The 70,875-nt window shown below is 45.2% G+C and overlaps 2 protein-coding genes across 25 annotated transcripts; one reads left to right on the top strand and one right to left on the bottom strand.

Moving 5' to 3' along the window:
- The first annotated feature begins 21,617 nt into the window (after positions 1-21,617).
- Positions 21,618-40,213, top strand: HNRNPF (heterogeneous nuclear ribonucleoprotein F). Of its 21 annotated transcripts, none has more exons than XM_005226247.5 (5): positions 21,642-21,676; positions 22,000-22,067; positions 23,680-23,736; positions 35,350-35,409; positions 38,300-40,213. In XM_005226247.5, exon 5 carries the CDS (start codon positions 38,350-38,352, stop codon positions 39,592-39,594), a length of 1,245 nt encoding a protein of 414 aa, XP_005226304.1. In that variant the 5' UTR covers positions 21,642-21,676; positions 22,000-22,067; positions 23,680-23,736; positions 35,350-35,409; positions 38,300-38,349; the 3' UTR covers positions 39,595-40,213.
- Positions 40,214-48,686: 8,473 nt separating this feature from the next.
- Positions 48,687-62,959, bottom strand: FXYD4 (FXYD domain containing ion transport regulator 4). 4 transcript variants are annotated; one of them, XM_059882663.1, is made up of 9 exons: positions 54,358-54,388; positions 54,159-54,258; positions 51,110-51,173; positions 50,392-50,424; positions 50,258-50,281; positions 49,499-49,573; positions 49,358-49,394; positions 49,062-49,099; positions 48,687-48,879 (listed from the first exon to the last, which is right to left on the bottom strand). In XM_059882663.1, exons 1-9 carry the CDS (start codon positions 54,381-54,383, stop codon positions 48,860-48,862), a joined length of 417 nt encoding a protein of 138 aa, XP_059738646.1. In that variant the 5' UTR covers positions 54,384-54,388; the 3' UTR covers positions 48,687-48,859. The 4 variants fall into 4 exon arrangements, 2 of the variants coding, with proteins under 2 accessions (XP_059738646.1, XP_059738645.1); XM_059882662.1 differs by having other exon boundaries at positions 54,159-54,388; XR_009493243.1 differs by lacking the exons at positions 48,687-48,879; positions 49,062-49,099; positions 49,358-49,394; ... (1 more) ...; positions 50,258-50,281; positions 50,392-50,424 and adding an exon at positions 52,826-52,945 and having other exon boundaries at positions 51,171-51,255; positions 54,159-54,266; positions 54,358-62,959.
- Positions 62,960-70,875: the final 7,916 nt, after the last annotated feature.

Below are 70,875 nucleotides of genomic sequence, written 5' to 3'. Positions count from 1 at the left end.
CAGGCAGATTCTTTGCCATCTGAGCCACCAGGGAAACCTTACGTGTGGTGAAAGTGAAAGTTGCACAGTTGCATCCGACTCTCTGCGACCCTACGGACTGTACGTCCGTGGAATTCTCCAGGCCAGAATCCTGGAGTGGGTAGCCTTTCCCTTCTCCAGGGGATCTTCCCAACCCAGGGACTGAACCTGGGTCTCCCTCATTGCAGGCAGATTCTTTACCAATTGAGATATCAGGGAAGCCCCTAGGTATGGTACTCAGACTAATTAAAGTGATTAGTGTTAAATGCTTAGTCGTGTCTGACTCTGCAACCCCATGGACTGTAGCCCTCCAGGTTCCTTTGTCCATGGGATTCTCCAGGCAAGAATACTGGAGTGGGTTGCCATTTCCTTCTCCAGGATATCTTCCCAACCCAGGGATCGAACCCGAGTCTCCCACATTTCAGGCAGATTCTTTACCATTTGAGCCACCAGGGAAGTACTACTTACCTCAGAAGAAAAGCTTGTTTCCTTGAGGAAGTTTCCCTTGTATGCAGAAGGAAATGCAGTTTTCTGGGGTGCTAGTCATTCACTGTAACTCTGTGGATGTGATATCTCTCAGAAGGAAGTCACCAGAGACTTCTTCTAACTCCGTTGGTCACCCTGTGAACTTTTATCCCACAGTGGATTCTTTCACACTGGACTTAGTCTAAGCCAGCGTCTAAAATTTAAAAGCAGCTTTTATGAAGTTGTCTCATTTGTGAAAAGCACAAATATTCAAAATCTCAGGGTGAAAGAGGGATGGGCAGCATCAAGGTTTGCTCTTAACTCTCCTTCTTGGGATTAAATGTGATTGGCTTTTATTTACAATTTTTGGTACAATTTAGGATTGCTCACAGGTGCTTGATAATATATTTTAGACAAGTGATGGGAGTTGTATTGTTTTTGTAGTTAATCTTTGTATTTTATTATGATGTTATTTATTCAAAGTTTCAGTTCTCATAGTCTTTTTAGTTACATGTGATTCCTGAGAATTTTTATTCTTTGTATCTTGGTCTTGCCATGAGGCTTGTGGGATCTTAGTTCCTCAATGAGGGACTGAACACAGGCCCTCGGTAGTGAAAGTTCAGAGTCCTAACCACTGGACTGCCAAGGAATTTCCAAGAATTTTTATTTATAATTTTTTAAACTTTTATTCTTAAGAATAAAAATCCCTGAGCTTTGTGGTATGCTCTCTAAAGGCAAGCACAAACAATTTAATTCTCTTTATCATCTGTATACTTTCTCTAACTTCTTCCCTATGGGTTATGCTCTAACAGTGACCTGGAATTTATGGTCTTGAGATGGATCTATTTATTTTCTACTACTATGTGGATCCCTTCAAACCCATGAGTGGGAGTTTCAAGGACTGGGTGGTATGGGATGGGAGCCCTGATCAGTGATGTCTCCATCCTTTGGAAACTGCAGATTGACGATAATGGGACATACACCTGCCAGGTGAAGGACCCACCTGATGTTGATTTGGCAGCAGGGAACAGGGGAGCTCTGGCTCACTGTTGGGTACACTGTTCACCTCTCTGACCTCCACTTCCTGGCTCTGGCCACTGGCTTTGCCTGTGCATCAATGGTCATAATGATAATTGTGATTCTCTTCCAGCATTTCCAGAAAAAGTGATGGGGTCATAAAGGGATGTAGTTAAAATCAAAAGAAAGAAAGCTCAACCAAGAAAAAAGGTCTCTATTGAGGAAAAACAGACGAACATTCTTAGATGAAAACTGAAAATTTGTTAGAACAAGAACCCTAAGATAAGTTAAAGTTAATGAGACCTTCTCTTTGGCTTTTCCAGCTGTGATCTGTCTTCTAATCATCTCTGCAGTGTACAACCAGGCCTCCCTGTCCATCACCAACTCCCGGAGTTCACTCAGACTCACGTCCAATGAGTCAGTGATGCCATCCAGCCATCTCATCCTTGGTTGTCCCCTTCTCCTCCTGCCCCCAATCCCTCCCAGCATCAGAGTCTTTTCCAATGAGTCAAGTCTTCACATGAGGTGGCCAAAGTACTGGAGTTTCAGCTTTAGCATCATTCCTTCCAAAGAAATCCCAGGGCTGATCTCCTTCAAAATGGACTGGTTGGATCTCCTTGCAGTCCAAGGGACTCTCAAGAGTCTTCTCCAACACCACAGTTCAAAAGCATCAATTCTTCGGTGCTCAGCCTTCTTCACAGTCCAACTCTCACATCCATACATGACCACTGGAAAAACCATAGCCTTGACTAGACGGACCTTTGTTGGCAAAGTAATGTCTCTGCTTTTGAATATGCTATCTAGGTTGGTCTTAACTTTCCTTCCAAGGAGTAAGCGTCTTTTAATTTCATGGCTGCAGTCAGCATCTGCAGTGATTTTGGAGCCCAAAAAAATAAAGTCTGACACTTTCCACTGTTTTCCCATCTATTTCCCATGAAGTGATGGGACCGGATGCCATGATCTTCGTTTTCTGAATGTTGAGCTTTAAGCCAACTTTTTCACTCTCCACTTTCACTTTCATCAAGAGGCTTTTGAGTTCCTCTTCACTTTCTGCCATAAGGGTGGTGTCATCTGCATATCTGAGGTTATTTATATTTCCCTGGCAATCTTGACTCCAGGTTGTGTTTCTTCCAGTCCAGCGTTTCTCATGATGTACTCTGCATATAAGTTAAATAAGCAGGGTGACAATATACAGCCTTGATGAACTCCTTTTCCTATTTGGAACCAGTCTTTTGTTCCATGTCCAGTTCTAACTTGCTTCTTGACCTGCATACAGATTTCTCAAGAGGCAGGTCAGGTGGTCTGGTATTCCCATCTCAGAATTTTCCGCAGTTTATTGTGATCCACACAGTCCAAGGCTTTGGCATAGTCAATAAAGCAGAAATAGATGTTTTTCTGGAACTCTCTTGCTTTTTCCATGATCCAGCGGATGTTGGCAATTTGATCTCTTGTTCCTCTGCCTTTTCTAAAACCAGCTTGAACATCAGGAAGTTCACGGTTCACATATTGCTGAAGCCTGGCTTGGAGAATTTTGAGCATTACTTTACTAGCGTGTGAGATGAGTGTAATTGTGCAGTAGTTTGAGCATTCTTTAGCATTGCCTTTCTTTGAGATTGGAATGAAAACTGACCTTTTCCAGTCCTGTGGCCACTGCTGAGTTTTCCAAATTTGCTGGCATATTGAGTGCAGCACTTTCACAGCATCAGAAACTGATAAAAATAATTTTTAGAATATTGTACAAATTATTAAATGTTACTATCTCAATAAAAGACCACTAAAAGTTGAAAGTTTAAGCCGAAAGCAGATCAAAGGACTATGGCTCGTCAGTGAAATTTGTTGTAGCCAATATGCTTGTTCCCTAATTTTATGTATAGGCATACCTCATTTTATTGCACTTCACTTTATTATGCTTTGTAGATATTGAGGTTTGGGGGGTACTTTTTGTTTTCACTTTTATAAAATGAAGGTTTATGGCAACTCTGAATTGAGCAAGTCTGCTGGCACTATTTTTCTAACAACATTTGCTCCCTTTGTGTCTCTATGTCACATTCTGGTAATTCTCACAATATTTCAAACTCTCCACCAGCAAAAGGATTATGACTTGCCAAAGGCTCAGATGATGGTTGGCATTCTTTTACAATAAAATGTTTTTCAATCAAGGTATGTACATTGGTTTTTCAGTCAGTGTGTAGCTAATATACTACAGCATGGTATAAACATAACTTTTACATGCACTGGGAAATCAAAATTTATGAAACTTGTTTTACCATAATATTTATTTTATTGTGGTTGTTGAGAACCAACCCAAAATATATCTGAGGTATACCAGTGGAGTCTCTACTTCTATAGAGGAATTTAATCCATGCACAGTAGGTGGCATTTGCATTCATACAAATGCTAGGTAACCAAGAGCTACTCAATTATCCAAAATTACTTTGGCCAGTGAGTCAAGTAGTTGTTCTTGGGCTGCTATTGTCATAATGGTAGGATTGGCAAGTCTGCCATGAATAAGTGCCCTTCCAATGGAAGCAAATCTAGTCATGTATGTTACCTCCTGGGAATTCCCATTTAAGGTGGCAATGTGGTTTAATGGAGAAGACAAATGACAAGACCAATGGGAGAATTCAGATTTATTGTGAACGTCCATGGGGACAGTTAGAAATCCTAGTAAGCACTGGCCTTCAATCCACCAGCTGTACAAACATTCATAAACTCATCAAGAGGCCCATTCATTACAGATATAAGAACAGGTGGTATACATAAGATTCCTGCTGGGTTTGATTATTATTAGTGCCATTAATTGGGATTATTCTATTGGCCCTTTCAAGCCAAGGGTCAGTGGTGTCTGGTGAACAATTAGGAAGAAACCATCCTGTTCTATGGACTTTGTTCTCAAAGGCCATACAGAAGGGAGTTCTTTTGCCATGACAAGCAGACCTAATCTACTGGTAAGAACTATTAATATATAGGCAGAATAGGTATGATTAGCTGGATTAAGAGTTACAACACAGGAGAGGTCAAAGCAAGGTACAGGAAAATCTGGTTGCAGAAGTTTGACTCGATAAATATCCAAAGGGGTGCAGCTACAACTAGCTGTAACAGTACTGCTGCTGCTGCTAGGTTGCTTCAGTCGTGTCCGACTCTGTGTGACCCCATAGACGGCAGCCCACCAGGCACCCCCGTCCCTGGGATTCTCCAGGCAAGAACACTGGAGTGGGTTGCCATTTCCTTCTCCAATGCATGAAAGTGAAAAGTGAGAGTGAAGTCGCTCAGTCGTGTCTGACTCCTAGTGACCCCATGGACTGCAGCCTTCCAGGCTCCTCTGTCCATGGGATTCTCCAGGCTTAGCAGAGGTCAAACCACTGGGGATCATTCTGGGTTACAGGAAGTCATGGGGATCTGGGTCACAGGGACTTCTAAGGTCTTCAGGAAAGGTGTGGAAATTGTAATGTTCTTTGATATAATGTTGAGGTGTCTTATGTGGTGCATGGATGAGGCAGGAGATCAATTATCAATTATCAGGAGGTCCTCAAAGGGAGGGGGGCTGTTGGGAATGGGCTTCAGGACAAACATTCGGCTATAAGATGCATCAGCCATCCATGGGAAATCCCCAACCCCACCCCAGCTGAGGGGCCTGGACTTTACTGAGCAAGATTGTCTGACCCTCAGCGACCTGACCCCATGGACTGCAGGCCATTAGGCTCCTCCATCCATGGGATTTTCCAGGCAAGAGTACTGGAGTGGGGTGCCACTGCCTTCTCTGAGCTGTCACAATAGAGATGGCTAAAGGGTCATGGCTGTCATAGACAGATTAGGTTTTCTAATGACCGATCCAACAATCAGAAGTATCCAAGTTCCTCTAGACCATGATCCTTTGAGGGCAGCATTTTGTTTGTGGGGGGGAGGGGGAAGGGGGGAATGGGCCTGTGTTGTGTGGCATGTGGGATTTTAGTTCTGCAAACAGGGATCAAACCTTTGCTCCCTGCATTGGGAGTGCAAAGTCTTAACCACTGGAGTGCCAGGGAAGTCCCAAAAGGGTAGCATTTTTTTGTAGAAATATCAACAAGGTAACTTCTTTTAGCTTCTAAAGAGTCGAGCTTAGCATAACCCAGAACTTTAATAGCAAAGTAGCAAGTAAGAATATGGCATTTAATAATTCTTGAACAAAAAGGCTGTTTTTAATTTGATCTCTCCTGGAAGTAAGGAAGCCATGTTGTTTCCATCACATTCCAAAATTGTGAGCCATGCCAAAGACAAAGCTACTGTCACTGTAAATGTTGTCCATTTTGCCCTTGACTAGGCTATAGGCCCACATGAGTACATATATTTGGCTTATTGGGCCAAAGTAGCCCAAGGCAAAATTGTCACTTCAGTTTCTTCTTTTTTTTTTTTCACTTCACTTTCTTAAAGAAGAATGGACATTGCATGTCCAGCACAATAGTTACCATGTTCATCTTTCAAAGAAAAACCATCAGTGAACCGTATAAGTTCAATTATCTAAGGGCATTTCCTATAAGCAGTCATGGCGATGTGGGCGGGTGGGTGCATGAGGGGCACATTTCAACTGCGAGAGAAGAGTAGCAGGGTTAAAGTTATTACACTGGGCAAGAGTGATTTGTGGGGCAGTTCGTTAAGGAGAATTTCATAGAAAGTGAGGTGGCTTACTGCAAGATGTTGAGTATGATAAGGGTTAAGAACCTCATCAGCATGTGGCACAAAATGGTTAAAGAAGATCCCATGACTATTCTTCAGTGATTTTTACAAGAAGGGCAGTTTCAGGTACAGCTTTGAGGTAGGGGTTAAGATATCTGTATCCCAGGCTCCAGGTTCTTGTTGACTATAAAACCCTATGGGTCAGTCGTGATCCACATACTCTTGGGTGAGTACCCCAAGGGAATTCCCTTCTTTTTCATGTACAAAAAGAAAAGGAATTGATAATTGGGGTGTTCAAGGGCAGGAGTGGTTATAAAACTTTCCTTTAAGATTGTAAAAGTCATGTCACCTGAATATTCCAAGGTGATAAGAGATTTATTAGTTTTTAACAAGAATGTAAGGGTTGGGCCATTGGGGAAGTTTAAGGGATCTGGTTGAGAAAATAGCCTGCCAATCCAAGAAAACTTGGCAGCTTGCATTTGGTTTGGGGCTTTGGGAAGTTCAAGATGCCGTGAAGTCTGTCTGATCTAGGTGCAGTCCTTGTTCTGAGAACAGATGTGCTAAAGAAACTTGAGTTTGAACAAAGTGCAATTTTTCCTTAAAGACTTTATGCTCCTTTTTGGCTAGGAGTTTGAGTAAATGGAGACTCTCTTCTTGTGAGGAGGCCTAGGAAGCAGAGCAGAGAAGTAAGTCATCCACACATTCTATTAAAGTGGAGCCTCCAGGGATTTCCCTGGTGGTCCACTGGCTAAGACTGTACTCCCCATGTAGGGGGCCTGGGTTTGATCCTTGATCGGGGAACTAAATCCCACATGCCACAACTAAGACTCAGTGCAATCAAATAAATAATTTTTTCAAGGTGGAGCTTCCAGAGAACTGGATGTCTTCTAGATCAGCCTTCAAAGTTTATAAGGGGAATTTCCTAGTTTCCCAGTAATTAGAACCCTGTGCTTCCACTGCAGTGGGTATGGGTTCAATCCCTGGTCAGGGAGCTAAAGTGCCACAAGACGAGAGGCCATAAATAAAGTTTGTGAGAAATAAGAAGGGTGGAGGTGACTGCAGTCATTCAATTAAAAGATGCTTGCTCCTTGGAAGAAAAGCTATGACAAATCTATAGTATAGTATAGTGAAGTCGCTCAGTCGTGTCCAGCTGTTACCCGTGGACTGTAGCCTACCAGGCTTCTCCATCCATGGGCTTCTCCAGGCAAGAATACTAGAGTGGGTTACCATTTCCTTCTCCAGGGGATCTTCCCAACCCAGGGATCAAACCCAGGTCTCCCGCATTGGAGGCAGACACTTTAACCTCTGAGCCACAGCGTATTAAAATACATCACTTTGCTGACAAAGGTCTGTATAGTCAAAGCTATGGTTTTTCTAGTAGTCATATACAGATGTGAGAGCTGGTCCATAAGAAAGGCTGAGCACTGAAGAATCGACACTTTGAATTGTGATGCTGGAGAAGATTCTTGAGAGTCTCTTGGACTGCAAGGAGACCAAACCAACCAATCCTAAAGAAAGTGAACCCTGAATACTCATTGGAAGGACTGATGCTGAAGCTAAAGCTCCAAAACTTTGGCCACCTGATACGAAGAGCTGACACACTGGGAAAGACCCTGATGCTGGGAAAGACTGAAAACAAAAGGAGAAGTGGGTGGCAGAGGATGAGATAGTTAGATAGCATCACCAACTTAATGGACATGAATCTGAGAGATAGTAGAGGACAGAGTAGCCTGGCATGCTGCAATCCGTGGGGTCAGACATGACTGAGCAACTGAGCAACAAAAGAAGAGCTTTCACTGGGGCATTACTATAAAGGAATATTGCTGACCTTCCCCAGTAAAGACAAAAAGATACTATATTGTCTTGCTTTATATTCTGGGAACTTCTAAAACACACATACATACATTAATTCACATCAAAAAACTTGCTTTCAGTTGGGATGGAGGCTAATGAAGTGTAGGGGCTGGGGTAACAGGGTGACAATATTGTTTATGGCTCGAAGGTCCTGGACAAGTCTCCATCCACAACCATTTGGTTTCTTCACAGGTAAAATAGGAGTGTTGCACTAACTGCTGCAGAGGATAATGAGGCCCTGGGCCTTTGTTATTGGCTTAATGCCTTGAAGGCATTATTTGTAGGGTATTGATTAATCCTGAGGGAAGTTTTGAGAGTCATACTTGGATCTTAATAAGGGGTGCACATGGGTACTTCAGAGATCAATTGAGGATTTTGCCCGTAAGGAGAAAGTGAAAGTGTCCGTCGCTCATTCAAGTCTGACTCTTTGCGACTCCCTGGACTGTAGCCTGTCAGGCTTCTCTGCCCATGGGACTCTCCAGGCAAGATTACTGGAGTGGGTTGCTATTCCCTTCTCCGGGGGATCTTCCCGACTCAGGGACTGACCCCGGGTCTCCTGCATTGCAGGCAGATTCTTTACCATCTGAGCCACAGGGAAGAGTGGTAGCTAATCCAATGGAGACAAATGATCAGTGTTCTCAGAATTAGCGCTTGTGCCATTAGAGATGGAGAAATTAGAAGATGCTGAAGGGCCATTTGATTTACCTAATGGGTGATTTTGGTTGCTACTGTCAGGTTCCAGAATTATTTCCCCCTTTTGGGAGAAAGAAATTCCAGTGGTTATTTTTCTAATGTATTTTGGCTCAATAAATAAGTAGAAGTGGAGGAAGTAAGGAGAAAAGGGTAAGTATCTCTTAGAGAGCCTAAGCAAAAGGGGACAGGTTTAGTGATAATCTGTTGAGGTTTACTAGAGATCCCACCACTTGAATCATTTTAGTAGTCTGATGCAAGAGCTTTTTAATGGTAGTGGGGCTGAGCGCCAAGAGTGTAGCTCTTACAAAAAGGACAAAAACAGATTTGTTTCCAGTCTAATGAGTAGTTTCTTCAAGTTGATGAAGAGAAAGGATTGGGGAAATTCTCTGTAATTCCTCAGAGTCCTGGACATTAGGAGGACATTAGTAAGGCTAGTTAGAGGACTAAAGGTGTTTGGAGTACTTAAGCTTATAGAAATTTTCCTTTCAATGTTCCAGCTTTTAGAAATTTTGATGGAGACTAGGAAGGTTTGTTTAAAGGCTTCCTTTTTTGGAGTTGAAAATTAGGAATTTTAGTGGTCTTCATTTTAGTTGCATCATCGAGGGTACGGTTGAGATGGACATAATTTTCCATTATATTCTTTTAACTAGAAGAGAGATCTCAGTTCAGCCTGTTAATGTACATAGATCAAAGGCAACTTGAGTGGATTCAGCATTCAAAGGAAGACCAAAATTTTCCTTAAGGACAATTTGGGGGAATTCCCTAGTGGTCCGGGTTTAAGACTCAGCACTTTCATTTCAAGGGCCCAGGTTCAATCCCTGGTCAGGGAAGAAAGATTCCGCAAGTCTCATGCCATACTAAAAAAAAGAAAACAAGTAAAGACAATTTGGAGCTGTCTACTTGCATGAGCTAATCAGTTTTCTGGATACAGGCATGAATCCTATTCCAATCAACTGACTTTAGAAACCCTTAGGTTTGCCAAATGGGTTACTTGGTGATTCCATTACTCTGAGTGTATAATAAGACAGCAAGGGTTTCTTCATCCCCAGGATGTAATTCCGAAGACTTGTATTGATTGCTTATGGTGAACCATTTTGGATTTGTGATCTCTGAAGAAGATGATTTAGGACCAGACACCTGACTTGATCAGAGCTTTTGTGTGGCAGAAATTTTATTACAGTGAAAACGGACTGAGAAAGCTTCTGACATAGACATCAGAAGTGGGAAGGAGAATGGCCCACTTGCTAGTCTTATCAAGGCCTTATATACTTTTACCAGACCCACTTCCACAACACAAATCTTAAATTAACAAGATTCAGTTCAGTCGCTCAGTCATGTCCAAATCTTTGTGACCCCATGGATTGCATCACGCCAGGCCTCTCTGCCATCACCAACTCCCGGAGTTTACCCAAACTCATGTCCATTGAGTCAGTGATGCCATCTAACCATCTCATCCTCTGTCATCCCCTCTCCTCCTGCCTTCAATCTTTCCCAGAATCAGGGTCTTTTCAAATGAGTCAGTTCTTCGCATCAGGTAGCCCAAGTATTGCAGTTTCAGCTTCAACATCAGTCCTTCCAATGAACACCCAGGACTGATCTCCTTTAGGATGGACTGGTTGGATCTCCTTGCTGTCCAGGGGACTCTCAAGAGTCTTCTCCAACACCACAGTTCAAAAGCATCAATTCTTCAGCGCTCAGCTTTCTTTATAGTCCAACTCTCACATCCATACATGACTACTGGAGAAACCATAGCCTTGACTAGAAGGACCTTTGTTGACAAAGTAATGTCTCTGCTTTTTAATATGCTGTCAGAGAAGGCAATGGCAACCCACTCCAGTATTCTTGCCTGAAAAATCCCATGGACGGAGGAGCCTGGTAGGCTGCAGTCCATGGGGTCGCTAAGAGCCGGACACGACTGAGCAACTTCACTTTCACTTTTCACTTTCATGCATTGGAGGAGGAAATGGCAACCCACTCCAGTGTTCTTGCCTGGAGAATCCCAGGGATGGGGGAGTCTGGTGGGCTGCCGTCTATGGGGTCGCACAAAGTCGGACATGACTGAAGCGACTTAGCAGCAGCAGCAGCAGCAGCAGCAGCAGCAGCAGCTAGGTTGGTCATAACTTTTCTTCCAAGCAGTAAGCGTCTTTTAATTTCATGGCTGCAGTCACCATCTGCAGAGATTTTGGAGCCCCTCAAAATAAAGTCTGCCACTGTTTCTCCATCTATTTGCCATGAAGTGATGGGACCAGATGCCATGATCTTTGTTTTCTGAATGTTGAGCTTTAAGACAACTTTTTTACTCTCCACTTTCACTTTCATCAAGAGGCTCTTTAGTTCTTTGCTTTCTGCCATAAGGGTGGTGTCATCTGCATATCTGAGGTTATTGATATTTCTCCCGGCAATCTTGATTCAAGCTTGTGCTTCATCCAGCCCAGCGTTTCTCATGATGTACTCTGCATATAAGTTAAATAAGCAGGGTGACAATATACAGCCCTGATGTACTCATTTTCCTATTTAGAACCAGTCTGTTGTTCCATGTCCAGTTCTAACTGTTGCTTCCTGACCTGCATACAGATTTCTCAAAAGGCAGGTCAGGTGGTCTTGTATTCCCATCTCTTGAAGAATTTTCCACAGTTTATTGTGATCCACACTGTGATCCACAATGTCAAAGGTTTTGTCATAGTCAATAACGCAGAAATAAATGTTTTTCTGGAACTCTCTTGCTTTTTCAATGATCCAGCAGATGTTGGCAATTTGATTTCTGGTTCCTCTGCCTTTTCTAAAACCAGCTTGAACATCTGGAATTTCACAGTTCACGTATTGTTGAAGCTTGGCTTGGAGAATTTTGAGCATTACTTTACTAGCGTGTGAGATGAGTGCAATTGTGCGGTAGTTTGAGCATTCTTTGGCATTGCCTTTCTTTGGGATTGGAATGAAAACTGACCTTTCCCAGTCCTGTGGCCACTGCTGAGTTTTCCAAATTTGCTGGCATATTGAGTGCAGCACTTTCACAGCATCATCTTTCAGGATTTGAAATAGCTCCACTGGAATTCCATCACCTCCACTAGTTTTGTTCATAGTGATGTTTCCTAAGGCCCACTTGACTTCACATTTCAGGATGTCTGCCTCTAGGTGAGAGATCATACAATCATGATTATCTGGGTCATGAAGATCTTTTTTGTACAGTTCTGTGTATTTTTGCCACCTCTTCTTAATATCTTCTGCTTCTGTTAGGTCCATACCATTTCTGTCCTATACTGTGCCCATCTTTGCATGAAATGTTCCCTTGTTATCTCTAATTTTCTTGAAGAGATCTCTAATCTTTCCCATTCTATTGTTTTTCTCTATTTTCTTTGCATTGATCACTGAGGAAGGCTTTTATATCTCTCCTTGCTATTCTTTGGAACTATGCATTCAAATGGGTATATCTTTCTTTTTCTCCTTTGGTTTTTGCTTGTCTTCTTTTCTCAGCTATTTGTAAGCCCTCCTCAGACAGCCATTTTGCTTTTTTTCATTTCTTTTTCTTGGGGATGGTCTTGCTTCCTGTCTCCTGTACAATGTCACAAACCTTAGAGGGACAGGTTTTAATACATTCAGGAAAGAAGCAGAAATGGAGAGGTTCAGAGAAAAAGGAAAATTCAGTGAAAGGATGAGAATCAGGAAGTTGAGAGAATAGAGGAGATGGGGACAGTGCAGAAGAGAAAGAGGAAGCTGGCTGCAGAGACAGAGTGGGGAAGAGGGAAAAGAAGTCCCAGAAGCTTTTTATGGTCTTCTGTTTTTTTTTCTCCTTGGTTAATTTAGAAATGGTATTTTGTAAAGAGGCAATTTTAGAATCTTGGATACATTTGGAAGTCTCCAGGTACCAATTAAAATAGTTATCCCATCAATCTGTTTAATTTTAATTTAATCAATTAGTTTTTTTAGCCACAGCACTCAGCATGCAGCAAGTCCCTACCCAGGGATTGAACCCATGCTCCCTGCATTGAAAGTGCAGAGTCTTAAGCACTGGACCACCAAGGAAGTCCCACTCTTTTTAATTTTAGAGCTGCAGTCTTTTAATTTGGTTCTGAGAAAAACCTGTTTGGGGAGGTCAGAAATTTCTCTTAATGGCCACTGGAGTTCTAAATTATCTTTGATCTATTAAATTAAGATTGTGCAGAAGGAGGGACCGTAGTTTTTTTTTTTTAACATAAAACAGGCCAGGGGCCCCAGGAGTACCCTCCTGAGAGAATTTAGGGGATTACATCATACATCAAAATCAGAGGCTTGGAAACCAATGAGTGCTCACCAAAAGGAAGATATCTTTAAGAAAACAGATCCCAAGTAAAGTTAGAAAGCTCAACCAAAAGAATGGAACTTGAATCTCAGAGGAGACTTACTGAACCAAAAGGGAGATAATAACCTATTAAATTGAAGGGCACAAGGGGCTTAAGTGAGTACCACATACAGGTCTGGGGGTGTTTCATTACCTTCACATCCCACTTCTGACACCATGGTATGTCAATTTTTTTCAAAGAAAAAGGTAAGCAGTGTAGCCAGCAAAATCAAGTTAAGTCAGAAATAGCAAAGGAATTACAATTCAGGACAATCAAACTATGGGGAACCAAAGGCAAGTCTGGAGAACAAAAGAGGAGAGTGTTTTTTATAGAAGAAAGGAGGGAACTGGGAGAAGTTGGGGTTATTTTAAATAAAAGTTCATTGGAGGAAAATGAGAGTTCAAAGTGGTGGTGGCTTCTCATTGGCTGCAGGCAATCAGTGTGGTAGCACTGGCTACAGGTGAGGGCAGCTTACTGTTGCTAGGTACCTACAGCTTGCTATTGCAAGGCTGAGAGGAAGTCTTCCTTCTTCTTGCTGTATTATACACACTGAGATGAGTAATGTGTGTGAGAGCTCTCTCTCTGTGGCTTCCCAACTACAGATGTTTCCTTAAAATATTTTCACAGTGTATATATGTCAGTATAGATATATTTGTAAGTCATACGCATTAAAGATTACAAGGTAGATGTAAACTTATAGTCTTTATTAGCATTTCCCCCCACACACCCTCTCCTATGAAATGGTTTTTCAGAAAAAAAATGTAACATTTCCTTTGATGAGATTGCTCCTCAGATTCTGTTTTTAGCCAATGAAATTAGACAGTTGAGACCTGTAAGAGCAAAGAGAGATAACTTGTTTCAGGAGTGCAGCCAGATGCCTGCAAGTGAATTTGCTATAGTGAGGCACCATAAGCTTGGAGAAACCTTAGAGAAAGGATGAAGGGGTAGAATAATAGAAATAGGCAGCTGTCCCAATATTCAGAAGAGAGGGAGAGTGGAGGAAACCATTGTTAACACTTTTAGCTACATCCTTCTGGAACATTTTTTTTTTTTTTGCTGCGCTGGTTCTTCATTGTGGCACAAGGGCTTCTCTAGCTGCTTAGGTGCACTGGGGAATGTGGGATCTTAGTTTCCCAACCAGGGAACAAGCATGCCTTGGAAAGTGGATTCTTAACCACTGGACCACCAAGGAAGTCTCATAGAACTTCTTAATGTATATAAATATATTTTAATCACAACACCAGAATATATCATTTAAGGAAAGTATATACTGGACTCCTTTAAAAAAAAAAAAAGAATCCAAGGTATCTGTCAGGAAGACAGCATAGTTAACTGCCTGTCAGATCAGGTGATTTATATTTCCCACGTATGATAAGAAGGAACATTAAGAACTCAGCCATGTCACTAAGTACCAATATATTGTATGCTGCTGCTGCTGCTGCTAAGTCGCTTCAGTTGTGTCCGACTCTGTGCGACCCCATAGACGGCAGCCCACCAGGCACCCCCGTCCCTGGGATTCTCCAGGCAAGAACACTGGAGTGGGTTGCCATTTCCTCCTCCAATGCATGAAAGTGAAAAGTGAAAGTGAAGTTGCTCAGTCGTGTCCGACTCTTAGCGACCCCATGGACTGCAGCCTTACCAGGCTCCTCTGTCCATGGGACTCTCCAGGCAAGAGTACTGGAGTGGGGTGCCATTGCCTTCTCCAAGTACAACTAAAAATTCCTTTATCTGTCAAGGTTCAAAGAGAAGAACAGAACCATCAGGAAATGTGCATATATAATTTGTTACAGGGATTTGACAGTTATGCCACTGTGGGAGCTGGTTAAGCAGTCTCTGTCAGGAAGGGAAGATGGATGTAAAGAGGGGGATAGCAGGAACAAGCTGGAAGTCACATATCCAAGCTGGAGTTGAAATTCACTTCAGTTCTCTTTATGTTTCCTGCCTTGGAATTGTGGGTGTTCAGTAGAAGACCCTTTACTGCCATGCTAAACTCATACCTGGCCCAGGAGTCAGTGAAGTTAAGGAAGATCTGGTAGGGGGATGGTCTAGTGGCTAAGACTCCTCACTTCCAATGCAGCAGGCCTGGGTTCAATCCCAGGGTTTGAATCCTATCTGCTGCAACTAAGAGCTTGCAAGCCACAACTAAAAAAAAAAAAAAATTCCCACATGCTGCAATGAAGATTGAAGGTCCTGTGTCCACAACTAAGACCTGGCACAGTCAAATAAATATTAAGAGAGAGAAAAAAAAAAGAGGATGCAGGGGAAATGGAGCAGCTGCAAGGCCAGCCACTGCCACCCACTAAGGAAGATAAGCTATGGCAGGTTCTACCCCTAGATCTCACAGAAGAATCTTATAGTCCCTTAGTCATTCAGAAAGACTCAGGGAAGGGAATTCTGAGCAATGTTTTGCTTAGAAGGTTGCTACAGCATGAAGCCACCCCCCTGGTTTCTTTATAGCACCCCACGTGGCCTGCCTCTTGGGATGCTCTGACAAGAGCAAGAGTTTAGGTAGCTTTAATGACTCCTGATATGAGGCTGTCTGTGATGCAGAAAAGTTTTGGTTTCTCCTTACACTTAAGAGGAATAAGTCCTATCCTTTCCTTCTGTGTCCACTCACCCCCCCACCCCTGTCTCTCATTACCATTTACACACTAAACCACTCCAACTGATTCTTAACTTATAAACTCTAATCCCCCTTTTTCATCTGTTGTAGTTCAGAAGCTTTCAAAGTCAACATTGTTAAGCACTCCTATTATGAGGATAAAGATCTCAAATTTATTCCAATTTTCCAGGATAAAACTGGGGACTTATTTTTTATAAATGAAGTGGTCAAAATGAAAATGTTAGGACACATTGTTGCTTAATAAATCCCAAGTGATAGATAGAGAACTTCTGACAAAATCATGGATAATGAAAATGCTTAGGGACATTCCTGGTGGTCCAGTTGCTAAGGTTTTGCACTCCCAATGTAGGGGGCCCAGATTCCATCCCTGGTCAGAGAACTAGATTCCACATGCCACAGCTAAGATCAAGGGCAGCCAAGTAAATAATTATTTTTTTTTTTAAGAGAAAGAAAATTCTTAGCATGTAGTGAGCTCTCAAAAGGAGAACTGCAACCCACATGGCCTGGGCCCACACTTCTGTCTTGTCACTTCTTTGCCATATGAATTGAGGTTCAAAAATCGCTGGCCAACCCTGGCCTCCTAGCTCACTGGCCCATGGGGAGCACAAACTGCTATGAAGAACCAGAGACAGGAGTCTGCACCCAAGATGGAGCTAGTATGGATGCACGGAACTTACTGCCAGACTCTTTTCCACCTATCCAGTCATGATAGTTTTGAACTAGAAGCTGCAGTGGGAAGGAATTGTTTTAACCATATTATCTCGGCTTGGGTATCACCAAGTCTGATGCAGATCAACAGAGAAAAACCGGAAAAAATTTTACAGTGTTTTGTACTCACACCTCTTGGGGGAGAACACAGCATGCCACCCAGGGCTTCTTAGGGGACGCACTAGGTCAGTCACACTGAAGAGCAAAGGGAAGTGTGGGCAAGCACTTTTATTGTGGTTTTGCTGGAGTGAAAGAGAGCAAACGGGTGTGGGGTTGGCTAATTTGAATAATTTCAGCAGGTTCTTCGGCACAGGGACTGTCGCTCGTTGTTTGATATCTGGCCCCAGGGCAATTAGGGTGAGCATATGTTGGTTCCAGAGTGTGAGGGCCTGATAAGAGTGGTGTTTGGTGATATGGACTTAATCATCTAAAGAAGAGAAACTGACCAGCTTCTAGTTAGGACCTCAAAACTGGATCAAGATAGCACACACCTACCCACCCAAACTGGGCTTCCCAGGTGGCTCAGTGGTAAAGAATGTGCCTGCCAATGAAGGAGACAAAAGGAGACTCGGATTTGATCCCTGGGTTGGGAAAATCCCCTGGAGAAGGAAATGGCAATTCACTCCAGTATTCTTGCCTGGAGAATCCAATGGACAGAGGAGCCTGGCTGGCTACAGTCCAGAGAGTCGCAGAGTCAAACAGGTCTGAGCATGCACACCCACATAAACTATATTATAGGAAGCAATAGTCTTAAAAAAATTTTGTTATGCAAATGGAATACATATTTTGTTACCTTTCTGCTTTCAAAGCTTTAATATTCCCCACTGACTTTATGTACATATTATCTTCAATTTTTTTCTCAAATTTTGAAATATATCATCATCCAAAAATTGTATTCTAGTGGTTCCAAATAGGAAAAGGAGTTCGTCAAGGCTGTATATTGTCACCCTGTTTATTTAACTTATATGCAGAGTACATCATGAGAAACGCTGGACTGGAAGAAACACAAGCTGGAATCAAGATTGCCGGGAGAAATATCAATAACCTCAGATATGCAGATGACACCACCCTTATGGCAGAAAGTGAAGAGGAACTCAAAAGCCTCTTGATGAAAGTGAAAGTGGAGACTGAAAAAGTTGGCTTAAAGCTCAACATTCAGAAAACGAAGATCATGACATCTGGTCCCACCACTTTATGGGAAATAGATGGGCAAACAGTGGAAACAGTGTCAGACTTTATTTTGGGGGGCTCCAAAATCACTACAGATGGTGACTTCAGCCATAAAATTAAAAGACGCTTACTCCTTGGAAGGAAAGTTAAGACCAACCTAGATAGCATATTCAAAAGCAGAGACATTACTTTGCCAACAAAGGTCCGTCTAGTCAAGGCTATGGTTTTTCCAGTGGTTATGTATGGATGTGAGAGTTGGACTGTGAAGAAGGCTGAGCACCGAAGAATTGATGCTTTTGAACTGTGGTGTTGGAGAAGACTCTTGAGAGTCCCTTGGACTGCAAGGAGATCCAACCAGTCCATTCTGAAGGAGATCAGCCCTGGGATTTCTTTGGAGGGAATGATGCTAAGGCTGAAACTCCAGTACTTTGGCCACCTCACGCGAAGAGCTGACTCATTGGAAAAGACTCTGATGCTGGGAGGGATTGGGGGCAGGAGGAGAAGGGGACGACAGAGGATGAGATGGCTGGATGGCATCACTGACTCGATGGACATGAGTCTGAGTGAACTCCGGGGAGTTGGTGATGAACAGGGAGGCCTGGCGTGCTGTGATTCATGGGGTCGCAAAGAGTCGGACACGACTGAGCGACTGATCTGATCTGATCTGATCTGAATTGCTTTTTAGAGTAATTACTTTTTGAAAAGCATCTCAGACACTGGTTTATCTGTAATTTTTGGTGCAAAAAACAATGAAAGGAAGTAGTATGTCAAAATCTCTTACATTTTTACAATACCTATAATTTTCTGTATGTTTTAAATATTCCATAATTTCTAAAAAGTGGAGGTTACTGAGAGAGAAAGAGAAAAGCTGCAAGCTGCCCTGTATCCAGCAAATTTTTTTTCTAGTTATATTGAGATCTAATTGGCAGATAATAGCACATCTTGACGAAGATGAAGTTTTCTGACTTCTGAGGCCCCACAGAAGTGAAAGAGTCTAACTGTACATATTTTAGGGTGGGGAAAAGACCATGATGAGGCTAAAGGGGGACAACACAGAATGGTGACAGAACTAGGCCCAGCTTAAGTCAGGCTTTGTTGATGGCCAGGCCTGCTGTGGAAACAAAGGGCAGCCACACAGCACTGCCCAGGACCACACAGCCCCACTGCAGTCTCTGGTGAGACAAAAAAAATCAATTCTAGCAAGTAACCATCAAGCTCATGGGGTGCCATAACCCCAATTTTACTATTTCACACAAAGTACTGTTTGAGATAACTGTAAACTATCCCCAAAGAACTGCAAATAACCTAGGGATCCAGTCTTCTGTGGTGGTACTGCTGCTTCAAAGATGCATTTTTTTCTATGTTGGTCAAAAAAATTAACCAGACAAGGCTGTGACCGCTGAGCCTGCTGGTGTCCCACCTGGGTTATCTTATCCTTCTCTGACTACTACAGCAGCTGGCCTCAATGAGAAACATCCCATTTGGACTGGACCTATACTGTAGCTGGGCAGTTCAATACTTTATTTCATTCTTTCCTTCCTTCACATGGGAAAGGGAGGCAGAGAAGGCACTTGGGAACTAATCCAGAAAGACCTATCTCTCACTGGGCTTGAGAGTGCAGTACTTAAAAGAGTGGAGACTCTGAAACCAGAGTGTCTTAGCGCTGCACTCTGAAACCAGAGTGCATTAGTGCAATGCCCAGACCTGCTATCTACAAGCCGAGTAATTTTAGGAAAGTCACCTAACAATTCTATACCTCAGTTTCCTTCTACTAAGCAGTTATAGTAACATCCTGGTGAGTTGCTATGATGCTTAAATGAGATTAAGTACTCAAAATAGTGGAAAGCACAGTAAGGGTGCAGTACATGCTTGCAAAGACTCTTCAGTCATGTCCGACTGTTTGTGATCCTATGGACTGTAGTCCACCAGCCAGGCTTCTCTGTTCATGGGATTCTCCAGGCAAGAGTAATGGAGTGGGTTGCCATGCCCTCCTCCAGGTGATCTTCCTGATCCAGGGATCAAACCCTTGTCTCAGGCATCTAACTCCATTGACAGGTGGGAAGCCCAAAGATGCAATACAGGTCCACTGTTGTTATCACCACTGCCATTTGACAGGTAATGTGATTGTGAGTAAGAACCTTCTCCGAATCTCCCTGATCCTGCCTATACAAATGCTCTCCTGGGAAAGAAGGGGCGAGAAGGTGTCAAAGCTTAATGGGTAAAGTGTTCTTTCAAGGGGTACCAACTGGAACATTCTAGACAAAACTCTATACTATTTGCTAGTGGTTTCCAGACATGAGCTTATTTTAAACACTCAAAATAAAACTTATTAAAAAGTATTAAATTTGTGATAATAATCCACTTACATAAACATCAGGAAGTAAACAGGCAGGTCAATCTGTAAGAGGATACATCTTGGGGTGATTTTCATTTGTGGTGAATTCAACTGTTTATAAATCAGATGGTAGAGGTGCACTTGTGCAGACACTCTCAAGAATCAAAAAAGATGTCTTTTGACTTCAGAGCCCGGGTGAAACACTTTCGTGGACACAAACGTGAAAAGAAAAGGTGGAGACCTCTAAGGCCCTACAGCTGAGGAGGCAGTCCATGTTAGACTAGCTATGGGCAAGCATCTTCCAGTTAGTGAGATGAGATGTACATCTGTTGAAAAGGTCTGGGATCTGTGGCACCAGTCTGAGCTTTCTGTGGAAGAAAATCCACACATGACTGTGCTGGTGCTCACCTGCAAAAGATATCGTAGTGGACACCTGCGATGACTCCCAAGGAGCAGGGGAGGCTCAGCATCAGGCCAAGGCCCCAGTCTTTCATTTACAGAAGGCCTCAAAGATTACTGCATCATGGATGAATGCTGGAGAACTGTCAAACTTGATGAGGGGATCAAAAAGCCCCCACGGCTCAGAGGCCTGCTTAGTGCTTTGTAGGAACATGTCTTATTGGACCTGATTTCAGTCTCTAAATTCTGAAGCTTTTGTGTGTGTATGTGTGTGTGTGTGTAATTTGAATATTTGCCTCAGATTAGGTATTTGCATTTTCTCTCCGGAGTCGGACTTTTCTATAGCCTGACCTGTGATGGAGTCATTGGATTTCTTACAAATAACTTATTTGATTTTTGAAGAACCTGTTTTCTGTAATTGTGCCTCATCAGTTTTCTCTTAATTTTCAAGTCCTCTTGTTTTTACTTTTCTTTTCCCCTTAGAATCAACTTCTGGTGACAAATTGTGCTCCTTCCTTTTCTATAGTAACTACTCATAATGACAACCCACTACAGTATTCTTGCCTGGAGAATTCCAGGGACAGAAGATCCTGGCGGGCTATGGTCCACAGGGTCGCAGAGTTGGACACGACTGAACAACTAACATTTCACTTTCACTCATAATCTGACCCTATTCCAAGCACCCCCTTATTAAGTGGTGGTTTTTAAAATAATCTTCTACTTAAGCAGTGATGAGTGCCTTCATATCTTCCTCTTTATGGAAGCTCCAAAAATAAAATAGTAATGATTAACCCCAGAACACATTAAAGAATCTGCTCCACTGCCTCAGGCAGGGTAGCCATTTCAGTTACCGTCTTGCCAGTCTGCTCAGGGGCTCTGACTGAAAACTAATTTTCCTCGGGGTCCTGAGGGCCACCTTTAGCAATCTTGGGGCTTCTCAGCCTAAGAGAGAATCAGTTGAGCAACCCTAGGTCAACTTGCTAATCCCTCTCTAAACCCTGCCCTCGGAGCCGCCTTTATAGGTTTCCGGTGTTCTCGGTTCCCTCTTTCTTCATTCTCAGCAAGAAATAACTCTGTTTTCTTCTGTTGCCCTGGCCTTCAATCCAGGGGTCCTTTGGGCTCAATATTTGGGGGACTCTCCCAGTCAGTATCTATTGGGGCTCAAAAGGGCCCCACTAACCATCCTAGAAAGCTCGCCCCCTGCTCGTAGCTCCCCTCCCAGCAGCGCCCCGGCTCCGTACGCCCCTGCCCCGCCCTACTACTAGCTAGCCAATCCCTGGCTCCGCTCCGGGAGCGTCACAATGGCGCCCCCGCGGCTCCGCCCCCCGGACGCCCGCCTTGGAGACCCCGCCCCTCCGCGGTCTTTGCGTCTTTCCGGCTCTGTCTGGGAAGTGAGACCGCGCCGCGTCTTGTTGGGAGAAGCAGGTGGGATTCTGAGGGGAAGCCGGCCAGCGGTTACACCGGGAGCCGGGAGCGGGGCGGGGGCGTGAGTTCCTGGGGCTCTTGTTCCTGGGAGCTTGGGCGTGGGGCCGAGGAGGGGTAGGGCACTCCGAGAGCTTTAGGGCTTCCGGAAGCGCCGAGTGCGCACAACGGGCGGGGGTTGTGGACTCGGGCCTGCCGCGTGCCTGAACCCGCCCCTCGGGGCCCCCTCCCGGGGCGCGCTGCCAGGGGTTTCCATGGTGATGGTAAACAAGCCTCAACTGCCTCAGCCACAACTGCCAAGTCCCTAGCGTTCCACCCTCCTCTAGGTACTTAGAGGGACGACCAAGGTGCCGGATGTGAAGAAAAGCGGGGGCGTGGAGACTCGGAGCCCGAGGTGAGGGGTGGAACAGGCAGCGTCCGAGGCTCGCACACCAGGGACCGGCTGGGGACTGGGCCACTTGGCATTGAGGGCCGAGGAACTGAGATTTGGGGGTCAGCGGAGGCGGGATCTGGGGTGAAGGCCCTCACACCCGGGACCGATTGGGGTCTGGGCCTACGGGGGGAGTTGTGAACCGCGGGGCTGAGGTTTGGAGTCGGAGGAAATGGGCCGTGTATTCGGGGACCGACAGGGTACTGAAAGGGGACCCGGCCCACTGAGGGTGGGGACCGCGGGACTGAGATTTGGGCTTGGGGGAGGTGGATTTGAGGTCAGGGGCCTTATATTCCCGGCACTAGACCGCGGGGCTGAGGTTTGGACTTGGGGAAGTAGAGAGCCTCGTGCGGACTCCAGAGGGAGCAGAGCCCTAGCGCCCCTGGCAGGAGTAGGATGGGAAGACCAGGCAACCGCTCGAGGAGGGTCATTTTAAAATGAAAGCGGTACTTGCACGTGGCTGAACGCGTCCGCGAGTTGAACTAGACGGGTTGGGACCTGACTCCTCCCCCCTCCCACGTTCCCGCTCGCCGAGCCTCGACTTTGGAGCGTTGCCGCCTTTTCTTCCTGTCCGTGCGGCGTGTGTGCCCTAAGCCCCGTCTGCATTCGTCTCCTGCTCTTGAGGTATCCTGCCTGTATTTTGGTTGAAACTCTGGTTCTCGTTGTCTTGGCTTGGTGACCACACTTCTGCTGAGCTATCTTAATTTGGCCGTTTCTTTTTTTTGTTCTGTACTACTTTTCTTTTGAATGTACTTTGTGCCCGTTCTTGCCTGCGCCCGAGAAACTTCTGGACGCAGCTCGCGCTGCGCCTCCACCTCCCTGTTCCCGCTTGGCTCACGGAAGGCGGCGCTGGGCGACCCGGGGCGGGGCTCTGCGAGTCGCGGGGACCCGACCGGCCTTGGACCCCGGTCTTTTACCTGAATGGTTGGAGGGGCCGTGGGCCTCTCCCCTTGAATATGTACTCTAAAGGGGCTCTCAGAGGTTCCCAACAAATAACCCCAGGCCCTAGAGAGCCGCCCCACCCCCACTTCGCCGGGCACCAGCGAGTCCCGCGTCCTTTGGGATGCCCTCGGCAGTTTTCTAACCCTGGATGTCCTAAGACGAACCACCATGCTTCACAACTGTTTTCGAGGTTGAGGGGAGAGGGCCTGTCTGCCACTGCGGAGGGTGTTCGGAGGGAGAGCGGCCCGCGAGCGGCCATACTCTGAGGGGGGCGGTGCGGCCGCGGCGGCTTCCGGAAACCGCCGGCTGGGAGGCCGGGGGCGGGGGGGGGGGTGCCTCGGGTGGTCCGACCCTTGTGGAACTCTTAGGGTTGAAGGCGGCAAATCTTTTAGAAACATCTTCGAAACTATTCATTTTACTATAATTGTCAGTATTTCAGTCACGTTTTTAAAAGTTGACTGTTTCTGAATTTCTAGTAAAAATGAAAATAATTTGGGGTTCTCCGGTCAGATAAAAACCTGTTAGGGCCTATCAGTGAAAAGTGATGTTTTCAGTGCTAATTTTTAGGCAATTTTTCTTTTTTCATTTTAATTCCTGCACTTAATGAATATTGAGAGAGATCGTTTTATTACAGGTGTGAAGCAGATTCATCCTTTGCCTTGAGGATCTCATCTTCCTGTGTGCATTCTCTGTAAGTTGATTCGGTTTTTTATTTCCGTTTTACGGTGTCTCTTTTTTAATCTTTTATTTTAGTAACGTTCTTTTTGTATTATTTGCTTTTTGTTGCTTTTCTCTTTAACTGGCAAGTGACTGGTTTTCACTTGAGTACTGTTGTTACAGAGCTCCCTTTAAACATAAAATATCTGAAAAATGTGAGTTGATTTGAGGAGAGTTAGTCCTTGTTGTGACCGAAACTGAGGGAGAGTGTGGAGACAAGGGGTGCGTGCCCTTTGGAGTCGGTGCCTGTAGAGACTACAGAAACGGGAGGGGGCCACCTTCCACAGAGCTGACTTTACCACCAACCTGCCCTCTCCAATCTGAGTTCTGGTTCTCAGATTCTTTGTAGAAACACATTAAGTGACCCTTAACTGGATCCACACACAGAGCTAGGTGTTTTTCCACATTTTCTAATCGCATGCTCATGACCAGTTTGCAGGAAAGTATTACTGTGTTGTCATCATAGAGATGTGTCTTAAGGGATATAGGTGGGACTGGGACGCAGGTCTGCCTGACGGCTTCAGTCTTCTACCAGGGCCCCTGCCCCTAATTAGCTGCCACAAAGGTTCTTGAGGAGGACAGAAAACGGGGCAGAGGAGAGCCAGGCTCATCTAAGACCAGCCTGGCTTATTTTACAACAAATCCCGGGCATAGTAAGATTTTTATTCATAACTTTGTATTTCTAAAGACTTTTAAAATATAACCGCAATACCATTACCACACCTAAAAAAATAATAATTCTTTGATATCATCTAATACTCAGTGTTCACATGTACCTGATTGTGTAATATTTTTATATAGCTGGTTGGTTTGATTTGGAATCCAAACAAGTTCATTATATATTTGTTAGATAACTATCCTTTAAGTTTATGGTTTTTTTTTTTAATTGTTTGGCTGTGCTGGGGTGCTGCATGCAGGATCTAGTTTTCTTACCAGTGATGGAACCTGGTCCCCCTGCATTGGTAGCACCACGTCTTAGCCACTGGACCACTAAGGAAGTTCCCTCTTAAGTTATATTTTAAGCTAGAACAGCACTGTCCAATAGAAATACAATGCAAGTCACATAATTTAACATTTTCTGATGAAAAGAAACATACAGTTCACTTTAGTAATTTAGTTTAATGTGATATATATGTACCTTAAATAGATCCAAAATATCACTTCATCGTGTAATAAATTTTCATGCTTTTTTCCTGAACTAAACTTTCAGAATCCAGTGCGTGCTTATTTTATAGCACATCTCAATTTGCACCAGCCACAGTTCAATTGTGACAAAGAGGCTCCCTTATTAGTGAGGATCTAAAGGTTTTCTATTCTTAAAGTTTCTTCTTATGTAGAAGTCAGGTTTTGTGGCTCATGTAGAATTCTTTTCCCACACTCTGGGTTTTTCTGACTACATTCCCATGGAGTTAGTTGTTTGAGTCTCTGTCCTCTGCATTTCCTTTTAAAATGTTAGTTAACCTCTATACGCTGTTCTGATTCCCTTGAAATTTTTAAAAATATTGCATTGGAGGTGTTTGGTACTCCTGCCAGGGGCACATACTGGTTGGTGTCCCTTGTGATGTTAGCAGCTATTGATTGTTCTCTAGATGCATTGTTAATTATTTCCATATCTGTGATATTTTAATTCAGTATTCCTCATTTATTAGCAGGAGTACTCCTATAAGGAAGAAATTTTCTTTATTATTTGATTACTCTAAGATGTACTTTTATAAAAGGTTAAGGTTTTGATTTCTTGTTTATATTTATCAATACTAGTGTAATGAACTGAATCTTTAGTATGTGCCAAAATCAGTAATTTTTCTGGTATCATTATGAAGTCATGGATTTTATCATAGAGGATGTGTTTTAATCCATTGTAGCTTTTATTCTCTTTGATGCTCACATTATTCAATTTTTGGCTAATGGGAGTGCCCTTAAGATTGGTTCTTGAGTTTCTTGACTCAACTTCATGGTCTTTGGCTTATTGAGTTTAAGATATAATACTTTCTTAAGTGGATCCATCAAAGTTCATTCAACTGGACCTCTGCTACTGCTAAGTCGCTTCAGTCGTGTCAGACTCTGTGCAACCCCACAGACGGCAGCCCACCAGGCTCCCCCGTCCCTGGGATCCTCCAGGCAAGAACACTGGAGTGGATTGCCATTTCCTTCTCCAATGCATGAAAGTGAAAAGTGAAAGTGAAGTCGCTCAGTCGTGTCTGACTTTTCGAGACCCCATGGACTGCAGCCTACCAGGCTCCTCCGTCCATGGAATTTTCAGGCAAGAGTACTGGAGTGGGATGCCATTGCCTAGTGATGGGCAATTGGGTTGTTAGTCTTTTCCTATTAGAAATAGTGCTGCAATGCTTCATTTACGATTCTAATTTATCTTACATGGTGATGAGCATCTTTTCATGTTTAAGGGCATTTCTTTTTCTATCAATTGTCAATATATCTAGCCTTTAAAAATTTTTTTGGACTGTTAGACTTGTGTTTCTCTTTTTAGAAGCTCTCTATATGTTTAAAGATATTAACACTCTTGGGAATAAATTGCAGATGTCTTTCCCATTTTATCAGTGATATTTTTGCATAGCTTATGCTATTTTTAGCCATGCATAAGATGTTTAGGTTGGGTTTTTGTTTTGTTTTTTTTTTTTGATGTGTGTATATTTGTAACCCTATATGTGAGTCATGATCAGGCATGTTCTCTACTTCCAGTGTGGAGGAATTTTGTAATTTAGGATATTTCTTAGCATTTCTTAGAAATACGAAAAATTCTTAGCTAACTCCTATTTTACCTTCATTAAGATGCTAATGTGACATCATCAGTGATTAACTTGGAAATGATGAATTACAGTGGGATTCTTGGAATAAATCCAAGTTGATCATGACATATTAAGTAGCCTTGTGTATTGTTGGATTTGGTTGTCTTATGTTTATGTAGGAATTTTTCATGTGAGTTCTGGAGTGAAATTAGCCTGTGAAACTGGATAAACTAATTCTAAAACTCTTGAAAAAATCAATTCCAAGTTTATTGTAGATTAAAATGTTTAAAAATGTAGATGAAAACAACAGAGCCTTTAAGTTTAAAAACTGTCCATATGGCCTTGGGCCAAGAGAAAGATTTCTGAAATAACACAAAAATCGATATTCATTTAAGAGAAAAATGACAAGAATGAAAAAATTCTAAACTATTATGTTTCTCTTACAGTATGCCTTTTCAAAAGTCCTGACTATATAAATATTAGAAATTCTTACCACATTCTCTCCTTTTAAGTTTATCTGCATGCAGGGATGATCCACAATTCACATCTCCAGTCTTCATCTTCACCCTAATTGAGGTCTTTTCTGCTTTACTACAAATATTTGGTTAGAATAGTGCTGTCCAATAGAATTATGATATAAATGCTTTTTTTTTTTCCATTTTTATATAATTCACATACCATACAGTTCACCTTTGTAAAGAGTACGATTCAGAGGGTGTTTTTTTAATTCGCAAAGTTGTAAAAAGCCATCACCACTAATTCCAGTATATTTTTGTTTGGTTCAAGTATAGTTGATTTCTAATATATTAATTTCAGGTGTAAGCACAGTGATTCAGTTATTCATGTGTATATTCTTTTTCCTTCAAGGTGATTACAAAATACTGAGTATAGTTCCCTCTGCTATGTAGTTAGGTCCTTGTTTATCTATTTCATGTTATGTGTATGTTAATTCCAACCTCCTGATTTACACCCCGTCCTTTTGCTATAAGTTTATTTTCTGTCTGTGAGCCTTCTTTCTGCTTTGTAAGTAAGTGTGTTTTGTTTTTAGCGTCTACCTATAAGCAGTATCACATTTGTCTTTGGTTTCACTTAGTATGATAGTCTCTAGGTCTATCTATGTGGCAGCAAATGGCCCGGTACATATTATGTTGAAACATTCCTAGAGTAAATTCCAGTTCATTATGGTGTATAACCCTTTTTATAGGTTGCTAGATTCATTTTATTAGTATTTTGTTGGAATTTTGCATTTATGCTCTTAGGGGTTATCTTGTGATATCTGTCTGGTTTTGCCATCTACAAGTGTATTAATTTGCTAGGGCTGCCATAAGAAAGTCCTGCAGACTTGGTGGCTTAAACAGAAATTTATTGTGCCATAATACTGAAGGCTAGAAGTCCTGCATTATGATATCAGCAGGTTTGGTTCCCTCTTGAGAAGCTTGAGGAATATATGAAGGATATGTTCCAGACCTCTCTGGTTTTTAGGTGGGTGTCTTCCCTCTGCTTTCTGTGTCCAAATTGCCCCTTCTTCATTTTGGAATACAGACGACATTAATTATGTCATTTTTAATTTAGCTATCTCTATAAATATATCCAAGTCTGGTCACATTCTGAGGTACTGGGGGTATCTTTAACATAAGAATTTTGGGGGCATGATGTTCAGCCCATAACAGACATAATTAATACTGGTCTTGTAGAATGAATTGAGAAATTTTTTAATAGTTTATTTTAATATATTGTGATTAGTTCAAAACATCCAAAATATTACTTTAGTACATAATGAAAAAATTGGAAGTGAAGTTGTTCAGTCGTGTCTGACTCATTGTGACCCCATGGACTGTAGCCTGCCAGGCTCCTCTGTCCATGGGATTTTCCAGGCAAGAATACTGGAGTGGATTGCCGTTTGCTTCTCCAGGGGAATCTTCTCAACTCAGGGATCAAACCCGGGTCTCCCACATTGCAGAAATATGTAATAAGTATTTTAATTATTATTTTTTTCTTTTTTGGCTGCACTGCAAGACTTCTGAGATCTTAATTTTCCAATTAGTGATTGAACCCTCAGCAAGTGAGCAAGCAAGTGGGATCCTAACCACTGGACCACCAGGGAATTCCCTGCAATTCTTTGTATATGTACTAAATTTTATCACTTGGGGCACATCTCAATTTGTTCTTGGCACATTTCAAGCTCTACGGGCTACTCTTTTTTTTTTTTTTGCTACTCTATTTTTATCCTTTGTACCTAACCTGTTCTTTTTTTCAAAGCAGTTTTCCTTTGTACTTTAAATTTAGTTTACCAACATATGCTTGATTTTTGTGTTTTTAAAGTATCTGTGGGGAGCTACACAACAGTGTTTATCTTAAGCCAGGAAGGTTTCCTTCTATTCTTTATCTGTTCTCCTGCCTCCGTTTTGTCTTTTTATTCTCGAATGCCTACCATTCACTTGTTTCTCCTGTCCTGTCTCTTATTATATGAGTCCTCTGAATTTCATCTCTTCCCCCTTGTTTTTTTTTTTTTTTTCTCCTTTGTTTTGAGCTTATTTCTTCTACTTGGTTTTCCAAGCCACTAACCTTTCTTTCATTATTAACTACAAATCAAAACTCAGTTTTTAGCACTGGAAAATGTTTCATTCTGTAATCAGGTCTGTTAAAATATTTACTAAAGTTTAGTGCAGTATTTCTTTATCCTAGAAAACTGTTGTGTGCTGTTGTCCGGCTTGTATTACTGTTGCTAGAGCCCCTCTCAAGTACATAGTCCTGTTCCTTTGCTGCTCTTGGCTCTGTTCTCCACTCCCCTGGCATAGTGTGCTTGTGGTCCTGAGCAGTGAACATTGAGCACCAGGAGCTATAACTGCCTCCATTCTTATGGCAGCTGCAGGTGATCTGACAAGGTGTCAGCTCTCCCCCTGGTCCCACGAGGAAGTTCCAGGCCTCCTGAATGGACTGGGCATTTGTTAATACAGGTGACAGATACTTCCCTCTGTTGAGAACAGATTTTAGCACTAGAGATCTAGTGTTTCTATTTTATGAACTGCCACACCTGATATTTTTTCTGTTCTAACTTTAGACATTGATTCTTGAGTCACCAACAAAATGCAGTCAATATCATGGAACGACTTCTTGTTTTATGTTGGCTAAAAAATTGTTCCGTGTGTTCATTTCAAAACAGACATTATAGATATGATTATTTCAACACAAACTTTATAGATATGATTTACCTAACAGTACATTACAGTTTTTGCTTTTTAGTTAACACAGCTTTTGAGAAATGAACACTGGGGAAAACAGTGTATTATTCCCCCAGGCTTAGCCACAGTAAGGTAAAGAGCCTAATAGTCTAAAGATAATGGAAAACAGCCTTCCTGTTGCTTTCAGATTATGACATATCTTCTTTGACATATGAAAATATAATGGCAAACATTTAAAGTGTCAATGTATTTTAATCCTTCATCTATAGCTTTTCTCTTTTTTAATTGAAGTTAATTTACAATATTGTGTTAGTTTCTGGTGTATAGAAAAGTGATTCAGCTGTCTATATATACCTTTTCATATTCCTTCCCATTATAATTTATTACAGAATATTGAGTGTACTTCCTTGTGCTGTACAGTAGGACCTTATTATTTCATATTAGTTTGTATCTTAAACATTTTTCTTCTTATTTTTGAATTTAGTAAGAACTAAATATAGTGATTAAAAGGATTCACTACAAATTAAAAATATTTTTACAAAGCATATCCTAACAAATGACTACATTTTAAAGTCTTACCTGTATACCAGGGTAAAAACGTTTTAACATTTCCACCCCTGTTCATGCATGCTTCTGATCTGTTTAAATGTCACTTCCTCAGAATCCCTATATGAGTTAGCCCCCATTTTCTAATTTGGGGTTATTTCAGAATTTGTCATCACATGTTTATTCTTTATTGATTCCTAGTCCACTGTTCTGTGGACTTAGCACAGTACCTGCATTTTGTTAGTGCACAATATTTCTGGGTTAATGAATGACTTGAGATTGAGTAAATTTTATCCTGCTGCATATCACTGAAATCCTTTGACACGCTTGAGTTTCCACCACAATGTTTTTGTTGCAGAGTATCATCAGTTCTTCCAAAATTTGACTTATTTCTTCCCATCTAGTTTCCATGCATCTGTTCCCATCATTCATCTTCCAGAGAGCAGCTAGACTGTTCTGTTGGAAAGTAAAACTCGTTTCCATTGGTCTTAGAATAAATAAAGTCTAAAATACGGTATCAGGCCTTCAGGGCCTTGGGGGAATCTTGCTCTGCTTCCCTCATTGATCTCAGTCCTGGCTGCAGGTGTTTTTGGGTGTTTTCTGTCCCAATACTTCCCCCTGTGTATTCTGTACATGTTGTTCCTTCACTGGGCAGGAACCCTATCGTGACTGATCAATTATTAACACTAAGCTAGCCAGTGTCATCAACCAGTTAAGCCAAGAAAGCATATATAACGTTACTAAACTGAAACAAATACATTGAAAAAAGTGAGGAAACGGATGTCAGTCGTGTAGATTACCAAGAATATGTTTTGACAAGGTTTTTAGGAAGTGAGAAAAGTGAAATAAATGCTCAGGAAGCAGTCAGGGTACTCATTTCTGTAGATAACTGTTTCCCAAAACAAGCCAATTTCATGGCTTAATTTTTCTTCAGAATATTCTTTCTTGAATGTATGAGTTTTTAGTGTCTTTGTCATTTCCGTGGGATAGCTGCATTTTAAATCCTATCACCCAGCTTCAATAGCTACCAGTTGTGGACAGTTTTTCTTTACATCCCCCATTTTTTGAGGCAGATCCCATCCCATCCATCACACCATTTCACCCACAAATATTTAAAAATGTATCTCTAAAAGCTATAATGCCTTTCGTTTTAGGATAACTAATTTCGTTACTTAAGTAAATATAATACTTTAATATCAAATTTCTAGTCGATGTTCAGGTATTTCCTAAATTGTCCTATAAATGTTTACCAATTTGTTTGAATCAAGATCCATATATTTCCCATATATCGTGAATCCCTGATAATTCTTGTTATTTTTATTCATTAAGTGCTCCTTTGAAGCTATTTTGTTGAAGGACCGGCTATTGTGCTTGTCTAGTTTCCCAGGGTCTTTGCAGACTGCATTATTACATTCTCACTTAGTATGGTTCCTTTTCCCTATAAATTCTGTAATTAAGTAGATTCTTACAGACTTTTCAAGATAAAAACTTTATTACTAAAAGTATTAAACATACACAAAAGTAAAGACAACAGTATAAAACTCCATGTACCCATCCCTCAGCTTCAATAATTACTGAATCATGGCCCATGTACTGACTCCCACCACTCAAGATTATTTAGAAACAGATTCTAGATAATCATACGAATCTCTAACGACTTAAACACAGCAACAAAGCTACAACTAAAATTTTATAGTTTCTTCATCTAAATTCAAGTCACTGCTAACATTACTGCAATTGCCTTATAATTGTTTTCCAGTTCATTTGAATTAATATTCAGGTGTTCATAAAATGTAATTGCTTGCTAGGTTGTAGAGTTAAAGAATTGCGAGTTTTAAAATTAATCCTTTTAAACTGAAAAAAGTTGTATGACTGCTCAAACCTACAAAACAAGGTACTGTATATACAAAGAGGATTCTGCCTTTTGTACATTAGTTTTCATTCGGAATTCTTTCCTGCCTTAAAGAGTTTGTTTGTTGTTGGTTTTTTTTTTTTTATTTTACGGTTTCTCCTTCCTTAAGAGTGGTGACGGCTAACTCCTCCCCTCCTCTCCGCCTGTACTCTGGACTTTTCTCTACCCTGGCACCTCTCCTGAGAGCTCACTCAGAACGGTCTTCCTCGTTGCTTTCCTTCCCTCCTCCCACTTCCTGCCTTGGCCGACCGCGCGGGCCGCACCTGCAGGGCGCGTTTCCATTGGTGACATCTTGGCGGGCCCGCCAGTGGCACTTCCTCCTTTACACCCCGTGACCCACGTCCGGCTCGCCGCCCTCCCAGTCACGCGGCCTCTGCCTCCGGGACGCAGCCCCGTGCGCCGGCCTTCCGCACTCCAGGCCCCGGACCCGTCGTGGTGAGCCGCCGCGAGCGGACGACCCCCGCCCGCACTTCCCCCAGCCCCCGTGGGTCCCTGGAACTCCCCTACCTCCTCCCGCGCAGCCGCCCCCTACCCCCAGGAACTCTTTCTGCCCCCTCTCGCTGCCCCAGGAACTCCCCCTCCCCCACCTACCCTGCGTCCCCAGGAAGTCCCCCCGACCCGACCCGACCCGAGAGCTCCGCCCCCAGCCCCGGGAGCCGCCCGCCCCCCTCGGGTACCGGGAACTCTTCCTCACGGCTCCACGGAGCCCCTGGGATTCGGGAGCTCCGCCTTCCCTCCCCCGCGGCTCCGGGAAGCCCGGGCCTGAGAACTCTTGCCCACTTCGCTGCGAACACTTTCGCCTCTATCCGCGGCCTGAAAACTCTGCCACCCTAGTGAGTCCCCGCTGTCCTGGGAGCTCCCCCCCCCGCCCCACCTCGGGCCCCGGGAGCCTACGTCTCGTGACCTTCCCCTCCCCCCAGCTCGCGCGGCCCGGGAAGCCTCTCCCTCCCCCACCCGTAGTTCGCCCCGCCCCGGAAGCTCCCGCTGACCCCGCCCAGGCCCGTGGATGGGGCCCCCTGTCGTCGGGCCTTCCTGTAGGGCTTTGCCGACCGAAGGCTGTCGGATCGGCGGTTGGAGGCCGAGCGAACCCCTTCACGTCCCAGTGCCCCCGCCAGGAGCCTAGCGTCCGGGACTGATACCGCGCTTCCCGCCGAAATCGCTCAGACGCGCCCCTGGCGGCCCGCGGCCGCGAGCTTGAGAGCGCACTTTGAAGCCTGGTACGAAGCGTTTTCCCCCAGCCAGTTGAGTTTCAATTTCAGGTTGATAACAAAAGGAGGTGCACCTGGCCTTTCCGCGGAATCTTCTGCGTTTTTAAGCTTCGGGTGGAGTTGGGGGTCCTTTGGCTGTAAACTGCGCTTGCTGGTTGAAAATAGAAATCGGTCCTGCTCTCTTCAGCGGTAAGTTTTAGGGCAGAGTCAACTGCGTAATCCTGAGGCGGCGTCTCCCGTGGACTGTGATTTAAGAGGTAGAACTTTCTGATTAATTAAGACAACCTACCAGTCTGTGCGTGCTGCCAGCTGTAGGTTAAAATTCATTTACAAGTAAGGGCGAAAATGCTTTTCAGGCCCTATTGGGACGCGGATAAAGCAGGGTGAAGCCAGGGAGCTGCTGAGTTCCAGTCCCTGAATAGAAACGGTGGGGGCGCAGTTTGAGCCGCCCTGTGTACTTCGTAGATAAACCTAATCAGTCGGGCGCTGGAGGTGCGCCCTTTTTATCTCGAGGGGTCTACCTGGATCTCAACTAAATCTTGTCTAACCAGTATAGTAGAGTGAGGTCGAACTCGTTCTGGAATACCTCCTGGGAGCAGTTAGATATGTTGAATCTCGGCCCCGGCCCAGATCTATTGTTTTAGAATCTGCCTTTTAACAAGATCCTTGGGTGGTCCGTGTGCTCACTTACGTAATAGACCACTTGCGGGCAGGGGGGTGGAGTTGTGCAAAATGAGTCTCCAGGTGCTGGACCCAAGAGGAGTGTTTTGTAACACTTGGCCCCAGTGGTGTCGACGGGCTGTCGGGGAGCCGGGTGGGAGACCAGTGTATATCCTTAACGCTTGAACATGTGTGCGCCATAGTTCAGCCACGTGGGAATCGGTTTCCTCATGTCTGACCGCCCCTGGGTTTGCGTGTCCGAGCAGGGGCTTTTGGTCTGCGGACCACACTGGAATGAGCATGTAGCAGGGTGATAAACCCAGGCAAAGAATTCGGACCACTAAGATGACCGGGCTCTCTACCCTTTAGATTCTACTCTTTTCTGAGGGTAGAGGAGAGGGACAGTTGAAGCTTCTTGAAAACCCTCGTCTAGAGAATTTGAAACTGTTAACTTCTTAAATTGTAGTACTTTATGTAGATTTTCCTCCCCAGAGTAGTATCTCATGTAAGAGAGGGTGCTAATAAGGCAAGACAGGTACTGTGTCTATGGCAACAGGCTCAGAGAAACTGACTTTTCTCAATTCTGTGGTTCTAAAACTAAGAATGTTCTTTAGTTCTCAAACGAATTCGCTGGACATACCAAAGTTTTCTGCTACAGCTTTATTCTGTGGCTGTGGCTGATGGTAGATTGATGTTTTTCCTATTTTAAAACATTTCAACACTACCTCCCCTCATTCTCAGTTAAAAGAGCAATGTTATATAAATACAAGTCTCAAGAAATGAAATTATTAAAAGCAGGGAAGGAAAATCTTTTTAATATCTCCACCCAGACCTCCAGGGATGTTTGCAAATTGTAAATACTGTTAGGCCAGTTTATAGCAAACTACTTTTGCCTGGAGCACGTCTCTGTGAATACGGCCTGGTCTCCAGTGCCGATCAGCGGTGCAACTCCTCTCCCCCCTGCTCGGCCTGCCTTCTGCTTCCGGGAACCGCTCCTCGACCCAGCCCCGCCCAAAAGGTGCGCCTCCCACTCTAGGTATTTAAATTTTCTTAACCACGGTTAGGGGTTTCTGTACAGAACGCGCCTTCTGAGTAAATCTTTCAGGGCAAGTGGGATGGTTCCAGGCTGTTATTCTCTGTATTACCCTATGAAAAAGGTAAACCTTTCCAAAGCTGTTGGGGTGGGACGGGCGTGTACTTTCTTTAAGGCAACCCGGTGCTTGCCACGGCTCCGGAGAGGAGCTCAGAGCCGGTCCCAGTCAGGGGATTGCTGCCTCTTCTCGCTCCGGGAGTGCTGGGACATTAAGGTAAAATTTCCTTGTCGCTTTTTTTTAGGACGATTCGTTACCTACCTGGAGTGTCTTTGACTGTGGGCATCCCCCGGTGTTCTTTAAGGTGAGCTATTTTAAGAAAATTAATTTCTCAGTTTATAATTGATTTCTTGATACAGATAACTTCCTGAGTGAAAACTTTTTTTCACTAGCTGTAAATCTAACGTTGAGCAGAAAGCCAGCTTATTTTCACAAGTTTTAGTTAACGTACTGAAAGTCTGCGAAGAATCCAAATGTAGAGGATTCTGAGGTCAACAGAAAGGATATTGCTCTGTGTTTTAGAAGTACATGTGTGTTTTGGGAAAGTGCTTTTTTCGCTTTATAATTTCTGTTTCGGGCACTTTAATTCTTACATGACATATTTGTTTTTTTATGCTTCCTGTGTGGTCCCCCCCCCCCCCCCCCCCCCCCCGCGCCCTGCCTTCTGCTTGTCTTTTTTAACCTAACCAGAAGGTGGTGTTGGCCCCACGTGACTGTCAGTTAATCTCTTGCTAATCTTGGGCCTGCTGTGCTGGGGGTGGGACTACAGTGACCTACAGAACAGATAAGTCTGTTGCCACTAGCCTTTCAATGCAGTTGCAAAGAGTTTTAAACAAATTATGGATTGTTTCCCTAGAATGCTCTGGGATCATAGAAGTATAGATTTAATTTGTGGGGGGGGAGAAAGTCTTGTGGAAAAGTTGGTAAATTTAAGCTGAGACCGTAAGGATTAGTGGGATTTAGCTAGACAGATTGGGTGGGCTATCTTCAGACAGATAATTACTACGTGTGTCAATTCCAGTGGAACAGAGAGCCTGCCACATTTCGGCACAGAGAAATACGGGAATAAAGGTTTGTTTGCTTTCTAATGCAAGTGTGTTTCAGGTCAAAGTTTCAAGGCCTGAGCACCCCCTTGGCCCTATGATTTGTGTTCCAGACAGTGGGGAGCCACTGAGGTGTTGAAACAAAGTGACATAAAATTGCTCTTAAAACAGCTACAGGTTGGGCTGGTAGCAAGGATTGGAAAAGTTGTAGATGTGAATGTCTTGGAAAGGGCTTGTTGGTATTGGAAGTAGAAAGGGATGAAGGCGATGCACAAAGATGATGATGATGATTTGATATTCAAATCATAACGTCAAGCAGGTCTAAGGACCAAAGTAAGATATGAGAAACCTCTATACTTGTTGGAATCAAGAGTTGCTGAATAGAATTTAGGCATGGATTAGGAATAGGATTAGGGTGGAGAATGGGATCACCCCCCAAAGAAATGATGAGCTCATTAGATTTAAGGGCTTATAAGTTGTTCAAAGATTGCTTCAGTTTCATTCTAGAGCCTTTGGATGACAGGTAAGGCCATTTAAGCCGCACCCAGGGTACTAAGCAGTGTAACCTGTGGAATGGAGTGTGTCTAGGCCAGTCTTGCCCTCGGGGAGTCTAAGTCTAGGAACCTGTGTGTCCTGAACCCAGAATTGGCCCTGGACATACAAGGATCAGGTAAGGTTGCCTGAAAAAAGGGGGCCAGTGATTATGTATTGTTAAACCTTGGGGAAGGACTTAAAGAGGCAGAGTACCTAAGGAATTAACAGGAAAACCAAGAGCCAAGAGGAGAAAGGATTTCCAGAGAGAATGGTTAAATCCTGAGGGCACAAAAGAGATGGAGATAAGAAAATGTTTCTTTTCTTGCCATAGAGATCCTTGGCAGAGTGAGATGTGCCCTAGTTTAATGGTGGGGTAGGGTAGGGCATGTAAGAAGTCTTTTTGAAGATGAGATTTCACTGAAAGGGAAAACAAAACCAAGTAGCTGGAGGCAAAGTTGGTATCAGAAAAGATACCTTAGGGGATACCTTATATCTTATAAAGATATCTTAGGGGATAATTAGAAATGAGAAAATCTCCTTAATTGATGGGGAAAAGTGTTCAGTGAAGTTTGTGTGAAGATGAAGATTGCTTGGGGTGGGTGGAGTTGACCAGGGCAGAGCCACAGATAAGAGCTCAGCTACAGAAGAAGCAACTCCCTTGTTTATAAAGTTCTAAAACTTGCTCTGATTTGCTTCACCAGGTCTCTGTTAAACCGATTTACTTTACTTTTCTTACCATTCATGCTTTCTAGTTTTAATCGTGGGGTTTTTAGAAATCTGTCCATGTTTTGCTCTAATCGTGTAAATATGCCATGCCATTTTAGATAGTTTTAGGATTCATCTGAGGTAAGATTCTGTTTTATCTTTTTCTATGTGATAACGTGCCTAAATTTTTTTGAAAAGGCAGCTTTTACCACTGACTTAATAGCTACATCTGTTACACTTGTTATCAAATGACAATTCCATAAAACTTGTATATACTTGTGCCTGTTCTGAATATATTTTTGGCCTTATCTGTATTTTTATTGTCCGTGTTATTCATGTATTGCTATCTGACTCAGCTCCCGCTCTTCAGAATGCTGCCCTTCGACATGGATTTAACCTTTACTCTTTTTTAGCTTGGACTCTAGGTGTCAGATGCCACTTGCACTTCATGGCACTTTGTCAGGAGGGGCACCTGTCATGCCTCTTGTACAATGAAGAGTCCATTCCATTTCTAGTCCCTCAGTGAAACACAGTGATGTGTGTGTTACGTTGAACAACGTAATGTGTTTTATTTTGTTTTTTTGGGGGGGGGGAGGGGGGTCATGCTGTGCTGCTTATGGGACTAGGGATTGAACCCAAGCCATGGCAGTGTGAAACTGAGAGGCATATAATTTGATTTCTATGTTTGCATCTCATATAACTGATACTCTGCTGATGTACTTATCTGTTTGTTTAGATATGTCTTAATTTGACCTTGCACTTGATTGGGGTTTTGAATAGACAGTAGGACTTGCCACCTACTCTCTTGCGTTTTAGTGATGCAGTAATACAATCTGTTTTCCTTTAGTTTCATATTCTTGTTATACATATTAAATGAAAATTTATGTAAAGTAGTTTTTGCTTTCTTTTCAGCCACAAAAGCTGCACCCAAGCTTGTTTGACGTCTGCTCTGTCGAGTGTCCATGATGTTGGGCCCTGAGGGAGGTGAAGGCTTTGTGGTCAAGCTCCGTGGCCTGCCCTGGTCCTGCTCTGTTGAGGATGTGCAGAATTTCCTCTCCGACTGCACGATCCATGACGGGGTCGCAGGTGTTCACTTTATCTACACTAGAGAAGGCAGGCAGAGTGGTGAGGCTTTTGTCGAACTTGAATCAGAAGATGACGTAAAATTGGCCCTTAAAAAAGACAGGGAAAGCATGGGACATCGGTACATTGAAGTGTTCAAGTCCCACAGAACCGAGATGGATTGGGTGTTGAAGCACAGTGGTCCAAACAGTGCTGACACTGCCAATGATGGTTTCGTGCGACTTCGAGGACTCCCGTTTGGATGCACCAAGGAAGAGATCATTCAGTTTTTCTCAGGGTTGGAAATCGTGCCAAACGGGATCACATTGCCTGTGGACCCCGAGGGCAAGATTACAGGGGAAGCCTTTGTGCAGTTTGCCTCACAGGAGTTAGCAGAGAAGGCTCTAGGGAAGCACAAGGAGAGAATAGGGCACAGGTATATTGAGGTGTTCAAGAGCAGTCAGGAAGAAGTTAGGTCATACTCGGATCCCCCACTGAAGTTCATGTCAGTGCAGCGGCCAGGGCCCTATGACCGCCCTGGCACAGCCAGGAGGTATATTGGCATCGTCAAGCAGGCAGGTCTGGAGAGGATGAGGTCTGGTGCCTACAGTGCAGGCTATGGGGGGTATGAGGAGTACAGCGGCCTCAGTGATGGCTACGGCTTCACCACCGACCTGTTTGGGAGAGACCTCAGTTACTGTCTCTCTGGAATGTACGACCACAGGTATGGAGATGGTGAGTTCACTGTCCAGAGCACCACTGGACACTGTGTCCACATGAGAGGTCTGCCCTACAAAGCCACAGAGAACGACATTTACAACTTCTTCTCCCCGCTCAACCCTGTGAGAGTCCACATTGAGATCGGCCCTGATGGAAGAGTGACCGGCGAAGCTGATGTTGAGTTTGCCACTCATGAAGAAGCCGTGGCGGCCATGTCCAAAGACAGGGCCAATATGCAACATCGATACATAGAACTTTTCTTAAATTCCACAACAGGGGCCAGCAACGGGGCATATAGCAGCCAGATGATGCAAGGCATGGGGGTGTCAACCCAGTCCACTTACAGTGGCCTTGAGAGCCAGTCTGTGAGCGGCTGTTACGGGGCTGGCTATGGTGGCCAGAACAGCATGGGTGGATATGACTAGTTTTGTTAGTAGCTTTTGAGTTATTTCAAATTTTCACAGGCAGCCAACAAGCAGTGAAAAGCAGTTATTACTCTAGAGGAAGCTATGGGACCCAATTTGCACCATGAGTTTGTGAAATCTGGATTAAAAAATTACCTCTTCAGTGTTTTCTCATGCAAACTTTCTTCTAGCATGTGATATTGAGTAAACTAAAACTTTTCAGCTTTTCTCAATTAACATTTTGGTAGTGTACTTCTGGAGTGATGTTATCTGAGTTTAAAGTAGTTTTAAGTATGTTAAATGTGGATCTTTTACACCACATCATCGTGAATACATTGGGGAGGCGTGCTTTTTTGGAAAACTCAAGGTGCTAGATCCCTAATTCAAAGAGGACATTTCTCATGTTTGTTCATTCTAGTTTATTTTCATTTAAAATCTCTTAGGTTAAGTTTAAGCTTTTTAAAAGTTAGTTTTGAAAATTGAGACACATTACTAATACTGTAGGAATTGGTGAGGCCTTGACTTAAAAACTTTCTTTGTACTGTGATTTCCTTTCGGGTGTATTTTGCTAAGTGAAACTTGTTAAATTTTTTTGTTAACTAAATTTTTTTCTTAAAATAAAAAGACTTTTTCACAATGACTGGCACAGACTATATACTCACCAACAAATAGCAAAATGACTTGGGTGGTTGAATTTAATACTGCTGTGTTAAACAGTGTGAATTTTAAATTTAGCACTATGATTTCCCTTGTGTTCTTAAAACAAGGCTAAATTAAAAACTTTAAAAACATTAAACACACGAGTGGAAATGGTGACTAGAAACTAGAATAGAAACATAGAGTTCCAGTTTTCCTGTGACTTTTTTTCTGTTCATCAGCCATTTGTAATATCCTGATGTTTCCTTTATACCAGGGTGGCACCTATTCATAGCTAGAGGTCTTTAGTTTTTGGTGCTACATACATTGAGTCATTAACCACAGTTTATGGTTTTATATAAGATGTGCTGTTTGGAACAGTCTCCCATATTTATTATTTTGATAGGACACACTCAGGTTACAGTTATTGGTTATTGCAGGATATGCATATTCTGAAGTTTGAGACCTACATCCAAATTGTTGGTAGAAAATTGTTGATCTAGCAGTGGGAACAGCATTACAATCACATTAAACACTATCAAGACTTTAACATGAGAGAATTTCACTTTGTGGGTGTTCATTTTCCCACTTTAGAGTCCAATCAGTGTAGCCCAGATCTAATAAGTCTGTAGGTCGACGAGAGGGAGTCTTGGGTCTTTCCTGTGTTGGACTTCATGGCCCCACCCTGTCATTCTTCCCACCAGTGGTCTGCTGACTCAGATGGCAAAGATACAGTGGCAGCATCACCCAGGAATGCCAGAGCTAGGATGCAATGAAAAGGCTAAGATTTAATTAGAGCAGTGAAGTTTCAGGGAGTATATTTATTCCCTGTAGATCTTGGCAAATTTAAAAGTTCAAATATGGAAGGAGTGGGCTTCCCTGGTGGCTCAGATGGTAAAGAATCCACCTGCAATGTGGAAGACCTGGGTTTGATCTCTGGGTTGGGAAGGCCCCATAGAGGAGGGCATGGCAACTCACTTGAAGAATTCCCATGGACGGAGTCTGGTGGGCTCCAGGCCATGGGGTCACAAAGAGACACAACTGACTTAATAAGCACAGCACATGGAGTGGGCTCTAAGAACCTGGGGTAGGAAATCAGGAATGTGCTGGATGACTAAATCCCACTGCAGCTGCAGTGGTTACCTGCCTCTTCCTAGACTTGGTCACCTCACCTGAGGTGTGGTTGATACAAAGGAAATTTGTGTATCAAAGTCTGTGCCAGGAATGAGGTAAAATGCTGGTAAGCCAAATCCAGCCTGCCCTGAAAATGGTTTCCATTTTGATGAATCAGTTTGATGGCAGGGGACCCAAGTTATGTCTCAAAATCTATTCCTAATAGACCTGCAGTACAAAATACTGCACTTGTTTTCTAGTTTTGTCAAAAATTGTGAAAACTTCAAATGGGCCTTGGCCTTCAAATTTTTATTACACAACCTCGTGAAGGAAACTACACAAGTATTAGGACTGAGTGTGTAAGTTGTAAGCACTTCTGGAGCCCTTTTAATACAGAATTCAATTCTGACTGACTTATAAGACTGACCTATAGGAGGGAGAGATCCTGAGTGTTGAGAAGGATGGATATGCAATTCCAGAAGAGGAGAGAAAGTGGAAGCAATTGTATGAATGGGCAGCAAAGCCTGAAAGGCAGTTAAGGAGCCTGGACCCTGCTATATCTGTGGTGAGGCTAACACCTATGTGTCAGGGTCCTGCAGGTGCAGTTCTGAGGTGTCTGTCAGCTTTTGCTCCCAGCATTTGCTTCTCTTTGATTATGTGAGCAAAAAGCAGATTGAAAAATCAGAGTCTTCTATTTTCAGAACAGAGCCAGGTCTCAGGCCCAGAGACCATCAAATGAAGTGGGGGAAGGGCCTGGCAGCATTGCGACAATGTGTGTGTAGTAAAGATTAAATCTCTTAACATGATGTTGCATTGATAGTCTGAGTTAATACTGATCCCAGGCATCCAAAATGCCAACTTCTCTTATAGTGGGAGCATAAGAAGGCCAGGTGATATGGATTCACAGGCCCAAGTTCATGTCACTGGATTAAACAGGTGAAGACACCTCAGGTTATCTCCATGAGTGAGTAGGAAGGGGTATCTTTGGCAACTAATAGGTTTTCCCCCACCTGGAAACACGCTTGGGTCCTTGTAAGTCTTGGTGGTAGGTAAGGCCAAGAGGAACCTCTCAGAAAGCACTCCCCATCCAAGACAGTGAACAGAGATTCTGTGATGTCTGCAACGTGTGGGGTTAGAGCCATACTCCAAGGCTTGAAGGGGTTAAGCCTAGCCCTTTTTATTTGCATGTCTGGTCCCCAGAAAGCAGATGGATTCTGGCAGATGAAAGCAAACACAGAACTGAACCATACATTAGCAAACAACCAGGAACTTAACCACACGGTTGCCCCAGTTGCAGCTCAGTGCTTAATGTGATGTTTGCTGGAAAGGTAAAGCCTCTGGAACTTGGGAAGCCCCTGACCCTAGTGAATACATTCTGAGTTAGCATCAAGCAAAAGATTTTTTTCTAATGACCTTGTAACCTGGACATTCTTGTCTGTCGTCTTCTGGCTGGTAACTCCTGCCCTCTGGAGACTGATCACCTTGCCACATCCACTGTATTGATGATATGCTCATTGGTCTTGGCAAGGAGGAAGCAGTGAGTACTTGGGATGCCTTAGAAAGACACCTGTGTGCTAGCGAGTGGAAGAGTTCAGGGCTCTGCTGTGTCAAGGACGTTTTTAGGGTCTAGTATAATAGTCCTGGGCAGCAACTGGCAAACTAGGGCCCATGACCCAAATCTGGACCTGTTTTGTAAATAGTTGTTTTACTGGTACACAGCCATCTGCATTCATTTATTTTGTATAGGCTGCTCTTATGTTACCTCTGCCAAGAGATGAGTAGTTTCATCAGACCATGTGGCCCACAAAGCCTAGCACATTTTACTCTGAGCCTTTATAGGAAGTATTTGCTGACTTCAGGCCTTGGGCAAAATGGACATTTCCTCCAATGGAAAAGTAAAGACACTGCCTCACCAAGAAGCATAGTTTTTGGCAGGACCTTTTGGATTTTGAAGAAATCCTACTTGACTTGAAAACAATGCTGCTACCCAACTACCAGGTGACTAGCAGGCTGCAGGGACAGCCTTTGCCCTGCTGCAAAGGACAGAGCAGGCTTCACCATCCAGGAATCACTGTTCTAGATGGTTTTGTGTGCTATCTCTGATGTCTCACTACATGGTGACTGCTCAGCCACCTGCGTGATGGGAATGAACACTTCCTCTGTAGCAGGGAGCCGTTTACCATTCAAAAAACTACTGGAGCTACTGTGCTCACCCTGCACTAAGATCCCTCTCTTGCTGAGTGTTGGCATATGCATCTAATCCTGAGGCTTTTTTAATGGTTTTTAGACTGTGTAAAAATTCTTGGACATATTTTGTTAGACATTTCTAGGTATTTTATATTTTAAATGGTGCCTTTTTCTTTTGCTGAAAGTTTTGTTCCTGGGACTAGAAATAGCAGGATTAAAAAAATACATATATATATATTTTTTTAATGTTGACTTTTGTGATCTTGCTAAAATCACTTATGCTGATTTAAATGTAGATTCTTTGGATTTTCTTCTTTTCTTTATTTGGTTGTGAAGGGTCTTAGTTGCAGCATGTGGGATCTAGTTCTCTGACCAGGGATCCAGCCCAGGCCCTTGCATTGTTAGTGCAGAGTCTTTGCCACTGGATCATTACAGAGGTCCTGATTCTTTGAATTTTCTATGTACAAAGTCCTGCCATTTACAAATAATGGCAGTTTGAATAATTTCTTTCTAATCCTTAGGTACTTTTTTTCTTTTCTTAGCCTTGTTGCTTACTTAGGTACGTTCATTTTTTATCATTAGAAAACATGGTGATGAACAAAGTTGGGATCAGGGGGCATCTTACTCCCAATTTCAAAGAAAGCTTTCAATAATATTTCTCTATTAAAAGATTGATTTTTGTTGTTGTTGGATACTATTAGAATTTGCAGTTACTTCAGGTTTAGTATTTATTTTTTAATCACTGGTAAATTGGATTTTATTTAATACTCTTTCCTTATATGTCTTTATTCCTTTTATCTATCTTCCAGTCATTCTCTTTAGCTAAGTCTAATTGGCTGTTAAACATCAGTTACTGTGAGTTGTAAAGTTGCCATGTAACTTTTTTACATAATGTAGAAAAATTAATTTTTTCACAGTTTTGGTGGTGAGAAGTAGGAATTAAGGCGTTGGCAAAGCCCTTCTCACTCTGAGGAAGAATCCTTGCCTCTTCCAGCCTAGGCGACTGCTGGCAGTTCTTGGTGTTCCTTGGCCTCTTTGTTCTTCCCTGTCTCCGTGTCCAAATTTTCCTCAAACTCATGTCTGTCGCATCGGTGATGCCATCTAACTATCTCATCCTCTGTCATTCCCATCTCCTGCCTTCAATCTTTCCCAGCATCAGAGTCTTTTCCAGTGACTCAGTTCTTTGCATCAGGTGGCCAAAGTATTGGAGCTTCAGCTTCAGCTGAAGGGGTTTTTTGTAAGATAATACTCCTTTGATGGCTGGGTTGAGACTTGAGTGATAAACCCCTTTATAGGATCTGGCAGAGGATCTAACCATTGGCCAACCAAGATAACAGGATCATGCTCCCTCATGTTAGCTGTTAGCCCTCACTTCTTACCCTGAGCTTTATAGTATTTACATGTAGCTCAGATGGTAAAGAATCTTCCTGCAATGGAAGAGACACAGGTTCAATCCCTGGATTGGGAAGATCCCCTAGAGAACGGAATAGCAACCCGCTCCAGTATTCTTACCTGGAAAATTCCACGGGCAGAGGAGCCTTTTGGGCTACAGTCCATGGAGTCGCAGATTCAGACACAACTGAAGGACTAACACACACAGAAATTGAGGGTAAAAGACTGCTACCTTCTGTGGAGCAGAAATACCAATGTTTTCAAATGACTAGTCTTAGAATAAACCGTATTAATTCTCTTTAAGTTAGTAGGCCCTCCCTTATTTTAAGAGGACTGCCTGGGACTACTCAGCAATACAAAGTAATGACCTACTGGTTCATGCAACAACCTGGAGCTCCAGAGAATTAGAGAATACTGTCATTATATATCAAAACATACCCTTTATTATTTCTGAGTGCTGAGTAAGAAATTGGTTTCTCTTCTGAGGTATCTCTGTACTATTCACTTTTTTGGATAATCATGAAAAATGCTTGCAATCAGAAAATCAGATTGTTTAAATAAAGTGTGTGTGTATATGTATAATATATATAGTCCCCCGGCAGGTACAGAACCTGGATTCTCTTTCAGATAGTGAATACCATAAAGGCAGTGTAACCTAGTCCTTCAGAAACGGCTCAGTGAGTAAGATGACCTGTGAGAACCTTGGTGTCCTCTTAAGAACAGAGGGCGTAATATGAAATCCCCATCACATAGGTTGTTAGGAAGTGTTTATAACGGTGCCCATAACGACCCAAGTGTTCAGTTAAGTGGAAATGACCCTTCGCTTTCTCTGGTTCTTTCCTGGGCAGCCCTCATCTAGGAGATGACAAAAGGCAGGAATGGTGACATAAACCCAGCCTCCTCCCAATCCCCAACCTCCTGTTGCCTCGGTCGGTGGGGGGGGTTGGGGGGGGGTGTGTGGAAGGGGCTTGAGGGAGAGGTCTCTAAGGCACAGCGAGTAATTCCACACAGTGAAGCCTGGGCAGAGACTCCTCCCGTCCTATGACTGACTGACCTTCGCCACTTGCTACTCCCTCCTTCCTACTGGGAGGGAAAAAGGAGAGCTAGCTTCTCTTGGGAATCAGCACCAGGCGCCAGCCACACCAGGCTAACATCAACTCTGTCCTGCATGGCCCTCTCCCCCAACCTTCTCATCGCAGTCAGTGACTTTTCCCACCCACTATCAACCCAGGCTCCCAGATGTTCTCCATGAACCCTGTGCCTTGGACAGGTAGAATCAACCTAAACCACCAGGTGGGACCCTGTAATTGGTCAAAGCCAGGTTCACTGACTAGGCCATGAGGGAGCTGCACAGCAAGGGTGTATGGGGATATAGTGCCTTTCAGTGGATTATGGGGCGTGAGAAAAACTGGAGTTTGTTTAGGTGAAATTAGGCTGTTTGGCGGGGTGAAAGCAGATTAAAACTGTGTAACTGGTCTCCACCGCGAATCGGAGCTGGGGAATCAAAACGTTAAGATGGTAGGGAACACTGCGTCCAGAAACGCCTCTTCCGGAGCTGGGCGCCCCGGTGGCAATCGAGGTTGAATCTCTTGCCAGAGTGACTCAGGTTCCCCTGGCAGCGATGGGCTTTCCTTCATAATGACTGAATTTCAGACAGAAGAACACCTCACCCTTTGCGATGGTAGAGACCTAATTTTCTCAGAGAACGGTTGCCGGTCACCCAGAAGAGGGCGTTCTGACAATACTGCGTCCGCGTCTGCCACTCTAGCCCCGTGTGAGGCCACAGACTTGCTTTTTTTTTTTTTTTTTTTAGGCGGAGCTAATTTTACTCTCCAATGCAGTTATTCACATCAGCAGCCTCCCGTGTTCAGGGAGCAGCCCCCTCCCCAAGACGGAAAGGCGGGGCCGGAAACCGCCTTTGGGCAGATGATGCTTCGTGTTGCGTCAGGGCTTCGCCCTCCCCTGGGCGCGCCTGTTCCCTGCCTTCTTCCTGGTCTCAGCTCCCTGCGCAGCTGCCGGTCTCTTATAATTCCTACTCAGGATTTGGCGGGGGTTCTCGCCTATGTACCAGTCACGGTGACTTTCCTCTGGCCCTCAAAAAAGCAAAAGGCCAAAGTTCCTTCTACCAGGAAAGATGTTTGCGCGACTGGCCCCTCTCCACTTTGACCTTTGAGGATTCATCTCAGATATTATGTCACTTCATGACTTGACCATATCACCCATCGCTAACCAGGCACTCGCGCCGCTGCAGCACACTCATTTTACTTTTTTCATGATATCTATCCGACTCCTAATGGCATAGCCGTCCACGCCCATAGCACCCTGCTAGGGCTCCCCTACTCACCTTGGACAGTGAATGGCTCCAATTTCAGCCAGGTATTCCGAGTTCCACTCAGGTTCTTGGAGTAATGGCTGTAGCTCTGGGCCAGCCTTCGAACCATCCTCTCACCCTGCTTATATATCCTGATCAAGGGCCCTAAACAGATCTATGACCCTCATTTTTAGACCTCACGACCTGGGAGGACTGAAGACCAGAAGGCAGGCTCCTCAGCCTCTAGAATCTCTTGTGCTGGCCTCCTAACCCCAGCCCACAGGTCTTGGACACAGTATACTTTCCAGAGGATCTGGTACCAACACCCTGGAAATGGATGGAAGGTTTGGAGCAGGACACCAGTAGAGGTGGGGCTTCCCAGGTGGTTCAGTGCCTGCCAAAGCAAAAGCCACAAGAGACTTGGGTTGGATCACTGGGTTGGCAAGATCCCCAGGAGGAGGAAATGGTAACCCACTCCAGATATTCTTGCCCGAAAAATCCCTTGGACAGAGGAGCCTGGCGGGCTACAGTCCACTTCAGACACAATAGCATATGCTCCACGCTGCCAGTAGAGGTGGCTTGAAGCAACATTAAGGCAGGTGGCTGCCCCGTCAGCCCAGATTCAGACCCAGGTTGTGAGCCACTGCCTGGCAGGGACAGGGCAGACCACTGCTGCCCTGACCTGTCTCCACCCCAGGGTCTCTGCCAGGAGCAGGGGCTGGGCAGGGTAGGCCTCAGCTCCTTCCACCTTAGGGTATGGAGGTCGGCAAGAGGGGTGAGGCTCCAGACGAACAGGCTGCCAAGTGGAAGAGCCATTTCCACAGACCTATGCCATGCATGCTGGGGCCTCTCAATGAGGTATTCCAGGAATGGACTTAGGACATCCTGAGACCCAGAGTGGCATGTATGGTTTTGGGTTCTGAAATGCACTCTGCAGGGCTGCTTGGGATGTTGCTCATAGTAGGGTCTCACAGGACATTACCCGGAGTAAGAGGAAGGGTCCATGGATTGCTCTAAGGGTTACAATAGTTTTACTGGGCTGAGTCTGTGAAGGAAGAACTGCATTTCCTGGATTGTGTGAACACTCACTGGGTGAGCTGGGGTCTTAGCAGAGGGCAAACCACTGAGGATCATTCTGGGTTACAGGAAGTCATGGGGATCTGGGTCACAGGGACTTCAAGGTCTTCAGGAAAGGTGTGGAAATTGTAATGTTCTTTGATATAATGTTGAGGTGTCTTGTGTGGTGCATGGATGAGGCAGGAGATCAATTATCAATTATCAGGAGGCCCTCAAAGGGAGGGGGGTGCTGGGAATGGGCTTCAGGACAAACATGCGGCCACAAGGTGCATCAGCCATCCATGGGACATCCCCCGCCCCACCCCGGCTGAGGAGCCTGGACTTTCCTGAGCAAGACTTTATCGTCTCGTCCCAAACTACCCATCCCCAACCAGACCCACAGAAGGTCATAAGTCCATCAGAGGGGGAGATAAATTTAATTTAGAAATAATCTCTGGACAGCCTTTTGATCAGAAGAGAGCCTCAGGGCCCACCAACAGAGAGAAAAGCCATCCTGAGGGGTAAGGCCCCCAAGGGGAAGGGGACAGCATGGGAGCCAGTGCAGGGAGGGTCATGAAACCAATCCTGTGCTCAGCAGGTACTGGCAGAGCCTGTGGAGAGAATGTGGGGTCAGGTCCTCACAAACTCCATATACACATCCTCAGCCTCAGGCATCCCCAAGGCTGACTGGTTCAGGACAGTCCTGCCTTAACACACAGCACAACATGTATTAATCCTCAAATTATACGGCTCTACTGCCTGAGTGCCAGGAAGGCTCTCAAGTCCATCTCACCTGGAGTGAGGAGTGGTACAGCTTTCTCAGGTAAGGAGCTGCGAAAGGAACATACCAGATTAGCATCCTCGAACTTTCTGTCCTTTTCCCCCACCAAGATTCCTGGTACCAATTTAAACAGTACAAAGGGTCAGAGGTTTCTCTGACAGAGGCCCCCTCAGGGTTGATTATCTGTGAATAACAAATTCTACTGCAAACCCAGGGACAGCCAGGACTCCGTCCTCCTTTTCCAAATTGTAGGACATTATGCCCAAATTGCTCTGCTCAGCTCAAAGGACACACAATAGGAGTCTCACCCGTGCTTCTGCTTGTTCTTGCATTTGCATTTGCCACCTGTGAAGGAAGACACAGCCAGTGCAAAGAGCCCGGAAAGCCTGGGCCACCCTCCTCCCATCCGCTCCCCGCCTCCACCCGACCCTGCTAGTCCCACTGCTCACTCAGGGCAAACAAGAGTCCAGCGATGCACATGAGGCCCGCACAGATCATCCCGCCCAGCTGCAGGCCTTCCCAGTCTAAAGGAATGGAGAGTGGGCTAGCATCAGCCTGGCTCCACCCCACTCATTCAACAGATAGTTATGCGCACCTGCTTATACAGACGCACTTACATTCCAGGCAACAAGCAGGACAAACTCATAAATACATCATGTTATATCTGGTGGGAACAAGTACTAGGAAGAAAAATCAAGCAGAAATGCACAGAAAAAGAAGAGGCTTTGAAGAATGATCAAGGAAGGCTTTGCTGAAAGGTGACATTTGAGCTGAGACCCAGGGAAGATGAGGGTGTGTGGGGGACAGTGGCAGGCAGAAGGAGAGGACACCTCCTTGCAGGGGTTGTAGGGCAGCAAGGAGCTGGTCCTGGGGAAGGCAAGAGAAGAGAGAGTGAATGGAAGAAAGGAGATCAGCCAGCTGCCTCCAGCCACTTTCCCAGGAGTCTTCCTAAACATTCTGCAGGCCCCTTACCTCCTTGCTGGTGGGAAGTTCTCCCAAAGACGACGTTACATGTTGGCCTGTCGTTCTTTTGATCCACCATGCTGATTCTTTAATTCCCAGTCTCATCCTCATTCTGCCCCTCCTTGCCCACTCCCTCAAGCCCCCGTCTGTCTACACTGGGCTCCACATCACCCCTTACCAACTCTAGCAAAGGGGTCTAGCATAGGCAAGGGTAGGGGTCAGGGGCAAGGGACATCAGCTCTTACCATAGTAGAAGGGACTGTCTTTATCTGCAGGAAAGGAAAAAAAAATTAACAGCCGGAACCAGGAGGCAAGATGTGGGGTCTTAGAGAGAAAACTTGGGGGCAGGGCCAGCAGAGCAGTTTAGGGCCTCACTCACCAATCACGTCATTGGCTTCCAAGACAGGCAGTCCTGGGTGAGAGAAGCAGAGGGACTGTGTGTTAATTCATGATACTGGTCTCAAAATGAATCAGCAGGCAGGACATCAGCCCAGAGGCAAAAGATCAACCAGCCCTGCTTGGGGCACCAGAGTGGGGGGTGGAGGGGGACCCTGAGGTCACTGGTTCCCCTCCTCATACCTTTTCAACCCAAACAGACCTAGGATTTTGTCTCCTATTTTCTGGCCTTTGTGCCCCGCTCCCCCATTCCAGCCCGTCCTGCTATTTCTCAGGCTTCTTGTTATTCTTTCTTATATTCAAAATGGGATGGTGTGTTGGTATCTTTACCCTCTCCTGAAAAGCTTCCTACCCAGATCCTGGCTAATGGTCTGCCTCCTAAAGAAGCTGGGAACACTGGTCTCTTCTTGCTAACAGGTGATTACAGTTTCCCAAAATTCCATGATTCAGGATAATGTTGGGAACATCTACCTCACTGTAATCAGGTTGGCCAAAAAGTTCGTTCGGGTTATAAGATCTACGGAAAATCCAAACAAACCTTTTGGCCAACTCAACACTTCCTTTATGTTTATCTTTAAGTTAGCAGTCTAAATGAAAACCCATTTATTTAACATCAGGCGCTCTTTATGAGATGCTGTCCTGGTTTTCACAGCCTTGGTAGGTGAGTGAGTGGCAGCAGGGTCACCTCTGGGAGGACTCACCGGCCAACAGGAGGAGAAGGGCCCGGGTCACTCCCTCCATGACACAGCGGCACGCAGGACTGGTCTGCAGGAGAAGAGGGCAGGCTGGGGTCAGACAGTCCCGACCAGCTCCACACCCACAGAGGCCAGTGGCACAAATCTCAGGGCTGCTTGTGGGGTAGACATGAGAAAGTTACTAATTTCTGTGTCCTTTCTAGAGTTAATAATAGTAGTACCTCTAATACTTACAGCGATGCCTGCACATATTGGGTTGCCCAAGAAATTTGTTCAGGTTTTTCTGTATCAGCTGATGGAAAAACTCGAACAAACTTTCTGGCCAACCCAATAGTAAGCGCCATATGAGGTTCTGTTAAAATCTGGTAATCAGATGCCTGACACACCTTCAGGAGGAGGGCTACTGCTCTAAATCAGGCTTTGGTGCCTGCCTTCCTGACCCCCAGCTCAAAGGACTTGAGGTATTGTTTTCAAAGATCTGGGCCTGGGGCACTACCAGGCTGAAGTCCAAGACAGCCTCCAGCTAGGGCATGCCCAGACTTCCCAGGGAGTGCAGTGGTAAAGAACCCTCCTGCCAATGCAGAAGATGTGGATTTGATCCCTTGGTTGGGAAGATCTCCTGGAGAAGGAAATGGCAATCCACTCCAGTATTCTTGCCTGGGAAATCCCATGGACTGAGGAACCTGGGAAGCTACAGTCCATGTGGTCGCAAAGAGTCAGACACGACTGAGTGCGCACACACAGGGCAAGCCCAGAACTCCTCTGAGTGAGCAGTGGGACAGGGTAAGTGGAAGAGTTGGGGGCAGATGCTGGGTGCAGGCAAATGCCTCCCACTCCAGCCCCGGCCAAGGACCATGCTCCAGGTAGCCTCGAATTCCACTCTCAGAGTACAGACTGCTGTTAGCAGAAAAGTGCCTGGTGGCTGGGACATGGCCCATTCTTTCTCCTTAGGGTGGGAACTATTTCTGTCTTCATTTATTAGTCCCTAGGGTGGCTGTGTCCTTGAGATAAGACGCTCCCAGCTTTCTGCCTATTATTAGCCTCAGGCAGGCATAGGGATTGTCAGTGTTCCAAATTGCAACCCCAGTTATTACATGTTGGGCCCAGCTAGCCGGAGAATTCCTCTCTCAGCACTTAATAGCTGTGTGAGTCAGCTAGGTTACTTAACCTGTCTGTGCTTCAGTGCCCCATAAAAATGAGGATAATAAGAACAGCCTCCTAAGGTTGTGTTTGAATTGAATGAGTTACTATATGTTGAGCCTAAGAATAGTGCCAAGCACATAATAAGTACTGAAACATGTTACAGTAAGTAAATACACAAGTACATGGATCCTTTTGCAGTAGGAAGTCAGAACTATTAAGCTGCTCCTTCAGAACATGGGGGTCTTTTGGCTTTGAGCAATTTGTAAACCGGGCCCTCCATTGGCCTCTGTTTCTCCCTGCCCCTTCTATCACCCTGGAACTCCTGGATCATGAGGGGCGCAACTCCCCATTATTCTTTAGCCAAAGACTGCTTCCTGTTTCCTCCAGCCCCCAGTCCACCTTCCGCATGATGGTGCTCACAGGGCAGGCAGCTTCCAGTCCTCCAAACCCCCAAACACATCTGTTACTGGGAATACTTAGGCAGGTACCATACCCTTCCTCAGACTGGTACCCCAGACCACCGCTCCACCTCTACCCCTCTGCCTAGGAGTCCTGAAGTCCTAGCAGAAACCTGCTCACCTGAGAGGCTTCTCCTGAGCTCACCCGAGAGCCGGCTGGGTGCAGAGAGCTGGTTTGAGGAGGCTTCTAGGGCTGCGTCCAGCCCAGGTGGGTTCCGGTTTTTTAAGCCCGCGGCCCCGCCTGCCCAGGGCAACAATACTATCAGGCAGAAGGAACTGGTCAGATTCCTTGAGAATCTGGAAGGATTCCTGCAGCTCCCTCTCCCCAGTGTGCTCTTAAAGGAGACTGCCACACCCGGCGGACAGTGGAGTGAGAGACCTAGGCCCGCTCAGAGTCTAAGGCAATGGTGGGGAGCGGGCTGGGCCCCAGACCCTTCTCATGAGGAGAAGGTGGGCTTTCTGCTTCTTTAGTTCACCTGGACCCTAAAAGAGAGGTCCAGAAAGGTGCTGGAGGGAACCAGGATGTTTCTGGGTACTTATACCAAAAGTAGGGGTTCCAGGACTTCTGTAGGGGAGTGTCCCAGAAACATGGTGTCAACGAGAGTCAGGGTCTGGCCTTGAGGCTCCATTTGCTCAGTGGTCTCATTGCTTTTCCTTGGACTGGTTTCATCGAGGTGAAGAAATGGGGCTGATGGGCACCCCTTAAGATGGCCCACCCTCTGACCAGCCCTGAGAACCACTTAGCTGTGGGTGGAGGCAGGCAGAAGCTGGAATCAGAACCACCCCCCAGGTCCTCAGTTCCTGCCTACTGCCTGGGGGCAGGGGTGTAAGATAGGGTGGTGGGGCCAGGTAGGGGGCAGGAGGAGGACCACCAGCCCCAATATGAGGAATGGGCCACCTCCCTCTGTGGACCCTATGCCTGGCCAAATTCTCTTCCTGTCCCTCACCCCCCACGTGCCTTCTACCTGTGCTCTTGACCTTGGATGACTCCAGGCCTATCTATTATCCTGTCCCCCCTCCCTAATTCCTCTCTCTTCACCCTCTTCTCCAATGCATGGTGACCAACTGAAACAGGACTGTTGCCTCCCTATTCCCTCCCAATGCCCAGTCATGGATACTGATAGATTTTGATTGAATTGTTGAGTCATTGAGGACAGGAAGCCATCAGTGGATCACAGTGCTAAGGGTCAGAGGGCAGGAGAGAGCCCTGAAAGACAGGGATGGGAAGGATTCCGAGAGGATCTTCCTAGTGCAAACATGTGGCACCTCCTCATGAAAACCTTCCATGGTGCTTCCTATTCTTGATTCAGTTTGTACAGAGTTTAAATTAGGGCCTCTGGGGCCAGAAAGAGCTGGCCCCAGCTTGCCAGTAGCTCACTGAGTGATCTCAATCAGCTCCTTCATTCCAAGCCTCAGTTCCCTCTCCTCTAAACTGCAGAAACAACAGGACTTACCTGAGGTTTGGGGTGGAGATGTTGCAGGGGCAAGGGGCTGACCCATGGCTGGTCCTCAATTTGTGGAATGAATGCCTCCCAGGCCCCATGTAAGGAGAGTCTGTGAAACTCAAGATTCAGAAAAATCATTAATAGTGCATGCCTTGAAGTCAACCCCAGGCTCTGTTAGTTACTTGCTATATGCACTTGAACAACTTACCTCTTCCAGCCTGTTTGCTCATCCATGAAGTGGGAACTATGACCGAGCTGACTCTGAGTATGTGCTGTGATGATGACATCTGATTATGCTGCTCAGTTCACAGGAGCTATTTGTGTAGCTGGGAATGGCCCTTGTATACACACAGTGAGCCCTGCAGCATGAGAGAAACTGTGGTCCAGAGAAGATAAAAGTCTTGCTCAAGGTCACATTGCATGCCATGGTAGCAGAGTGGAAACTCAGCTCAAGTTTTCCCACTCCACATGTGAGAAATAAACAGCAAGAAAGCAAGCATTTGTAGGAAGAGGACTGTTTAAGTCCCAAGTGCTTGGAAAGATCTCCAGGAAGTATGAGAAAGGCCTCAGATCCACTTCTCCAGAAGGTTCTAGCACTTTTACTCCATCCTGAAGCTGCTGCCCACTTGAAGGATCCTCCATTCCCATCCCTATCACCTTTAACAGGTAGAAGGAAAACTTCACCTGTGTCAGGTGTTACTGCCACTGGTTGAAGGTAGAGGACAGGTTGAGCCCAGGACAGAACCAGGGAGAGGGAGCCCAGCTACCTGTGTGTAACTTCTGTGAGCACACAGTGAGTTACCACCTCATCTCCCGCTTTTGCCAGAGTTCAGTGTAGGTGCATTAAGACTGAGTGTTGCTTCTGTCCCCTCCGAGAGGCCCCAAAGGCTGGCCACACACTCAGTGGTGGGCAACAATGCTTTCCACACTGGAAGCAGCATAAATCAGTTCCCAAGCTAATGAATTTAGCTTCTTAGATATATTAAACTCAGTGCTTATAAGTGATCACGAAGGTGCATGTAGAAAACTTTACAAGCTTTGTATATTAAGAATTGTCCCTGGTGGTCCACTGGCTAAGATTCCAAGCTCCCAATGTAAGGGGCCCAGGTTCGATCCCTGGTTGGGGAACTAAGATCTCCCAGTTCAGTTCAGTTCAGTTCAGTCACTCAGTCATGTCCGATTCTTTGTAACCCCATGAATTGCAGCACGCCAGGCCTACCTGTCCGTCACCAACTCCCGGAGTTCACTCAGACTCATGTCCATCGAGTCAGTGATGCCATCCAGCCATCTCATCCTCTGTCGTCCCCTTCTCCTCCTGCCCCCAATCCCTCCCAGCATCAGAGTCTTTTCCAATGAGTCAACTGTTCGCATGAGGTGGCCAAAGTACTGGAGTTTCAGCTTTAGCATCACTCCTTCCAAAGAACACCCAGGGCTGATCTCCTTCAGAGTGGACTGGTTGGATCTCCTTGCAGTCCAAGGGACTCTCAAGAGTCTTCTCCAACACCACAGTTCAAAAGCATCAATTCTTCGGTGCTCAGCCTTCTTCACAGTCCAACTCTCACATCCATACATGACCACTGGAAAAACCATAGCCTTGACTAGACGGACCTTTGTTGGCAAAGTAATGTCTCTGCTTTTGAATATGCTATCTAGGTTGGTCATAACTTTCTTTCCAAGGAGTAAACATCTTTTAATTTCATGGCTGCAATCACCATCTGCAGTGATTTTGGAGCCCCCAAAAATAAAGTCTGACACTGTTTCCCCATCTATTTCCCATGAAGTGATGGGACCAGATGCCATTATCTTCGTTTTCTGAATGTTGAGCTTTAAGCCAACTTTTTCACTCTCCTCTTTCACTTTCATCAAGAAGCTTTTTAGTTCCTCTTCACTTTCTGCCATAAGGGTGGTGTCATCTGTATATCTGAGGTTATTGCTATTTCTCCCGGAAATCTTGACTCCAGCTTGTGCTTCTTCCAGTCCAGCGTTTCTCATGATGTACTCTGCATATAAGTTAAATAAGCAGGGTGACAATATACAGGCTTGATGTACTCCTTTTCCTATTTGGAACCAGTCTGTTGTTTCATGTCCAGTTCTAACTGCTGCTTCCTGACCTGCATATAGGTTTCTCAAGAGGCAGGTCAGGTGGTCTGGTATTCCCATCTCTTGAAGAATTTTCTACAGTTTATTGTGATCCACACAGTCAAAGGCTTTGGCATAGTCAATAAAGCAGAAATAGATGTTTTTCTGGAACTCTCTTGCTTTTTCCATGATCCAGCGGATGTTGGCAATTTGATCTCTGGTTCCTCTGCCTTTTCTAAAACCAGCTTGAACATCTGGAAGTTCACGGTTCACATATTGCTGAAGCCTGGCTTGGAGAATTTTGAGCATTACTTTACTAGCGTGTGAGATGAGTGCAATTGTGCGGTAGTTTGAGCATTCTTTTGCATTGCCTTTCTTTGGGATTGGAATGAAAACTGACCTTTTCCAGTCCTGTGGCCAGGTCCAAACAAATGAGACACTTTTTTTTTTTTTTTTTTATGAGGTTTGGGAGAAATTTGGAAAAGATCTACCAAACCTCATGCAAAAAAAAAAAAAAAAAGGTGCCTCATTTGTTTGTAGTATTTAGGATGAACAGTTGCTCTCTCAAGATGTGATTCCTGAGGGGCTGGAAGTCAGCTGGAAGTCAGGAAGTCATTTTCAAGGAGATCTGGCCACTTGCCCAGCTTCTTGGGCATGCATTCCTTATCAGAATTTCTGGAATCATCCATTTGGGCCTGATTTCTTATCTACCAGATGGGGAGCTTGGTGAGAGGAACTGACACCTACAGGGAAATCAAATCTCTGATGATGAAAGGTTCAGAGGAGTGGGTGATGGAGAGCCAGCCTCAGTCAGATGGATGCAGATGAGAGCCTAGAGGTATCAGAAGTCAAAAGAGAGAATGTAGCAAGATCCAGCTCTGAACTCTCCCTTCCCCTTCAGGACTTCAGTGCTGCAAATGATACAAAGGACCTTGTGTGAAACAAGGGAAGTCTGTTGCCAAGAGTGGCCACCTGAAAATCAGCACTCACACCAGGACTCTCTCTTCTACTCATGTCAATCACTGCCAAAGCTCTTCATACTCCCAACTTATACTTTTCCCCTTCCCAAAGCATTACCAGTTAGTTACTCTGTGGAGAACATAGATGCATCCTCAAAGTCATTAATTTTTCTGAAGAAAGATACTAAAACAGGAATTAGCTAAGGTTGGCCAGAGATAAAAGGGAAGTGGCTAGTATTAATGCCTGGCGCAGAGTGGAAGTGTTTTTTTCCTGCCTTCGAAGATAGACTGAATGTCACAGGCGTCAGTAGAAAGCTGAGATTGTCTATTTTGATGAATCTGGTAGAGGAGAGAAAAAACCTCATTCATGACAGAACAAGGACAAAGGAAATCTCTGAGGCTTCTCCTGGTTGTCAGAAATACTGTACTCCCACCTGGACCCCTTCTGTGCTGTCTCCCTCAGGAGACCCCTGTTCTTATTCCCGTCTCTTTAGCATCTGGGTATGTATTTAACTTCATTGGCTGATATGTTCCGCAGGTCCCTTTCTGTGTGCTCAGGATGCTGGGCTCCTTGCCCACAGACCTGGGTCTCACTTTGAGGACCGTGTGGAGGGAGGAAGCCTGACTTCGCTCGCCTGCCTACCAGTGCGAGAGCAGGAGGCGAATGGGTGTAAGACAAGGAGGTGAATGAGTGCAGGGAAAGCCATTTGAAGGGAAGCGGCAGTTTGAGGGCTTTTCCCTGGATCTAGGTCTAGGCTGACTCCTGCGCATTTGGGAGGCGGCAGGATGGGCCCGTCACGTTGCGCGATCTAAGAGCCTTCCAGACGAGGGGATACTGAAACGATGTGGGGGAGTGTCTCAAGAATGGGGATATGGAGGTCTCTGCGACAGTCAGTGACTGCCTGGCTCTCTTCGGGCAACTTCGGCCAAAAAGACGTCATTGACTTTTAGGATGTCCTTTCAAGAAGCCATCCGTACCCACTACACCTCGTGCAGGGGGCCGAGAAAAGAGCCAAGCGGAGCGGGACTATGATGACTTCCAGCCAATCGGCACCAAGGAAAGGGAGTTGAGGCGGGGCCTTGGGCAAGCCGCTTGTGAGGCGCAGGCGCGGGCCCAGGCCGTGTGGGCGGGGCTTTTCTGGCGTGGAAGCAGTCCCGCTCATCCCGGTGCGGATTGGCCCTACGTGGGTTCTCGCGAGTGGCTGTCAAGCAGCCGTCCTATTACGCATGCGCAGTTTTCCTTTCACCGCTGCGTCAGCCTGTAACGGTCGGGGTTCTGGTTGTTTCTGGGGCCTTTGTTCACCCGTTTATCCGTTTCTGCCGCGAGATGGCCGTAGTCTTCCGGACTTGGGTCCTTAGAGGCTGTGAGGGATAGCTGAGGTGAAGAGACAGAGCATCGGATGAGCTCAGGAGGCCAAGGAGGAGGGGGAAGAGCCGTGGAGGCGGACCGCAGGGAGTGAGGCCAGAAAGCCGGCAGTGGACCTTGGGAGGGAGGACTTAAAGCAGGGGAGAGATATTGTTAGATTTGCATTTGAGAAGGCCCTTCGAAGAGTGAGGATGAAAACCTGTGCGAGAGGAGAGAAGCGCAAGGGTTCCCAAAACAGATACCGGGAGATGTCATTTCTCATCGACCCTTCATTCCGCTTCTGTTAGAGCTCCTCCAGGGGTCTCTCGTCCAACTGCTGCTCATGTCTCTCAACCGTACTCCTCAGCCCTCGACCGTATTATTGAAGTACCTCCTGGACACACTGCCCAGTCAACCACTTCTGAAATAAACCTTTCCATTGTGTCACCTGCCCCATAGCCAACCCTGTCTCATTTCAGAATTCCCTGAAAAGTCACTCCTTTATCCACCTGGTCACACAGGCCACCACTGAGCACATCATAATGGGGATTATCTATTGATATGTGTCACCCCCTCAGATGATGACCTTCGTAAGGGTAAGGGAACTAGCACCCCTCACTCTGGGTGTATCCACAGTGGCAGCCTTGGTGAGTGCTTGCTACCTGGCAGGCTGCTTTCCTCATGTTAATTCATGTCATCATCGCAACCTTTCCAGAGAAGGCTCTCACCTTGTTTCAGGATGAGGAAACTAGGTGAAGAGAGATTAAGAGAAGCATGCTGGGAAGTTGCTGTATAACACAGAGACCTCAGCGCTCTGACAACCTAGAGGGGTGGGCTGGGGTCAGGGGTGGGAGAGAAGTTCACAGGGGAGGGGACGTATGTATACGTATGGCTGATTGAAGTTGTTTATGGCAGAAGCCAACACAATATTATAAAGCAATTATTTTCCAATTAAAAATAAATTTTAAAAAAATAAAAAAGAAGCATCCAACCTCACAACTGGAAATGACAGCTCCAGAACCAGTTCTTTTAACCACCACTCTCCACGTTAAACTGCATGTGATTTTATTTTGAATGTGATTTTAAAAACAGCTTTGATTTCACATACCAAACAATTCTCCCATTTAAATTGTACAATTTCAGTGTTTTTTAGATTGTATATTGGAGATATATATATGTGTGTGTGAGTGTGTGTATTTCTCTTTGGTGTGCATGCATATGTGAATTTTAGGCTGATGCCTATCTGTTTAGATATTTTGTGTCCATAAATATGTATTTTCACTAACATGCCAATTGTGGGAAAGTTGGTATTACTATATATGTACTGGGCTTCCCAGGTGTCACTAGTGGTAAAGAATCTGCTTGCCAGTGCAGGAGATGTGGGTTAGATCCCTGGACTGGGAAAATCCCCTGGAGGAGGGCATGGCAACCGCCCCAGTATTCTTGCCTGGAGAATCCCGTGGACAGAGTAGTCTGCCGAGCTATAGTCCATAGGGTCACAAAGAGTTTCAGACATGACTGAAGCAACTTAGCATGCATGTACATACATGTACTATGTGTATTGTGCTTTTTTTTAAAAAAACTGAAGTATGTACTTATTTATGTATTTATTTTTGGCCTCGCCACACAGCATGTGGGATCTTAGTTCCCCAACCAAGGATTGATCCAGTGTCCCTTGCATTGGAAAGGTAGTCTTAACCACACTGGATAACCAGGGAAGTCCCTACGATGTTTTTTAAATTTAAGGTTATAATTTGATCTTACATCTTTCAAAGTATTTTCATTCTAATATAATTACTTGATATGTATTCACTGATTCAATGTCTGTCTTGAATTTTACTACTGTTCTGGCACTTTTTCCAGGAACTGAGGGTTCCAACTGGGTAATGCAAAGCTTCTGCCTTGAACAGCTGACATGATGAGGATGAGTAGGAAAGAGAAAAAAGCTGGTATAATATTTCAAGTATTGATTGACATTGATGAGTGTGGTGAAGACACATAAAGCAGCTGAGTTATATAGTGATGGAGGAGAGAGACTGCCTTCTTAGAAGGTTAGAGTTGGCCAGTGTTCGAAATACAGGTTTAAAAATATTTGTGTTGACATAGTCGTAAATTTCCCTTGGCCCATTTCACCCTTGTTAAACTGGGCCAATGAGGTCAAATACATACCCAGATTGCAGATTAGAGCATAATTTATGAAAAGGGTCTCTTATCTAGATCAAGTTGCTCTCATTCCAAAAAATGTCTCTCCTTCAAACTTGTTTATCCACATCTTTGTATAAGTTAGTTATAATAAGATTAAGTGTCTGATAAAGAGCATTACTTACTTATTTGGCAATAATAGAATAAAAGAATGTTTTTACTGGCATTGAATGTTACTGTTGAAAAGCTGAAAACATTAGCTCAACAGACCAAAGACACTAGGCTTGGAAGGGGTTTTAACTCTGTGTTTGTTAGCATTGAATATGACTGTGAATGTCAGTAGTTTCTAGAACCTTGCCTGGAGGATAAAGAATGCATTGAATTTGTGGCCACCTGAAATCTGGATTCAAAAGCAATCAAAGCTTGACAAAGTCTTTGTTGTCTCCACTACAGTAGCTTATCTAAAAGTCCCCTAATGTTCTGCAGTTATATGTTAGGCAGTGTTACCAATAAACAAAGAGAGCTACTGTTCTGTTCTACTCCAGTCAGACGACATAACAGGATGACAAGTTCCTCCCAGAAATGTTTACCAAATTAAAATGACTACTGAAGTTGAAGATTAGTAAACAATAGGAAATCATATTTTAAAAGTTGTGTAGCACTTTTTCTTCCTGTAGAAAGTCTTGTAGTTTCATGGATAAAGTCTTTAAGTTCTTAATATACTAGTAAAATATTCATATATTAACTTCTAATGATCAACAGTGGCATTTTCCATAGTGAGGGTCTGAAGCCATCCCTGCTCCCTGGTCCGCGCTTTCATTGCACGCAGCACTTGGAGAATCAGTTTTGCCACTAGAACTGGGTGGAGTTTGCTGTATTCTACTTTTTCATCCATGGTGACTAAGACCTTCAAAGCTCCTAGGCTTGGGCAGAGTGGGGTGCACAGGATCTCAGTTTGATTTCTAAATTGGCATACCTGCCTTGGGAAACAAGAGTCATTGCTTCTGAGAACTGGAATAGTGCAAACGTGGTGCCCAGCAGCAATGCCCCACGTAAGGCCCTCAGAGCACAAACATACCAGCCCCAGAAGAGAGGCAAGGGCAGATCTTGGAAGTGGGAGCTGAAACCAGCTCAGTGCTGAAAGTTCTAGGAAAAAGAACACAAAGTATGAACATAATATGTTTGTGTGAAAGTTCATATGTATTTAGAATAACAGAACAATTGCTTTTTTTTTTTTTTTTACTGCATGGCTGTGGGATCTTATTTCTTGGACTAGGGATTGAACCTGGGCCCAGGGCAGTGAAAGCACTGAGTCTTAACCACTGGACTTCCAGGGTTAATATTGCAAAGTGTGTGCCCAATTTACAGATTAGAAATGGAAGTTTGGAAGGATTAAATGAATTCTCCAAGGCCAGACTGACTCCAAAGTCCCAAGTTTTAACTCTGTTCAGTGCCACACTTTGCAGTATTAACTGAATCCTCACGACAATGTTATAAAGTGGATCCTATTAGTATTCTGTCTTATATTTGGAGAAGTGGAAGCAAGGAGAGCCAGATGGTAAGTGGTAGGATCAGAATTAGAATCCAGGGGACTTCCCTGGCAGTCCTGTGGTTAAGACTCTGCACTTTCATTGCAGGGGGGTGCAAGTTCCACCCCTGACTGAGAAACTAAAATCCTGTGTGCTGTGTGGCGTGGCCAAAAAAGTTAAAAAGAAAGAATTAGAATCCAGAAGGTCATAATCTAGGCCTCTAGGCCACAGACAGTGGCCTCAGGGTGAGACTAGTTGGGGAAGGTGAGAAGAGAATGCAGGAGAACTGAAGTTGGAGTTGACATTTCCTACCTTCCCAAGTCCCTCCGCTGTTAACTCACCCCACATTCTCCAGGAGCTTGCTAAGTGCCAGCAAGGAGGTGGTCCTGGAACACAACACAAAAATAAGCAGACTGCATGGGGCAGATGAAGCCATGAGGTCTCCACGGTGGGTTAAAACAGATCCTGTTTTCCATCAGCCAGTCAGGGATCTTTAGCAAGCCAGGAGAGATCCCTGGACCCTCCAAATTCACAGCTGTTTATGCCTCAGCAAAACAGAGTCAGTTGGGAAGAAACCCATAGTCAGTTTTGTTTTCTCCAGGCAAAGTGCTACAGAATTTTTTTTTTTAACTTTTCAGCCCAACCACACAACTTGTGGAATCTTAGTTTCCTGACCGAGGATGGAACCTGTGCCCCCTGCAGTGGAAGCACAGATCCTTAACCACTGGACTGCCAGGGAAGTCCCTACTGGCATTTTAAAAATATTTATTTATTTATTTGGCTGTTCTGGGTCTTGGTTGTGGCATGCGGAACCTTCAGTTGTAGCATATGGGATTTAGTTCCCTGGTCCCCAGGCCCCCTGTGCTGGGAGCATGGAGTTTTAGCCACTGGACCATCAGGGAAGTCCCTACAGAGATTTTTATGTATAAGAAAATATACATTATGTATATGAAGGAGACCTGGGAAATACACTCACCAGGAGAAAGAGAAGGGCAAAGAGACAATGGCTGCCGGGTTTCTGAAGCTGTGAATCTGGACCTGCCACAGCAGAGGTGGCACCTCAGCCTGTCCCAGGGAAAGCCCTGAAATAAGCTAATTTGTACCAACGAGTCTCAGAAAGGACTAGGAATTAGAGTGCCAGGACCTTCTGAAAGGTGTATTTGGATGGGGCTGGAGGACTACCTGGAAGTCTGTGGGAACAACGGGGCTTTTCCTGTTTGGCAGGCCCTCCCACCTGCCGGCAGCCTTCTGTGAGTCCGCGTCTCCTAATGTTGCTTGGTGTTGCTTTCTGAATTTGTCTGAGACTTTCTTTCTGTCTCTCTCTCTCATCCCTCTGGGTCTCTTAAGTTGTTGGCATGTTTATTTCCATATCTTTGCTATATCCACGTATCTCTCAACGCCTCCCTGCCTTAGTTTCTCTGTGACATTACTGTCCCTCCAGGCCAGGCCCAGAAACTGCCCCCTCAGGCCAAAGCCCCACCAGGCATGAAGCCAGTGGTCAGGTCCTCATTTCACTTACCCAGGGCCTTTTCTGTGGCCTGGCCTCTGAGTCAGGCAAGAAAGGGTGTGGGATCCCAAGGTGGTTTTCATTTGGGGAGACAGGGAGGAGTCCACCCCCAATAGCCACTAGATGGCAGTCAAGGACTGCTTCAGCATTGGTTCTTCCTCTATGGGTCAATGCTCCCACTGGTACTCTTGATACAGGACTTGACAGGACTGTCCTTGGCTTGACCTGGCTGAAGTTTTTAGTGGGAAAAGCTTGTCTTCATAACATTCAGGTGCCTTAACAACTAAACTTAACTAACCATTAAGTATCTGATTATATGTTTATTGAATCACTCTATACACCTTGTTTATCAAGAAATGTGAAAAATATATTTTCCTATGTATATAGTGTCAACTTAGACATATTTATCTAACTACTGGATATGCAAATGGCTATCTTTACCAGTCTACAGAGATAAATCTGTATATTGACTATGCATGGGCCTCCCTGGTGGCACAGTGGTAAAGAATCCACCTGTCAATGCAGGAGACATAAGGGATGTGGGTTCAATCCCTGGGTTGGGAAAATCCCCTGGAGGAGGAAATAGCAACCCACTTCAGTATACTTGCCTAGGAAATACCATGGACAGAGGAGCCTGGCGGGCTAGTCCATGGGGTTGCAAAGAGTCGAACACGACTGAATGACTGAGCGTGCACATACTGTGCATATGTATACCATTTCTCCACTTAGAATTAATTTAAGCACTATTCTACATCTCTTCATTTTTAAAAATATTTATGTAACCACTATATTTGTCTAACCACATAATTTTTATTACAGTAGTCTTCATTTCTGTCCATAGGGAGATAGATGTAATACATTTCTTATATAGATGGCAGATTCTTTCTCTGTTTTATGAAATGTTTTATATACTGCATGCTTCATATCGCTGACATGTGTGTGCATTTCCAGTGCTGTTCATGAGAACCTATTCCGTCCAGGCTGTTGTTGTTGATCATTATGAACCTGCGTCTTTGAGGCCTTCAAAGCCCTGGCAGTCTAGTGGCTAAGACTCCGCACTCCCAATGCAGCCTAAATTATCATCCTATATCACATGTCTTTATTTAGCACTTATGTATGCATGTCCCCATTGTGTTCCATGTTCTTACCAAAGGTCCCTGTCCTCCCTGCCCTTCTTATGCAGGATAGACTCTTAGATGATGTGGCCTTTGGTGGCAGCAGCTCAGCAGGCCAGCGTATCATCCGCATGGCTCATGGCAGCTCCAAGGACACCACATGCAGTCGAATAACACCCCTTCCAAAGCTTACCTGTACTTCTCACTTTTCACTGCCCTATCCTTTTCTTTGGGAAGGTTTTCTCTCATGGTGGGAGGAGGAGCGGTGTCCCAAGGCAGGTTACAAAGGTCACACATCATCTGGGGGCTGTCGGAGAACATAATTCACCACTCCAAAACGTCTCTCTGGTATGTGGATTGTTTCCAGCTGAAAATAGTCAAGGACCGAAAGACTCCAGAAGAAACTTTGGCCCTGCCCTTCACCTCCCCAGTCCACGTTCAGCCTGTTCTAGCATGAACAGGAATTCAGGGTGAGGTAGACCAACAGAAATGAGAGTTCATGGGGAACAGGTCAATAACCATCTCAGGACTTTCCTGGCGGTCCAGTGGCTAAGACTCCACACTCCCAATGCAGGGAGCCTGGGTTAGATTCCTGCTTATGGAACTACATCCCACATGCTGCAACTAAAGATCCTGCGTGCCTGTATTCGCCTCACAGTTATGGGGGTCAGGAGTCCAGGTGTGCCAGGCAGGGTTCTCTGGCAGGGTCCCAGGGGCCAAGTCAAGGTGTGGGCCAGCTAGTTTCTTATCTGGAGGCTCTGAGCAGGAATATTTCTAAGCCCAGTTGAGTTATTGGCAGAATCCAGTTCTTTGGGTTTATAGGACTTGCAACGCAGGGGCAGGGAGAGGTCTTTGAGGGTAGTGGTCAGTGGAGCCCCAGAGCCCATCTCTCTCCCAGGGGCCTCAGTCCCTAAGCCCCACCCACACATAGCAGACCACCGTGGTCTCCATGGTAAACAAACCCCAGCTTTCATCTGGCTACCCTTTTCATCTCTCAAGTATAACCCAGGGAGATGGAATTGGAGGTGAGATGAGGTCTGGTGCCCAGGGCAGCAGGCACTGGGAGGACAGGGTGGGGCTAAGAGCCTAGACGGAAATGGAGGGATATGGGGAGGGGGCCTTGAGGGTCTGGGTCCCAGAGCAGAGTTTAGAGCTCAGATCAGTACACCCTGGTCCTTCACTGATGTCACTGCCTGCATCCACCTTGGCCTCCTTCCTTCTCTGGGTCTTTGATCGTTACGTTCTGCCCCCTAGTATTCCACGCCTGTCCATGGATTAATAGCCCAGGGAGAGGGACCTCCACAACCACCCTGATGATTTACACATGACTGAGCTTGGAACTGACCTTGGCACTGCCGTTCATGCTCCTACTCCATGTGTGTTAGTTGTTCAGTCGTGTCCAACTCTTCTGGACCCCGTGGACCGTAGCCTGCCAAGCCCTCCAGACTCCCCTGGCCATGGAACTTTTCAGGCAAGAATACTGGAGTGGGTTGCCATTTCTGCTGTTGGCCAATTCACTCTCCCAAGACATCTTCCTTGCCCTGACTCTCCGAGAAAACTTGGTTTCATTTTGACTAACTTGACAGAAGCAGTCAGGAGGGAACCTCTGGGCTGCCCTCCAGGGTGAACTCTTCTGCTCTTCCAAGTGACCTCATTGCCTTTCCTTGCTCAAGGACATGTTCCTCCACTTCTGCACTTCCTCTGTCCTCTGCTGAAACATTCCCATCAGTAGGAAAGCATGACCCCACTGGTCTTTCTTGACCTAGCAGATATTTCATGAAGGATAATTTCTTTCTCTTTGAAGTATTCATAGTTTTTTCCTTGGCCTCCAGCACCACTGTCCCATGGTTCTCTTACCCGACTGGCTGGTCCTTCTTGGACTCCTTTGCTGGTTGCTGCTCACCATCCTGACCTTTTAAAGTTGAAATGCCCAGGGATCAGTCTTTGGAATTCTTCTCTAAAACATCCAGTACCTGGGGGTCCTTATCCTTCCTCACTGAAAGATCATGATTTCAAATTTCTCTTTTTGGACCAAGGATAAAATCCATGTTCCCTGCATTGGCAGGCAGATTCTTATCCAGTGGGCCACCAGGGAAGTCCCACACACAGCTCTTTGCAGAGCTCATTGCCCCCTCTTCCCCTCCAGCCTCCACTAGCCTCTTCAGCATGGCCTCTCTCCCAGCTCCTGTAACAGAGTCTATTAGATACTGCCAGGCCCTCAAGCTGTGACTGGGATTCTTCTTCCCTTTCTGAAAAATGTCCTAGGCATGTCTGTTCCCATCACACCACTCCCTTTCTGTCCGCCCCCAGCCCCAGCGTTCCTGGGAGCCACTTTGTCAAGGCTGTTCCTGGCAGCGTGTGGGATTTAGTTCCTTGTTCAGTCGCCAAGTTGTGTTCGATTCTTTACAACCCCGTGAACTGCAGTACACCAGGCTTCCCTGTCTTTTCACTGTCACCCAGAGTTTGCTCACATTCATGTCCATTCAGTTGGTGATGCCAATCCAAACATCTCGTCCTGTGTTGTCGCCTTCTCCTCCTGCCCTCAATCTTTCCCAGCATGAGGGGCTTTTACAATGAGTCTGCTTTTCCTATCAGGTGGCCAAAGTATTGGAGCTTCAGCTTCAGCATCAGTCCTTCCAGTGAATATTCAGGTTCTTTGACTAGGGATTGAACCTGGGTTCCCTGCATTTAGAATGCAGAGTCTTAGCCACTGGACTACCAGGGAAGTCCCCAGTAGGAGCTATTTTTGTACCTTTGCTCAGACAGTAAAGAAACCGCCTGCAATGCACGAGCCGCAGGACACAGGGGTTCGATCCGTGGGTAAGGAAGATCCCCTGGTGGAGAGCATGGCAACCCATTCCATTATTCTTGCCTGGAGAATTCCAGGAACAGAGGAGCCCAGCAGGCTACAGTCCATGGGGTTGCAAAGAGTCGTGCATGACTGAAGTGATTAACATTAATACACTGATCAGTGGAGGCACTGAGAGCCCTGGGCCATGGCCAGGGCCACACAGCTTGATTTCAGATACACACAGCAGTAGGTGGCAGCTTGCGGCAAGCAGCATGAGCAGTAGCAGGGAGCAAGATCTTAGTTCCCAGCCTGGGAACTAAAAGCCTTTTACAACTACTAGACCACCGGACCAGTGACAAGGGCCTAGACCCCTAGTTCTTGCCTGCCTTGTCAAGAAAGAATTCAGGCAAGGAGGCAGAAAGTAAAGAGAAAAGTAAGTTTATTAGAAAAGAAAAGTATACATGCAACAATGCATGGGCAAACTCAGAGAGAGAGTTGCACCTTTGGGAAGTTTAAATTCTTTATAAGAGAGAAGTTTTTCAGGTCTTTGTCTTCCTTCAGGCCAATCATTTCATTTTGCTCCCCCTGACTAGTTAATCTCAGGAACCTCCCCTTAGCTGTGCATGCACCCCCTCAGCCAAGATGGATCTTGATGTGAAGGCATCCGGGAAAAGTAAGACTCATTATGGCCTGACATTGTCCCCTGACCCTTGACCTTCAAGGACCCTTTCTTCGAATTTGTAGTGTCTCCCTTGTCTTGAGAGGGTAGGGAGGGGAGATCCTTTAATCCGTTACTCAAACAGGGTTTTGTTCTTCATTCTTACCATGACTGTTTATCTTAAGGTGTTTGCAAGAGACAAAGCTTGGCTATTTACCCTGTTTCTACTGTTACTTCCATTTCAGAGGGCAAATAGAAGGTTGATTGTAAATGCCTTACCTGGAATCCACCTATCTCCTATCTCAGGAAATGCAAACAGGAGGCCAGTTGTAAATGTCTAACCTGAAGCCTGTCTCCTGCCTCAAGCTGACAGCAGTAGATCTTATATCAAAAACTGACCCCTTGATTCAAGGGCACCACTTCTCTGCTCTGCTTCTGACTCAATCCAGGTACACAGCCCTCTCTCTAGCCCTCATTTAGCATCCAGGAGCTGTGTAGACATAGCCCGGGCTCCACCCTGCCCCTGGGTCTGGGCCTTCAGGACACATTCGTCCAAAGCCCTGTGGGTGCCCTCCACCAGCCCTGCCTTGGCCTCCCCAGGTGCTGCTCCTCTCACATTCCTTTCTCCCTTGTGCATTCCAGCTTCCTCATTCTGATGCTCCTGGAGGTTGTGAAAGCAGTCCTTTGGGCACCTTGCACAGCCCCAGGAAATTTGTGCTTCTACCCACCTCTGATCCACCTCCTGCCCTTGCTCTTCTGGTCTTTCTGGCTGAACTGGGTGCAAAACTGTACTGCTGCCTCACCCCCACTCTCCATCCAGTTTCCAGGCTGGCTGCCACCAGTTGTCTCTCAGATCCCTCTGTCCCCTCATTGCCCTGGGGACTTACCCTCCTCCCACACCTTATCCTTTCCCAGACTTGCTTGGCCGCTCTCCCCTCCACATCAGATGGAGTTTTCTCAAGCGTTGCTCTAACCATGCCTGGTCTCTGCTGGAAACCTCCCGGGGCTTCCTCCTTCCTCCTCAATCACGCCCAGCTCCTCAGCTCCAGCTTCAGCATCTCCCTGCCGGCTTGATCACTCCCTGCCTATTCCACCCCTTCTCCAGCTTCTCCCCAACCCCCAGCGTTTGCTCCAGGCTGTCAGATGCCTCTTCAGACTCACCGTATGCTCAGGCCGACTGTCTGTCCCCTTCGGTCGTCCACATCTCCATTGCTGGCAATCAGCCTGGCCCTCCTGGCATTGGGAATTGGAGGTGGAGGTGGGTCCACCTCCAATTGTGCAGTCCAGGGTGGAATGTGCTGGAAGGGACATTCACAGGCATGTGGTATGCTGGACCATGGAGCACTGCAGGGCAGGATTGAGGCAGGAGATAGATGGGCTCCAGGCTGGGTATTTACAACTAGCCTCCTGGTTACATTTCCAGGGATAAGAGGCAAGTGGGCTCCAAGGTAGATATTTATGACCAGCCTTCTGCCTACACTTAGAGATAAAACTAGCTAGAACAGGGTAAATAGCTGGATTTTGTTTCCTGTGGATTCTTTAAGTAAACAGGGAGGGACGTGCGTGTGTGCTCAGTTACTCAGTCGTGTCCTACTCTGGGAACGCATGGACTGTAGCCTGTCAGTCTCCTCTGTCCATGGTATTTTCCAGGTGAGAATCCTGGAGTGGGTTGCCATTTCCTACTCTAGGGATCTTCCTGACCCAGGGATTGAACCCATGTCTGACAGAGAGGGGCTAAACCCTGTTTGACTAAAAGATCAGGAGGTTACATATTCCCTGTCACTGGGGCAAGAGATACACTACACATGTGCGGAAAAGTCTCCTGCAGGGGTGTGTCAAAAGGCAGAGGGCGACAGACCATAATGAGTCATGTCAACCTCCTCCTCCCCCAAGCCCTTGGGCTAAAATCCATCTTGGCTGAAAGGTGTGCGTTCACATAGGAGAGGGTCCTGAGGCAAATCAGCCATGGGGTCAAAGCAAGACAACTGGTCAGAAGGAAAGCAAAGATTTGGAAAATTGCCCCTTTTTATTTAAACCTCCCAACGTCTCAACTCTCACGCTGACTCATCAGTGCGTCTGTGTGTACTCTGCTTTTCTACTAAACACTTAACTTGCACACTGCAGCACGCTTTCCTCTCTATCTTCCATCTCCTTGTCAGAATTTTTTCTTTTCAAGGCAGACAAGAACCAGGACCCAAACTCTAGCAACTGGCTCTCACGGTCTAGTGGTTAGAATTTGATACTCTCACCACCACAACTAGGGTTTTGTTTTTTTTTTAACTATTTATTTTTGGCTATGCTGGATCTTCATTGCTGTGCGTGGCCTTTCTCTTGTTGCAGTGAGCAGGGGCTACTCTCTCGTTGTGGTGCGTGGGTTTCTCATTGAGGCGGCTTCCCTTGTTGTGGAGCACGGGCTCTAGCGTGCAGGCCTCAGTAGCTCTGGCTCCCGAGCTCTAGAATACACACTCAGTAGTGGTGGTACATGCACTTAGTTACTCTGGGGCATGTGGGATCTTCCCAGACTAGCCGTCAAAACTGTCCCCTGCATTGGCAGGTAGATTCCTAACCACTGCACCGCCTGGGAAGCCCTGCAACCAGGGT

Source organism: Bos taurus, chromosome 28 (assembly GCF_002263795.3).
Source record: "Bos taurus isolate L1 Dominette 01449 registration number 42190680 breed Hereford chromosome 28, ARS-UCD2.0, whole genome shotgun sequence".
NCBI classification, from domain to species: domain Eukaryota; kingdom Metazoa; phylum Chordata; class Mammalia; order Artiodactyla; family Bovidae; genus Bos; species Bos taurus.
The sequence above is the reverse complement of the archived record's forward strand: the minus strand, read 5'-3'. Positions and strand labels throughout refer to the sequence as shown.

Coding starts and splice junctions, on each gene's coding strand:
- FXYD4 (XM_059882662.1), bottom strand. CDS start 54,287: ATGATTTTTCTGAATCTTGAGTTTCACAGACTCTCCTTACATGGGGCC. Junction 50,425..51,109: donor CCTTCTCCTCCTGTTGGCCG/GTGAGTCCTCCC, acceptor TCTCTCACCCAG/GACTGCCTGTCTTGGAAGCC. Junction 50,282..50,391: donor GGAAGCCAATGACGTGATTG/GTGAGTGAGGCC, acceptor CCTTTCCTGCAG/ATAAAGACAGTCCCTTCTAC.
- HNRNPF (XM_005226250.5), top strand. CDS start 38,350: ATGATGTTGGGCCCTGAGGGAGGTGAAGGCTTTGTGGTCAAGCTCCGT.